Source organism: Hevea brasiliensis, chromosome 1 (assembly GCF_030052815.1).
Source record: "Hevea brasiliensis isolate MT/VB/25A 57/8 chromosome 1, ASM3005281v1, whole genome shotgun sequence".
In the NCBI taxonomy this organism is placed as follows: Eukaryota; Viridiplantae; Streptophyta; class Magnoliopsida; order Malpighiales; family Euphorbiaceae; genus Hevea; species Hevea brasiliensis.
The window spans coordinates 10,485,531-10,557,619 of NC_079493.1; the positions used below are offsets into that span (position 1 = coordinate 10,485,531).

Here is a 72,089-nt window from a genome sequence, read left to right on the forward strand (position 1 = left end):
GACATTAGGCCACTTTTGATATTTTGATATTTTGATATTTTGTATTTTGTAACCTTCTGTAATGTATATTATAAATTCATGTAATCAAGCTTTTGATGTAAGTATCTATGAAATATGTTTAGTAATAAATTGAGCATTTCTCATTGAGTTGACTGTGTTTTGAATTGAATTGAATTTTGAGATACTGAAGTGAATTGAGAAATTGTTGAGTATATATTGGAGGTTGATTGAGAATAATGTGATGATATTATTGGGAGTGTTTTTAACAGGTTCAGAAGAACTGTTTTTCCAATTTATAGCCGGCACTCTGCCGAATTTTCTATAAAATTTGCGAAAAAATTTAGTTTTATCAGAAATTATAAATAAATGAATTAAAAGGGATTAATTGAAATTGAAACATGAATTAGTGTTCCGACACACTGAGTGGCATAACTTGCTCGGCTACACTGTAGACGGGTAAGGGGTGTCACAGTAACTGTGTCCTCATTTAAGACAACCATGGTGACTTAACTCAATTTTACACACTTATTGTAATACTCGCCACTTTTTGACATCGAAATATCTGTCATTAACATAATATTCTAGTAAAAATTAAAACTTTACTGAAAAAGTAGCGGTAAGATGTGAAAGTATGTTCATGTATGTATGTTTGAGATGTTTTAAATGTATTTAAGAATAAAAAATATTTTAAAGATTTTATTTTCTAAAAGTTTTTAAGTAAGTATTTCTGGCAAAAGGAGTTTTGGCAGCCAAAGTATGGACTTTCCACAACTGAAGCCCCTTTTCCTGCTCAAATACTCTTTTGGATAGAGTAGATTCGAGTAGCCAAAAGCAAGAATTTTGACAGCCGAAAGTCCCTTAATAAAGAGGGTATAAAAGAAATCCAGAGCCTATTTTGTTGCCAAAACACTTGAGTTTTTCTTCTTTCCTCTCTCTTTCTCAACTTTGGGGTATACAAAGAGCTCTTTGAAGAGATCTCCTTAAGTTTTTAAAGATCTGGAGGTGGATTCTTCCATTTAGAAGTTGGGAAGAGTAAATTCAAAACTTGAGGTTTTGGTTCTCTTACCTCTAAGCTCCAAGAAAAGAGGTAACCTTTTTTCTCCTTAAATCTAAGAAAGTTGATGACGGATGAGGTTTCTATAACTTCAATTTCATGTTTTGTTGTGGGTTTAGTAAAGTTTAAGTGTTATGAGCCTTAAATGGCTAGATTCCCTTAATGGATTGAGTAAAATCCATGTATGTTATGATGGGTTTGGGGGAAACCTAAGGTTTGAGTTTTGATCAATGTATGTGGGCACTAGGCATGTTTTTAAGTTGTTTTAGGCCCTAAAGATATATATATATATATATAAATGTGATGAGATTGTGTTTTGGAACTTTGGAGTGAGTTTGGGTATTAATGGAAGAACTCTGGCTTTCGACAGCAAAAGCATGTAGTTTCTTAGAAAATTTGGAAAATTTTTAGGTTCGGCAGTCAAAGTCAGCTCTAGATAAAAAGATCCATCTAAAGCTTGAGACTTCAACAGTTGAAGTTTAAGATTTCGGTAGCCGAAGTAGGATATGTTCGAGCTTTAAAACCTTGTATAATACTCTGGGGTCCCATTTTATAGGATCGAGCTTAAGGGACTCAGAAGTTTAAGGATCCGAGGACAGCTACCATTTGAGTTAGGTGGTTGATAGGCTACAAGAGGTGAGTAACTCTAATCTTAATAAAATGAAAACCATTTATAGGTAATTAGTGATCATCCTTATGCATCATGTCATATTTATTTAAGATATATGCATCTAGAATATGAAGGTGTTGTATAATTGCATAATTTGTTGTTAGTGCATTGATGGATATTAGATAACCTACTGACTTCCCCTATGTTTATGATGATGTAATGTTACGTATGTTATGGATCTATAAGTAAATCTCACGGGGAGATTTTTAAGTTACCTCGTCAAGGAAGATCTGTAAGTTGCCCCAAAATGCATGATACAGGCCATGTTCTAAGTGAAAGTCTGGGGAGTTACTGGTGACAATTCCATCCTACATGAAATGTTTGTGATATGAAAACCCATGTGAATGATGCATTGCATATGTATAAATGAATGATTTAATTAATGTTGGTTAGTTTACTCACTGAACTTGTGTAAGCTTATCCCATTCCCCTAACCCCTAGATGCAGGCAAGACTAGAAGGGTTCCCTGAAAAGAGAGCATCAGGACTACCTTTAGCCTTTTCTTGTATGTATGATGTATGGGTACATGGATATGTAAGCTTTGAATGGATAGTACTATGCTAGTAATTAAAGAAATTTGGAGTTATTTAGTGTTTTTAAGTATGATGATGTATGTGTTATGTTAACTCTTTTTGGGAGTATGCAGGTTGAACCATTACGCTTCAGAACTTATGTATGTTAAGGTTTAAATTATGAATCATTTTTTATGTTAAAGATGTTTATGTATGGATAAAAAGACTAAAGTATAAAAGTTTGGAGTATGCTTAGATGATGAGATATGGGAATATGTGTATGTTTTAAAGGCCTTAGGCTTGCTAGGGTTTCGGCAGCCTTAAGCTGACCAGATCCCTAGTGCCGGTAATGGCCCTTGGTTTGGTCATTACACTTATGCCTTTTATTAAGCAGACATTACATCATATTGTGTTTTGCTTTAACATCATTCAGGCCTTATACTTTTTATCCTTCTGCACTTCCCTTTCCATTGGTGTTGAGTATAAACTTCGCCTTACATATATAAAGGCTTGTAGGTTACTCTTAACATCTATTCTTTGGGTGTTTTCAACTGCCCTGGCCTCTTTTCTCTTTTCTTTCTTTTCACTTTGTCTCATCGCTATACTTACCTTTGCGACCAATTTTGCCTCCTTTACAGTCTCTTGATTTGTCTTTTCTTTTCTTTTCTTTTCTTTTTTATTTTCATTTATTGTAAAGCGTGAAGCGAAATATCATCCACTAAAATTATATAAAATGCACCAGGTAATGCCGATGAAAGATGGTGGAGTCACAATGGTCTCACTTAAGTACCACCTTCTTAGACAACACTTACTAGACATGCACTTCATACAATCCTAATAGAATCAAACCACTGGTAAGTACCATTTTCCCATAACACTACCACGGTACTAAGAATTTATGCCACGAAGGCATAGATAGACAGGAGTCGCCATTCGAGTAATAACCGAGATATATTCAGTATTTCTTCCGAGGGTCATGAATGGCAACTTACTCCTTGCAGAGTTTCCACAACCATCATTACCATAGCCCAATATCTAGGTTCGGGATAATGGGTACGTAAGGGGAAGGTATTAGGCACCCCTTACACCTGGTCTAACATCGTTAATTCGAGTGTCGGTCATTTACTAATGTTTCTAAAAGTCTTGTTTATTATTTCTCTACTAAACTTTATTCTAAAAATGCAATTCTAATCCTACACACACAAGTAATTCATAAAAGGGTTGTTATTTACAAATAATTTTCATGCACAAGTAATTCCTATCTATGAGATTGCCAATTATTTAAATGATATTTACCAGATGACTAAAATTAATTTATTATTAAGAATTTAATTTATAAACAAATTCAAGTTCAAATAACCCTAAATTTCTATTTCACCTAATTATAATATTTTTCACCAAGTTACCCTAAGGATAATTAAACTAAATTAAATGTACATGTATAATTTGTTCTAATATCACATAAGGCCCAAACAATCACAACCTAATAAAGATTTCTAATAAGCAAATTTATTTTATAATTACCAAGTATTAAATTATATTTATTTGACATGCCAAGGTTAGTTTAGTTTACAAACAAAATTAATTTTAATTTATCAAGTATTTATTTAAATTAATTACATACAAAAGTCAGTTAAATTAAAAAATAAAGTTAATTTTAATTTACCAAATAAAAATCCTATTATTACTACATTTTCAAGCCGACAATTATTTTAGAAATTTAGGGCTACTTACTTGTTGATAATTGTAGTTACCATTGGAGCAAACTACCCTTAAAAGGGTCGTCTGTTCTAGTATGACAATGATATCCCTAGTTTATTCTCGTTTAGCTCCATGTAAATGCCTTCTTTGGTACATACCTTAGGGCTACTTACCAATTTTATTTGTAATAAAAAAAATAAAGAAACTAAAGAAAATAAGAAAATACAAATAACAATTCATATTGAATTCTAACTCTAGTCTCCTAAAGAGGTTAAAATTCCTAATCAGTTACAACTACCTAATGGTCTAAGTCTTCTAACATGATCCAAACACTTCATAAGACCTATTGAATTAAAAGAACATAGAAAAATAGATCAAATGTCAATTAGAACCCAAGAACACATAAGAACTTGCATCAACATACAATTTTCAGATTTTGGCAGATTGATAGTAGTAAGAAATCTTATTTTTGAAAAATAGTTAGACATGCCTAAAAATCATGAAAATATTACAGAAGACATTCAACATATCATACAAGATCATAAAATTTATAAATCTAATAAAACCCTAGCCGAATGGTCTACATAAATCATAACTTTTCTAAGTATAGAATCGCACTATTTTTTTTGTAAAATTCATAACTCATTAACTACAACAGATATAAATGCAAAACCAATTAGAAAATATTCATAAGATTCTGAAATTAATTTTAGACACCAGATTCACACAAAATTATTAAGAAAAAAGGGAGATAAGGGCTTCATAACTCGGGTATACTGCACATCGGATTTTGCAGGAACTCTAACTTCAAACAGCCATAACTTATAAAATAAAAAAGCTTTTTCAGTGATTCTTGAGTTTAAAATTAATAAAATTTTGTAAAGAATATGAATATAATTTTACTAAAATTTTTACAGATTCAGAAAATAATAAAAAATAATAAAAATATGAGAGACAGAAAACTAAATATGTACAGAGTTGTGTATCCTCTCAAATTAAACATGATTATATGATCCTTATGAACATGCAAGATAAATTAAAAGACAGAGCAAAAAATTAAATGTTACGTGGCATAGATCTTGAAAAGAAAATAACAAAAACCAAACTTCAAGAAATCTTGCATGAAAATCTTCTTGAAGAAAAGAAAAGAAATAAGAAAGGACTAAAAGAGTTTCTGAATATCTCTAAATTTTCTATAGCTCTAAGGTATCTCTAAATAGCCCTGAATATTTTTGAATCTTTTTCCCCCCTTACCCCAGTAGGGTATTTATAGGGTTTTGAGAGAAAAGTGTGATAGGGTTTGGAGTCCTAGGGTGATAAGGTTTAGATAACTTAAACAACTGGAGTTGTAGAATTTAGATGAGACTAGGATATGAGCGTGGCGTTTAAACCAATAGGAAGAGAGGGAGAGGGGGTGGCACCAATAAGGAGTGAGGAAGAGAGTGGGGCTGAGTGAGAGAGAGAGTTTGTATGGGAGAGGGAAAGATGTGTGGTAGTGTAACACCCTAGGCAAATCCCACATCGACAAAACACGGGAGAGATGCTGGGTTTATAAGTTGGTGGTTCGTAATCCCTAGTGACGCGTTTAAAAACCGTGAGGGCTTCGGCCCAGAGCGGACAATATCACTAGTGGGCCGGACCATTACATTTGTGGTATCAGAGCTGCTCCGCGTGCAACCTTGAACGATGGTGGGGCAAACCTCAGCGAGGACGCTGAGTCCCATAAGGGGGGTGGATTGTAACACCCTAGGCAAATCCCACATCGACAAAACACGGGAGAGATGCTGGGTTTATAAGTTGGTGGTTCGTAATCCCTAGTGATGCGTTTTAAAACCGTGAGGGGCTTGGGCCTAGAGCGGACAATATCACTAGTGGGCCGGGCCATTACAGGTAGGGTTTGGAGTCCAAGGGTGATAAGGTTCAGATAACTTAAACAATTGGGATTGAGGAATTTGGGTGAGACTGGGATATGAGTGAGGTGTTCCAACCAATAGGAAGAGAGGGAAAAGGGGCGGCACCAATAGGAATTGAGGAAGAGAGTAGGGCCGAGGAGGAGAGAGAGTTTGTATGGGAGAGGGATAGAGAAAAAGATATTTTCTTATTTTAATGTTTAGAAAATAAATTAAATGAGTCATATTTAAAATTCATAACTAGGCTTTGTTAGGCCCATGGGGCTCAATTAAACTTAATTAGGTCCATTTAAGAACTATCCATACTAAATTTAAACAAAATAAATTTTTATTTAAATTTAATTAATTTTTCAAAAATAAATTATTATTCTTTTTTTTAAGATCATGCCACGAAATTAATAATTCAGCTTTATACCTCCAATTATATCTTACAGTTATATAATTTTTTCATCATCGGGTTCCCCACGGCCTCAATGCACATACTCATAATAAATCACAAAATAAGGGTCTACATTTATGAACCATAGTTTAGTTCTCAACACTAGAAAGATATCTCCCGTACTCTCACTTAGTCTTAGTCTTATACCCAAAACTAAATTACATGACACTCTTTGATACCTCTTAAGACATATACCTTATCCAGCTACACTTTGCTCTTATATGAAGGACCAAGACATCAAATATACGATTAGAACTCAAAATCATGAGCATATATGGAGAATTTATTATGCTTGCGTTTTCTGAAATCATTTTCATTCATATAAGTGGGCCATACTTTCACTTGCACTTTCTTTATCTTTTCATTTCTTTGTTTTCACTTTACATTACCAACAATTAGGTTTGTGCTCGTAAACCTATTGCTTTGATATCATCTTTGTAATGACCCAATTTGGGACCATTATCGGTGTTAAGGGAACGAATAGGAAAGAAGCAACCATAACCTACAACAAGCCTAAACATTACTTTCATAGGGCCCATTATAGTCATAAAACACTTTTAAACATAAAAATATTTATGTATTTCATAAAAACATTTGATTCCAAGCATAATAAATCTTTATACAATTTCATGTCATAAAAAGAAGTTCCATAAATCTGATACTTCATTGATGAGGCAATAGCCTCCAAAACTCATTGCTTATTTATGTTGGACTGAATCTTCAACTCTTGTCCCCTTGGGGATGATAGAGAAGGGGTGAGCTTTAGGTCTTAGTGAGTAAAAGCCTACTTAAGAAAGGAAAACTTATGACAAAATATTTACATACAGACATATATGCAATGCAACAGCCATTGGGGTTCACAGCACAAGCAAGTTACAATAAGGTAGTTCATGTCACAGTGGTTTTCCCTAACCATGTCATTATCATAATCATATGTCAAATGTGCTCGGCCCATTATAGGTGCTCCATAAGACTTTCTTTTCCTAAGGAACTCCTATAATGGGCCTAGCACATTGGATATATGTGACGCAGGGGAACTATTAGTAACACGACTACGTTGTTATGTATTGTTTGTGCTGTGAAAACCTCAAGTGATTGTTGCATTACATGTGCTTGATCATAATGGTCTTATCATAAAATTTTATCTCCTAAGTATGCTTCTACACATTAAACCCTTAATTCACTCCCTTTTTCTTTCTCCCTTTTAAGGGACAAGTGCTAAAGACAAATATAGTCAACTAATTTTGGATAGTTAAGTTCTAGAGGTTAACACCTCAATTTTGCAATAAGTTATATTGTGGAACTCCTTGTAAAGGCATGTAATTTTGTTATTTGATACTGTGCTTACCACTTAATTATTTTAATATAAAAGAAATTGCAATTATATTTTAAATTATATAGTTAAGAGGATATTTACATGAAGTATAAGGAATTAAGGTAAGATTTTGATATAAGTAAGGCTTATGTTGCATGTTCTAATGGTCTTATGTCTCTCAGTGCTCTAGTGTTGGTGACGGTCTAGATTTGGGCTGTTACACATATTATTTGTAGTTAAGGCTTTTAGTAGTTTTAAGTTTATTATCTTAATTAAATCTTTAGTTTAATTTTATATCATTTTACTCATTAATAGGCTTACAATGTAGATTTTCAGTTTGCCATTAATAAAAACATAATATTATTTGTTTTTTATATTTTTAGCCTTATTTGATGCTTAAAATACATGAAAATGAGAAATGAAAAAGTTATTTTATTGTACCAAAAGAAAATAAATTTTTATCTTTTTTTTCCAATTAAAATATAAACCTCCTATTTTCTAAAAAAATTTTTAAATTTTACAATAAAAACATATTAAATTGATTTTTTATATTTTTTAAATTTATTAACAATTTTCTCAACAAGAATAACACCCAAACAATCTTTTACCGCATTCTCATGCATGGGGTGCCACCAACACCACATAAAAAAATGATCAGCAAAGAAGAATTCATACCGCTGCCAAAATTCCACTTGCCAATACCTATGAGTAATGGTTATATTTCTTTATGTATGAAAAATGGTCATATCTCTCCATCCAATAGAATGAATCTCAATGCTCCAAAGCATGCAATCATCGATTTCCAAACCCATCAAACAATCTTATAAAACTCAAAATCTTGAACTCATCAAAAAATGAAAAAAAATCCATATTGTCTCAGAAGCATTATAAGAAAGACGTAAGAGGCAAAACAAACGGCAATGTGGGTTACAAGGCTTAAGAGTTTGAGGATTACCTCCATGTTACTGGGTTTGTCTAATTTGGTTGCGATCATTATTGGTGGAATCTTTGTTTTAATTGTCATTCCAGGTTGTGATCGTAATAGGATAATTATGCCAATTTTGGCCGTGTCCTTGGCTGCTATCCTTAGAATCATTGCCATGCTACGGTCAGGGATTGCCCAAGAAGCCATTGCCAAAACCATTCAGGATTCTCTTTCCGAGGCCTCTATTTTTGAATCAATTATTCGCCTCAAAAGACGGGTATGTGCTATTTTCTTTTTTGAAGCTAGCTTTAATTATTGATTTTGTTTCTTTATTGTTTTCCCCTTATTTTCTTGTTGAGAAAAATCAAAACTTTATATGTAAAAAGGAAAATTGGGAGCTTGAATATATATATATATATATATATATATATATATATATATATATATATATATATATATATATATATTGCAATGGTTTGGCTCACTATTTTATAGGCAACTAAAGCATGTGTAATTTACATGAAAAGTATTGATTTAGCTTTATTTTTCTTTTGTTGGAAAAAAAAAATCACATCATATTTTTTGTGATACGATTGATGCAAATATGACCATAATTGTGAAAGTTAAGAAATTGTAGTTGCAAAATTTAACATCTTTAATTGTTATTTAGTTTTGAAGCTATTTTATAGATAATTCATAATAAAATTTTGTACTTGTAAATGTGGATGTGACATGGCCAACATGTTCTATTTGGCATCTTATTTAGTTAATTAGAAAGAGTTTGGCAGTTCATGTGGAGTGTTAAAGTTTGTAAATGCACATGATAAGGAAGCAAAATAATACAATATAGATTTTAAGGGTTGTTTGCTAAGCAAAATATAAAATTTTTGTTTGAGAAAAGTTAGTTGAAATTGTTGTTATGTACTTAAGGTTTGAAGGAAGGGATTTGAGCCTAAATTATATTGAGGAAAATGATAAGATTATGAGTATTACAGTCATAATTTATTAGATTCTTCATAACATGGACATCACACCAGAGTTCTATATGCATTAAATTTAGAATTTAATTGTTTCATTCCATCTTCTAATGCAAACTATTGATTAAAGCATAAATATGTGCATACTCAAAATATATCTAAAACTATAAGCGCTTAAGTTCAAAATTTTCATAGGACTTGGATTATAAATATAGAATTCATAAGATTAGCTACTAAAGAACACGGATCATAAATAAAGACCTATAAAAAATAGACACAAACATGAGACATTTTTATGAATGATATAGACATTTTAGTATAACAATTTTTTAAAAAAAGTATCACACGATTCAAGAGTGGCACATTAATACACACACACACATGTACTTACACTTATAATTATATATAAATTAATTTAAAATTTTAAAATTATATGTTTTAAAAAAAATTGACAAGAAAAAAGTTTGTATTCATTCCCCATATCAAAATTAACTAAATTTTAACACTCTCCTAATATAACGGATGTGTGTTTGACACATGTCAATATAGTATCAAATGTAGTGTTGAACAAGTGTTCGGCATGAATACTATAATAAAATAAAGTTTAAGTACCTCATAGGACTAAACTAAAATAAGCAACTTAAATAAGGCTTGGAATTTGAAATAACTTCAGAAAAACTAGACAAAAACACTACTTGGAATCTATAATAATAATAATAATAATAATAATAATAATAATAATAATAATATATTTTTATTTGATGAAACATGCATATAAGATATTAAAGGTATTAAAAAGTAGATGTGTTAGTAGCTTTGTTTGTGCAGTTAGGAATACATTTTGCTAATCAAATTAATTTGTAAATATATCTAAACCAACTATGTTAACAAGAACCAAATGAAATCCATTTAATTTTGGTTTAGATAATTGGTTTGCAAATAAAATTTCATGACAATAACCATTTTTCAAAGGTTAATTACTTTATAATTACTCTTTTTATATTTGGAATACTTAAAAAAAATAATATTGCTTTATAAAAAAAATGAATAGAAAATTTAAATAACATAAAACTAGTTTATTGTTATATTATAACTCATTGTGAACTAATAATAAAAATTTTATGATAATATATCATTATAATATGGTTGTCATATCAACTACATAAATTAAGGACTAAAATAACAAGGTTGAAAATACTAAAATTATGCATATAAATTTGTGATTTTGGTTTGGTTTTATTGGATTATTATATTTTCAAAGCAAAATTATATCCAAGAATCAAAACCAATCATAGGGACAAAAGAATTATGATTTTAAGTTTGGATTGGATTGTGTTAATTCAATTTAATTAATTTTTGTGCATATTTATTAGAAAGTACTATATGATATCTCAAATAACTCATTGCATGAAAATTAAATCACATATTAGTTGTTAAGAATAATCTTATTATTTTAGTTTAGAGGGTTAGTTATAGAAAGGATGTTAATGTTCTTTGAATTTTTTTTCTTTTTTTTTATAGTATAATAATGTATTTAATGTGGAATATGGCTTGTGGGAGCAAGTTGTACATCAACAGAGCACAAGAAAATTAGAAGGTATATAAATGTTATCGAACCAACTAATAATAGCTTAGGCTATTTTAGTGATATATAATTCACTTTTAAGCTCAATTCAGTATGAAGGCCTTTCTATTTATTGATTTATACTTTTTGGTCTGGAATTTTTAATAATGAGGCCTAACAATTGAAGACTCAGGACCCAAAAGCATGTTAGGTTAAGTTGGAACAAGCCAAACCACATGAGTTAAGCAAATCAAGCTTAGCTTAAGTGGATCCATAGTGTAGCCTACAAAGCCAAACCCAAATTTAATGGGCCACCCTATGCAATGCCCTTGACAAATGGGCTTATGAAGCCTTAGCTAAATCTAGATGTACTTAAAGGGGAGTGTTGGAATATGACTTGTGGGAATAAATCTCACATTGGCAGTGTATATGAAAAAAATTAAAAGGCATATATAAGTGTTAGCAAGCCAAATTAAAATGGCTTAAGCCTTTTAATTGATGGATAACTTATTTTTTGAATCAGAATTCTTAACATATAATTTTCAATATTTAGATGTAGAAAAATCCCTTTTTTATGAAGAAAATCTTCATATCTTTAATGTTGTGTAATTGCTTTTCCTTAACAATTCATTTTTAAAATTTAGTGTTGTTTCTTATTAAACAGATAAGGTATAAGACATGGCTTTGGTGGAGCCGATTTGCAATGGTAATTACTTTGCTGCAAATAATGTGTGCAATTTACCTTGTGTTCAACGTGGCTAAATATGTTTCTCATGATGGAACATCAAATCAATGTCTCCTAGGTAAAATTAGTTTATTCTCATTCTCATAATTATTTATTTTGATTCTTAATTATGTGTCTAATTTTATATAAACACTATTTCCTTTAGGGAATATAAATGGTATTTCATGATATTAATATCAATGTTTACACCCCCATTCTCTTTGGTGAATAGAAATTATTTTTTTAATAATCTTTAGTATAAGTATTTAGGCTATGTTTTCTTTTAATAGGATTATGGAGTAAAAAATATAAATAACATTTTTTTACTTTCTTAACCACAAAAATATAAGTAACATTTCTCATTTCTTAATAGGTTATTAAGTGCAATGTTTATTAGGTTATGAAGGGAAGAGAATATTAACAAAAAAGTATAGTTAATAAGTAACAAGATCATAAGGGAAAAAATGTTGAATTTACTAATAATTCTTAAAATATAATTAAATATAAAATTATTCATTTCATTATTATTATTATTAAGTGTCAAATTAGCTCAATTGATGGCATGTTTTTAACAACATTTGAAAAAATAATTTTTAACATCACATTATCCACATGGATGATGATATGTCAATATAAATTTTTTTAAAAAATATCTTTCTTTCTCTCTCTCTCTCTCTCTCTCTCTCTCTCTCTCTCTCTTAACAAAATACCCTCCTTTTAGACTTATTTACTAGGAAGGGGTTTTCTCCTATGGAAATTCTCTAATATAATACACTCTTTAGGAAGTTACTTTTGTTTTCCCTCAACCAATTCCATATGAAGTCATCATAAGTGGGCTAAATGTGATAACATTCATAAAGCAGTTTCCTTTTAGTAAGAAAATTATACCTAGTTCAAGCTTGTATTTAATCAAAATGGACTTTATAATGATGTAAATCCAGACCATTACTAGCATTAGAGCACTAGGAAGACAAAGGCCTCAAGAACCAGTAGTAAGCTTGAACTTTACCTTTTCATTATCCTTTGTAACATAATATCTTTATAAACAAGGGAAGGACCAATTAATACGTTAATAATAAATCATCATTTTATTGATACTTTTCAATTGCCAATAGATTTCACTTATATCTCATAAAAGCTCATTTCATAGTACTTGGGCACAACTGTTCATCATGATCATTTACATTCTTTCCTTAAAAATGGAATTTGTGTAAATGGAACTTTCCCTTAGCAATCACAATGCCAAAATAACAAAATTATACATGTCTAAAATAGCTTCGCAAAATGGTTTTAGAAATGACACAAACTTGTTTATATTAAATCTTGGAGTTTAGTTATCGAAATCTATTGACTACTGCCTTTACTCATCTCCCTAAAGGAGATAGATAGAAGAAGAGGAATGAGTATATAAACCTAGTGAGTAGAGAATTACATAGGGAAATAAAATATATTATTTAAATACATTTGAAGCATATGGATGCATCATTCTCATGAATGTTTCTATAGCATAAACAATTCAAAACTAGGTAACTATATCACCAATGATTCTCTCTTCCTTTTCATTTCATAATTCCAATGTGCTAAGCTCATTATAAAAGCTCCTCAAGACTTCCTCTTAACATTTCATATAAAAAAAATGGAGCCGAAGATAGAGAATTACTTTGCCTAGACACCCTGCATTACATTCGAGCTCATTTACATGCATACCTTTCCTTTTCCTTTTCCTTTTCCTTTTCTTTCCTATTAGGAACCATTTAGTCATCTATAGCCACCACATAACACAAATATTTAATACAGCATCTTTGTGAGTTAAATACATACATAATTATATATGCAAATTCTATATGCAGTATATCTATTTTAAAATTGATAAATGATGTATGAATGCACATATGGAATAATACAGGATTTAAGAAAGCATTTTGTAATTTCTACTTACCTTGACAGTAGTCCATTTGACTTGACACATACTCATATTGAGATGTGTTTTCCTTTAACTCCAGTACTTATAACTCTATCCTTCATTTATAAAAAGTGTATATAAAAGTGTATTCAATTAACAATTCTAGTAGGATTAGGCTATTCTATGTTTTGGCAGACAAACATCTTTTAGCAGCAGAACATGGACCTTTAGCTCTCGAAGCTACATGCGTGGTGTTACCTACTATTTACATAGTTTAGTTGCCAAATTTTGATGTTTTGCCACCGAACTTATATTTTCCAAAATACTCATTTTACTTTATTTCTTGATTCTATTTGTCTAACCATCCTAACACATATTCAGAAGATTATCCCCACCATTTCTTCACTTAGTTAGGTTTTTATGTCAACTCTACTCATTACCATTAATTACCTTATTTAGCCGATTTTATAGTTAATTAATCCATTCAAACCCTAACATCACATATTTCCTTTCTTACTTACACAACTACTCTAATCTCAATTCAAAAAGACATAAACACAAAAATTACTTACTGTGTTCCTAGGGTTTTCCCTCTTTCTGCTTTCTTTCATTAGCTTTAGATTCTCCTCCCTTACTCCTTTCTAGTATTATTAAAGTTTTGGTATACTTAGGTTTCTCTTGTTTATAGAAGATTGGTGAGGGAGAGAGAGAAAGATGTAAGGATAGGGGAGGAAGAGATAAAAGGAAGAAGGTTCTAAAGTATAAGAGATGATAGTATACGGAAAATATCTAAAGCTGTCTCCTTTTATATTTTTATCTTTTCAAGTTCTTCGGTATCCGAAGACGCCTTTCTATCAAATGCCCTTGAAATTCTTATTTCAGTCGATTAATTACTGTTTTAGGTAGCAGTTTAGTTACTCCCTCATTCTATTATAAGTTAAACTAGGTTTCTATTTACTAACCCTAGGAAACATTCTGTCTCTTAGAAGCATGTTTCGATACTGTGAGGGGTATTACAAATATATTATGCATATCTTGGATATTATTATCATTCTATAAAACTTTTAATAGTGACCTAACATTATCGCTACAAGAAAATAAAATTGCAAACACTTCTAATGATATTTTCCTTAATCACAAATGCTCAACATCTGTGTAGGTGTGCTTCTTTTATGTGAACTCAATATAAGCTTTAAAAATCAAGTTTTGATTCTAGCTTATGTTTCTTCTCTTACTAGTGTTAAGTGAGATGCCGTCTTTTTTTTTTTAACCCAATATCATTTTCTCAAGCCATATTGCATATCTAAATACACTTAAATAAAACTTGCTTACTTATAGGTTTGGATGTGTTATTTATTAAGTACTTTATTTGATTAATAATTACAAACTTTATATTTGTTTCTAGAAGTAAATCAAATTTTTGTGGTGAATTTTCTAAGATGTTCCAAATATTATTCTTTGCTAAGGTTTACTACAAAGTGCATTGTAATACTCTTTATATTATTCTTAACCTATGATTATTGATATTGAGACATTGGAGTAAATTTTGAAAATGAAAATCAATGTGTTCTATATTAAACTAAACTAGCCTATAAACTCTTGGTCTCATTACTAATTATTTGTTTAATTATTATTATTATTGTTATTACTACTACTACTACTACTACAATTTGATTAGGGATATAAATATGTATCCCAAGTTCCCAACTATATACAACGGTTGATCAAGTTGAAAAACTATGTTTGTTTCATTAAATGTGAAGGATTCTTCTTTTTAATCTCTGATGAAAACTTTAAAATTATCTTCCAAATATTTGCATTGTAGGGATGGCTTCAAATGGTAACCAGTGGAAGCAAAAACTTTTAATTTTATTTGTTATCATGGTCTGTTCTATTCCATTGATACAATGTTTTGCGGGATTTGATGTCCTAAAATGGAGGTCTTTTTATGCAACCAAAGATGATGTGTGGAAAGCTCACTATCATGAGGTGTTTGATCATGGCATTCGTGAGGCTTTATGCTGTTTAGGACGTGTTGAATACCTGTAGGTTTCTTTGCATTAGGTTAATATTTGGGATTTGAACTAATTTCAACTTTTTTTTTAATTATGTATTTCTTTCTCTAATTTTTTAGGAGAGTGTCTGAAGAAGATGAAGTATGCTCAGTAGCACGATTATTGGGTGATCTTGTTGCTTATCGTGCATCAGGCACTGGACATTTAGAATTCCTAACAGGTTTTTTTTTTTTTTTTGCACGTGCATGTGTGTGTGTCATCAAATTGATTATCTTCATAGCATTGTTATAATCATGGTTAATTATCTTAAATTTGAGTATGAAAGCATGATTGTTTAAAGAAAATTAGTTTATTGTGTTGGCCTTATCTATTTTTCTTTTAATTTTTTTTTTGTGACCAATACTTTCTTGAAAATGCAATTGAATGTTTAAAGTCTTTTTTGAAGCAACTGATAGCTCAACTCAACCTTAATGGTAATTTAGTTGGATTTGTTTTTATGAATCCCTTTTCATTATAGGTGGAAAATTTGATTTGATCTATAAACTCAATCGACCTAAAATTAATGTTTATACAATATTAACATTTTGACTTGAAATAACCTACAATCATCAAATGGATCTAAAAATTCTTTTTATACAGTAACTAAATTAGTGTTTAATCTAAAATGACCAAACCGAAATCACCCTTAAATCAATGAAATTGGAGTGACTTGCAACCTGAAATAACTCAACTAGTTGAATACGAAATTGTTTGACCCATTTTGTTTGCCATCCAGACTTTTTTTCCATTGCACTCTATTTTAGATTATGTTCAAGAATTTCGTTGGTCTATAGCAGACTTGTTCATGTTATTTTATTTAACCTTTCATTACTTTCCTTTAAAGATGTCACTTCCACTTTCCTATGAATAGAATCATTCTTTATCTTACTCTTCTTTGTTTTTTCATAGATCATTCTTAGCATTTTCTTCTCTACTACTTATACTCATTAACACATTAAGTCAAAGCTAGAGTAAAAAAAAGTTTATTTGGTTAAGCTAGGTTTTACTATTGCAGATGAATTGCTCATGACAATTCTCCATTTCATTGATCCACTTTTAATCTTATGGTTGACATCCTCGTCCTCACATCATTTCCTTTTATAACGGAGCCTAAATATTGAAAATATATGCTTGCACAACCTTTATACTTTTTAAATAAGCCTAATTTGCTTACTACCCTTCCATTGAAAGATAATGATATGCTTTTTAAGTACTAATTAAAGTTAATAACATATCAAAGTTATTTATCTCACTCCCCTTATAGCTTATGCATAGAGAAACTCTAATGGTAATTTTTTATTTTTAATAGCCTCTTAGGTCTCTTTCTAGTGATAATCAAAAGGAGAATCAACTGAGAAAATTTCTTATTTATGAATAATCTTGTAGCCGTTAAGGTATTGGATGAATGTTGCCTATTTTTCATAAGATGGCTAGAAATTATGGATCTATGTTTGTTTAATTCCATTTTATATTATTAGGTGATTATTTCCATTGGTTGATGATGTAAATCTCTTTTTTTCTTTCTATGTCATCCAACAAATTTTCATTTTTGATAACTATTCAAATCTTTTGTGATTTTATAAGTTGTCTATTTCCTTACCAATCTAGATTATGATATCATGAGTGCCAACATTAACTAGCTTAAAACTAAAGTTTAGCTAAGTTGGATTGCTATGCATAGTTTTAACTTGTGTGAAACTCATGGTTTTAACAATATATTTATGTTAGGCCAGAAGAATTCGACATTAACAGATTTCTTAGCATTATTTTGTGTTATAGATTCCTTACAATTATAATGACCCAACTTAGGGGCCATTATTGGCGCAAGGGAACTTACTTTATTCCATAAAGCCAAAACCCAAACAACTAATAAAAAATTACATTTTAGCATTTTCCATCATAGTATAAGACATTTCTTTGCAAAATGGCTTAGAATTTTGAACCTTTTCAGAACATTTATAAAAAATGCTAAAGTGTAATTCATCCATTCATATATAATTGTTAACAAGTGCTTAGAGATTAAGGTAAACATACAGACCATGTTATTCTTACATATCCCATACTGTCTATTACAAAAACAAACATAATATTTAATCATTATAGTTACATGTCCACTATTAAACCTTAGAACAAACATAACAACTTGCTAAACTTTAACTTCTTGTTATCCTTTCTTGAAGACATCTCTAATTCTGCAACATTTCACCTGCGGTTAAGGGAAAAGGGTAAGCTTTGGAAAGCTTAGTGAGTAAACCATTTGATTTCATTTATCATATTTTTTAATTCATACATATAATGCATTAATCACATAAGTTTGCATAACACGAACAATTCATAGAAGATAGACTTGTCACTAGTGATTTCCCAATAACCAAAGTGCTTAGGTCATAAAGATGCTCCTCAGGACTTCCTCTTATTACATAATATAACCAATGATCCCAGCACATAAAGAAGCTCCTCAAGTCTTCCTCTATCATAAACAATGAGCTAGAGGCTTATTAGGCCTCACATAGTCTTACCACATAATATCATGCATGATCAATACACATCCATATCACTGGAGAAATCCATAGGTCATTCAACATCTATTGAGAATCAATAATTAACTATGTTTTGATGTAACACATTTGTTTTCTAGATACAAACAACTTAATGAAATCATGAAATGATGGATGTGAATAGTCATGGATTCAATTATAATTAATTGAAGAAGTTATCATTTATTAGGGTTAGTGTTACTCACCTTTTGTAGCCTATCAAACACTAAACTCAAACAGTAGTTATTTCCTTCAATCTTGGTTTTTTAGGTCCCTCAAGTCTGTCTCTAATGAGTTGACTAGATCTCTAAAACTCTATACATACATTATAAAACTTATTCTAGGTTTATTTGAGACATAAAAACAAGTTTTAAAGCCTTAAAACAAAAAGGGAAGAAGGGTAGGCAAAAGCAACTTCAGCTGTCGAAGTCCTGAACTTTGAATGCCTTTGGCACGCAATAACTACTTTGGTTGCCGAAGTCCTAAACTTCAAAACCTCTTAAGAAGCTGTAGCTATTTTAGCTATTGAGATAATGGTTTTTAATAGTTGAACCTGGGAATTTCCTAAATTACCAATTCAAATTCTGTAGAAAATTTGCATTCCCATAACCCATCACTTATGTCTAAAGCTCAAAAACTCAAAACAAACATATAACCATGCAATAGACTCAACTATTAACTCATGTTATTTCTAAGCCACTTGTCTCAAGTACATTGATGCTATTGTCATCTACGTTACCCATGTGCCTCTAGCTGATAACTCCAACTGTAACCTTTCACCTAATAGTTGGTGGAACTCTTTCAAGATAGGTTGTCTTTTCGCGGATATATGAGCCAAATCGCTAAATGATTTCTGGCTAAGGGCATCTGCAACTACATTTTCCTTACCCTGGAGATACTAAAAAGTACAATCATAATCACTAAGCAGTTCTATCCATTTTCTTTGCCTGAGATTCAACTCCTTCTACTTGAAGATGTATTGGAGACTCTTGTAGTTTGTGAAGATTTCACATTTTGCCTTATAAAGATAATGTCACCACATCTTAAGGGTAAAAACTATAGCCGCCATTTCTAAATCATAGGTGGGATAGTTAGCTTCATGCTTTTTAAATTGCCATGAAGCATAATTATTACCTTGCCACTCTGCATAAGAACACATCTTAATCCCACTCTGGAGGCATCATTGTATACCATGAAATCTTCATTACCCAAAGGCAAAGCTAATGTCGGTGCCGTAATCAAATACTCCTTTAACTTCTAAAAAATTTCTTCACATTGATCCATCCATTCAAACTTTCTATTCTTTTAAGTTAACATAGTCATTGGTGTAGCTATCTTGGAGAAATCTAGTACAAATCTTTTGTAATAGATAATCAAGCCTATGAAGCTTTTAATCTCTGTCACAGTGGTTGGCCTTGGCTAGTCTGCCATTACTTAAACTTTCATAGGGTCCACTTCAATACAATTTTCTAACACTACATGCCCCAAGAAAGATATAGTTTTCAACTAGAACTCACACTTTGAAAACTTGGCATACAACTGATGCTCTCTTAGAGTTTGGAGAACCACTCATAAATGCTAATCATGCTATTTTGGACTTCTGGAATACACTAAAATGTCATCAATGAAGACGATCACAAAGCGATCCAGAAAAGGTTTGAATGCCCAATTCATGAGATTTATGAATGCACCTGGGGCATTGGTTAGCTAAATGGCATCACAAGAAACTCATAATGCCATACTTGGTCTGGAAGGTGGTCTTGGAATGTCTATCTATTTAATTATCAACTTGTGATATCAGAACCTTAAATCAATCTTAGAGAAATAACTAGCTCCTACTAGCTAATCAAACATATCATCGATACAGGGTAAAGGATACTTGTTCTTTATGGTTACTTTTTTCAACTGCTTATAGTCTATGCACAGCCTTAGGGAACCATCCTTGTTCTTTACAACAACACTGGAGCACCCCAATGAGAGGTACTTGGTCTGATGAACCCCTTGTCTATTAGATCCTACAACTGCTTCTTTAACTCATTCAGTTTTATAGGGGCCATTCTATAAGGAGGGATAGATATAGGTCTAGTACTTGGTACTAGATCAATCTCAAAATCTATCTCCCTTTCAGGTGACAACCGAGGTAATTTCTCTGGAAAAACATCTGAGAACTCCCTCACCACTGGAACTGACCTTAGTCCATTTCTATTCATAACAACTTCTTTGATATGAGCTAAAAATCCTCTACATCCTTTTCTGAGCATCTTTCTGACTTACATAGTAGAAATCATCCCCTTAATAGCCGGTACTTGATCTCCTTAAAAACTACTTTTGACCCATTCTATTCCTAAACTTCACTACTTTATTCCTATAGTTCCATCCCTAAAATAACATCAAAATCAGTCAACTCTAGAACTGTTAGGTCGATGGGAAAGCATCTATCCTCAACCATAACTGGACAGGAGTAATTAATCATCTCTATCACTAAAGGGTCATACTTGGGTCCATTGACTAGCAACGAACATTCTAAACTTAAAACCATCAATCCTAACCTAACCTTGGGCTTGTATCAGGGGTAACAAAAGAGTGTAAAGCATTCAGATCATTCAAAACATACGCATTGAAGCTTCCTATACGAAGTTTACCTGACAACACTGTGTTGGAGGTGTTTACTTCCTACTGTGTCATGGTGAAGATTCGAGTCGATACTGTAGAACCCCTCCCTTAAAAACCTGCTGTGATGGAAAAAGCACCTCTTCCTCTCCCTTGTCCTCTTCCTTAAGAAGAAACCATAGGAACTTGCCTTGCAGTTGGTTGAGCCACACTACCTGACCCTATTTGTAGTTGTGAGGCCATCCTTTCCATGTTAGGACACTCCCTTGCCATATGTCTCTCTTGACTACACCTGTAACTTTTAGAGGTTCCAAATCTGTAGGGTCCCCTATGTGGTTTTCCACATCTCACACACCCTGACATTTTTGAACCTGAACTAGACCCACTTGCCATCCCCGTACTAGATTTGATCCTGCACCAAAACTTATTTTTCTTCTATTTTTTTAACAAACTTTCCCTTTTTTCCTTTCTTAGTTCTAGATGAAGAAGTGGTCTTAGTTAGGTGATTGAGCCTCCTTGTTTCTATGGCTTTAAGAACTATGGACTGCTCTGCCTTTATGCTTTTTAAGTCCAAAATCCCTTCAATGATAGCCCTCGCTTCCATTTTCTTTGCCGCATCTATTGTGGAATGGAAACTATGGGTTTCTGCAGCTAATATCAATGAAGAGTAGCAAGAATGCAATCTCAGGGTGTACCTTTTAGCCTTATTCTTATCAATATCATACCCCTGCCCCACATATTATAGAAGGTCCATAAACTTGTCTGTATATTCATTTACACTTATATTAACTATCTGCCTCAACTGTGCAAACTCCACTACTTTTAACTCTCTGGAGCTTTCTGGGAATGCCCAATTGGTAAACTTTGCAACAAATTGCTGCTAAGTCATACATTCTACTCTACTAGCATTGTAGGTCTTATACCTTTCCTTCGCGTTCTTACACTTCAGTGTGAATCCAGCTATTTGAATGGCCTTATTATCTCTAGCCTCTACTTCATCAGCTATAGTTTTAACTACCTTAACATACTCAAAAGGATCGTCCCCTTCTTTGTACTTAGGTGCATCCAGCTTCAGATAATCTGTCATTTTTGCCTTACATTTGTTACCCAACCCAGTCTCTTAAGTCTAAACTGTTGGAACTGCAGGTGGTGGTGCTTGCCCTTTGATAACTCCCTCCATTGGATTTCGAGTTCACACAGTGCTTGGAGAGTTCTAGGGGTACTGTTAGGGAGAATACATGGGGTAAGGGTTAACTGGTGGGAAGAAAGATGGGTAGGGCATGAAAGAAGGATACTAAGGGTAGCCCATAAACCCAGTATCACACCTTACCCTTACATAAGATATGACATACTCCCGTAATATGCCTGATGAATTACCAAAATACCGTTTACCAATAATCCATTAAACATATTACAGGGGATTTAACGATTTCAAATTCAATTTCAAATTAAAATCGTCGATAAAGGGTTTAATAGCTTTTCTAAGGTTTAAGAAAAATACCATAAAATTTATTTAAGAAAAGAAATAACAATTTTTAAAACTTAAAGAAATTTGATGAAAATTTGGCATGGTGATGGCTAAAAATTCAACTACCTAAAAATTTTAAACATGTTAAACAAAACCTATAGCAATATATGTATATCACAAATTTATCAAATCAACATTTCATCAAATGCTTTTCTTCATTTACAACAAAAAAAAAAATACATTCTTACAAATTTACATTCATTTGATATCAATAAAATAATATTACATCATTTTTGTATAACTGCTTAAATATCTCTTACATACATATAGTCCATATTTACATCAAAAACAAAATTCAAAAGGGTAACCTAGTAGTATACCTTGCTTGTCCAAAAGAATACGACTTCTATTACTTTCACTCAATAGTCTTTTCCTTTCCTCTACTTGAAACAACATAAAAACTATCGCTGAGTACAAAGACTCAGTGGTGCACAACCATCAATTTATAAACCAATATAAAACATAAAATGTCAAACCATAACAAAGTATTTAATATGTTCAAATTTTCATGAAACATGAAAACAATAATAATTTTCTTAGTCATCAATAAATCATTTATTTTTAACAACACATTTATTATAACATTTAAAAATAATTAGTGTTGCCAATATTTCATAGTTTAAGCAATGACACAAAATTTTCGATCAACGCCGTGTTGTACACTATGACAAAGCTATCTCAACCCCATATAGCCGAAACTAATGAGAGAAGCAAAGCTACCTAGCAAATATGAGTGCACCCATCTGATCTCAACCTCAACTAGTAAACCAGAGAGGCAGGATAATATAACCAATCTCAACCCCTCAAGTGGAGGAGGAACATATCCAATCTCAACCTCATAAAATGAGGGAAGCAAATCAAGTCTGCCATGCTAATTGTGGGTTTAAAACAATTTCCATTCAAACAACAAACATTTCAAATCATCACAAATCATCATATATGGTTGGCAACACATCAATTTAACAACACTTCTAAATCACATACATCCGGCCACCCCCGTGTTACAATATCATAAATGGCCAAACGTCCGCCTTTTCATCAAAATAATAAATTCTTTTAACATTAAAAATATTCTCAAACAATATAAATAATGCTCAAAGACAAAGAAAATTCACTTTTAAGTTTGTAGAAAATCTATTCTTTTCATTTGTAAATTTAAAATACAAGAAAATTAGAGTTGTGCACAAACCTTATCTTAGTCTCCTTTCTTTGACCTATTTCTCTATTTACTTTAAACTTCTATTTTCCACTGAAATACACAAATTCAAAAGCTTCAATACTTATTCTAACTTCCACCAATAACTAACCAAATAAATTCCTAGTGAATTCCTAAAATAACTACACATTCTAACTATTTTAGATTATAGGGCAGAATTTGAACATGTCCTTAAAACTCAATTTTAGTCTAGTTTCAGTCATAATTTGTCAAATTGGTCTTCACAAAAATTGTTCCTCTATGTCTTAGCTTTAATTATGATTTTGAATCATTCAATTTGAAAGTCTAGATCATTAGTTATAGCCAAAATACCAGGTACTGTCTCGGGTGCCTTATCCTGAGATTTTCAAGTTTTTCAAATTTTTACCTGAATTTGCACTCAATATCTAAGCACTTTATATCTAGAATTTGTACCAGGTCTCTAAAGCAAAGTTTTAGGCCTATGTATTAAGTTTTCAAATCATTTATAGCACCTCAATTGGAGATGTACAAAGGAAGATATTTCATGTTTACTATATGAGGTCACAAGGCTGAATTGCTGAATTTCAGAAATTTCAGTTTTGAAATTTTAAGTTACTCTAAAATTTCAACCACTTTGCTCTAAGAATTTGGTCTGGGTCAAAACATAGAAATTGTAGGTCTATGTCTTATGTTTATTTTGGCTTTAGAATCATTCAATTTGCATTTGTGTAGTTTGAGTTATGCTCATTTTTCCAAAACTATTCAAGTGACAAATTCTCAGGCTTCAGGTCTAATCTAAAATCTAGGCAGATTTCTGGACTCACTTTATCAAGCACATTTGGATAGGTTACAATCATTATTTAGCATCATGGTCTCATATGAATTATTCCCATGTGTCTCAGGATTACACAGATTTAAGAACTACTCAATTTGAAGTTTTATAGAGTGGGTTATGCTCAATTTAGTACATACTGTTCATTTAGTCAGTGTAAGGTTCCAGTTTTGCATTGCCAGATTTTAGCCCTAATTTAGTTATCTTTCGATCAGTTTCAGGGCAAGTGTTCTGCATGAATGTTTTAGTATATTATCTTAGATTTAATTTCCCTTTGGTTTCACCTCAATTGGAATTATGTAGCTCAAGTTATGAGCATTTAACCTCAGTGGACTCAAGCTATCTAGATTCAACACTTAATACACAACATCAATCCATTTAATTTCTTTACCAAATCATTAATGTTTATGAACAAATGCATATCAAATAATCATAATAGCATTAAATAGGTTTCATGCCATGAAAATCCTAATTACATAAAACCCTAACTCTTACATTCCAAATTCAATCAATTTCAAGTTCATAAACCATGTTTACTACTTCATTCAAAACTAGAAATCAAGTTAATTACATCAAAACTCAAAACTCCTAACTTCTACCTCCACAACCTAAATTCCCTTTCTTCATAACATACATGATTTCAATCAATTTCCATATTAATTTCCACAATTAAACTTAAGTTCCATAAATTCATAACTAACTAAGCTCAAATTATAACTTACCTCAATTGGCCAATACTTATTCTCCACAAATCTTCCAAATTACTTTGAATTCTTACTTGTTTTCTTCAATACAAGGTTTAATTCAAGGGTTTCTCTTAATTTTCTATGGAAATTATGGAGGAATTTAAGGGTTTTGAGCTTAGAAATGATGCATCAATGGAGCAGATGGAGAGAGTGCATGGCACATGAAGGAAGAAGAAGAAGAAGATGAAGATGATGGTAGGATGATGTATTTAAATGAGATATTTTACTCAATTAATTAATTTTTTTCTTATTTACAAAATATCCAAATATTTATAATTATAATTTTACTTATAATTATAACAATTCAACAATTTCTTCTATGTTCCCATTAAATTTTCATGCTTATTTCAATTAATTAAATCTCATTCTAATATATCAATCTCACTTAATTTAATTGACATTTCAATCAAAAGTCAACCTTTCAAGTAAATTGACCAAAATGCCCTTCATCTGGTTATAGTCTATCTTTTTCAATAATACCAATTAAGTCGATAACCTGATGGTCACTTCAGTTATTATTCTGCTTATTTTAATTAATTTTCATCTCATTTTTAGTTCTCGAGTTGGCTTTGAATAATACTATTCATAGACCAGAAATAGTACTATTTGAAATTCTCAGGACGTTACACCCAGTGTTTCTCGGTTAAGTATAGTTGTATCCAAACCCATATTCCTAATCTTGTGGAGGTGGAGACACAAAATTTGACTCATCCCCCTCTTCTTCATATCTGTCTTCTCCTCTACCCATGCCCAAAAACCCAGGGTCCTCATGTTGTTGTTGAAAAGCATGAGAACCCTTTCATACATCCACAAATATTCTTGGTGCATTGGATGTCTCTCTACTAACCTTAAAAGACTTTTTGGGGCATTTTGAGGATTCTTCTCTACAACTTTTGCTTGCTCTCTCCCAAGTAGTAGGTTAGCGGGTAATGTTCTTATACTCTCATTTTTAGGTGGTGCACCAGTTAACCTTGCAATCGTCTTAAACCTGGCATTTTTCGAAAGCAAACAAGAAGTGTTGAGCACACATACAGTTCACATGAGATCACATGAACACAAAACATATTATAAAACATAGCATGCAACAGATACACATCATAAACATAAAGGGACATAACCTTAATGGACATGTATTTTCCTAACTCTGCTGGCCGATATACTTTCTTTCATTTCTTGCTATAACCTTTACTAGCATCTGGGCCTACTCATCTAACTTAGAGCTTTGATACCAACTTTAGAATGACCCAACTTAGAGGCCATTACTAGTGTTAGGGAATGGGTCAGCTTTAGATTGCCAAAACCTGTAACAAGCCTAAAAACCTATCAAAACATTACTTTATTACATAAACCAAAACTTGTAACTCATAATTAATTACACTTTAGCATTTTTCCATCATAGCATAAAACATTTCTTTTTAAAGTGGCTCATAATTTTGAACCTTTTCATAACATTTATAAAAACGCTAAAGTGTAATTCATCCATTCATACATAATTATAAAAAAGTGCTTAGAGATTAAGGTAAACATATAGACCATGTTGTTCTAACATATCCCATACTGTCCATACATAAAAACCAAGGACAATATCTAACCATTACAGTTGCATTTCCACTATTAAACCTCAAAACATACATAACAACTTGCTAAGCTTTAACTTTTTGCTATCCTTTCTTAAAGACGTCTCTAATCCAGCAACATTTCACGTGGGGTTAAGGGAAAATGGTAAGCTTTTAAAAGTTTAGTGAGTAAACCAATCGATTTCATTTATCATATTTTTTAATTCATGCATATGCAATGTATCAATCACATAAGTTATGTTATGTGTAATAAGATAGACTTGTCATTAGTGATTTCTAAAAACCAAAGTACCTAGCTCATAAAGATGCTCATTTAGACTTCCTCTTATTACACATAACATAACTTATATGCCCAGCTTATAAAAAAGCTCCCCGGGTCTTCCTCTATCATAAATAGTGAGCCAGGGGCTTATTAGGCCTCACTTGGTCTTACCATATCATATCATGCATGATCAATACATATTCATAACATATCCATAGCATAGGGAAAATCAGTGGGTCATCCAACATCTATTGAGCATCAACAATTAACTATGCTGCGATGCAACACATTCATGTTCTAGATATGCAACACATTCATGTTCTAGATATACAACCCAATAAAATCATGAAATGATGCATGTGTGGTCATGAATTTAGTTACAATTAATTAAAGAAGTTATCATTTATTAGGGTTAGTGTTACTCGCCTTTTGTAGCTTATCAAACACTAAACTCGAACGGTAGCTATTCCCTTCAACCTTGGCTTTTTGAGTCCTCCAAGTCTAATCCTATAAAGGACAAACCCTAATTAGTTAATTAGATCTCCTAAACTCTATACACACATCATATAACTTATTCTAGGTCTATTTGAAACACAAAAATAGGTTTTAGAGCCTTAAAGCAAAAAGGGAAGAAGGGTAGGTAGAAGCAACTTTGGCCGCCAAAGTCTTGAAAGTTAAATGCCTTTAAAGGCAGCAACTACTTTTGCTATCAAAGTGGGAAACTTTGGTTGCCAAAGTCTTAAACTTTAAAAACTCTCAAGAAGTAGTAGATACTTTGGCTACCAAAATAATGATTTTCAATAGTAGAACCTAGGAATTTCCTGAATTCCCAATTAAAATTTTGTAGAAAATTTGCATTTTTATAACCCATCACTTATGTCTAAAGCTCCAAAACTCAAAACAAACATATAACCATGCAATAAACTCAACTTTTAACTCTTTCATACTAAAAAACTCAACATGCATTCACAACATTTCTTACATCAAGAACAAATTATAATCAACCATCAAGATTTTTAAACAAAGGAATTTTATTTTCAAAAACTTAAAACTCCATTCAACACATGAAACCAATCCAACACTACACTAACTTTAGGAAATCTAACACCTAACATGCAATAACCAAAAATCAACTTGCATTTGCCACATGCATAATCTACTTTCAAAATAAAATTGAAAATTTTGATACTTCTCCCACTTTCAACTAGAAAGATCCTTCCTTTGTTCATAAAAATTTCTTTGGAACTAAAAAATTCTAGAAATCATCTTCTAAAACTCACATGCAAGTAGGAAGAAACTTACTTTTTTGAAGATTTAAACTTTACTCTTTAAAGCATGAAATTCCCTCACTAAAATCTAGCAAGAACACATCCAAAAGATAAAAAAAAAATGGTTCAAAAAGGAGAAGGAATGGAAGGAAACAGAGACTTGGGGTATAAATCATACTTGACAATGAACATGAGAAAGTTTTGTCAAATTTTCGTCTGTTGGGTCTATTTATACCCACTGATTCTTAGGCACTTTCGACAGCTAAAAGTCCTACTTTTCCAAAAGAAACTCTACTCCCCTTAAACATACCTCTAACACTCCAACCTTCGCTAGACATACATCCAAAACTACTATTACCCCATCCACTCATCCTCGAAACCCTAACTTCTACCGATGTTCCTCCCTAAGGTAGGAACTTTCGACACCAGAACTTGGTGTATGTTACAATAATCTTCTTTGCACTAAATCATCCAATCTATAAGATTAGGTACTTTAAGATGACACCATAGTCCAATTTGGCTTGAACCTAACTTCACATTTAGGCATATTACTATTTATTTACTTTGTATGAGTACTTAGTTTAGACTTCATGGATCATTTGAATAATTTATGTATTTTTGTTGTTAGAATTATGGCTTAGTGCCTTTTGTAGGGCTTTGTTTACACATAAATATAACTACCTAAATTCCACAGTTAAGTTTTTATATAATGGTATTTTGGATCCTATTTATACCATACTTTTTGGACAAGAAAAGAAAATCCTATTTCTTGTTTTTAGGCTATCTTGAATGTAAGAAAAGGTTTCAATAAGGGCTTTCTCACATCAATTTTGCAAAGGAATTAGTAACCAAGTTTTTGAGTTTTGGTTTTCTAAACTTACTATATTTAAAACCACTGAGTGCACTGCTTCTTTGTTAAATAGATTTCCTTAGGACCAATAGGTGACATGGTATTTCAAATGATTGTATCTTATATTGGTCAAATAAGAACCTTAGTATGGTTTATGTTATTGCAAATGAGTTTCTTCATGTTTTAATTTTCCATTTGTTATTATTGTTGTTATACTCTTACTTGTCCTTGTATGCACATTTATAAAGTGAATAAAAGCAAAGTAGTTTAAAACTCTCTATTTTATTATTGTTTGAATTCATCATTTATTGTTTTTGGTGTTATATATCTTTACATCTAATGTATAGCTCAATTACATTATCTTTTCAGGTTTAGCTTTATTGCATATGCATAGTGGATCCCCTAAATCTTATCAAGAAGTGGCAATGGCACCTAAGGAAATGATTCAAGAGGCCTTTGATTTTTATGAATTTGCTGAAGCTGCATATACAGTACTGTGATTTAACCATTTAATCTTAGTTCATTATTTATTCTTTATACATATGTTTGAAAATTACTACAATCTATTTTTAATATTTGCTACATGGTTTAGGGTCCATTGCTTGATTTCGGAAGACATAATGTCTTTTTTCCATGTGCATGGCTCTACAGGCAAGGGATTTTGACTCCATGGACTCGTAACAGGTCATATATCCCTTAGTTAGTTTGCTTTATGCACATATGTAAAATATGATATAATTCTATACGTGTTCACTTCTTATTAGTTTGCCATTCTATATAGGCTATTCTATATAGAATCAACATAGTAAGATATAAATTCTCCGTTTTGGTATGATGGTTAAGTTTGACTTTTATTGCTCGAGCATGATTAGATTTTTTTAATTTCAATAGTGAGTTTGGATTAAAAGGAGGGTTGAGCTTTTAACCAGAGGACCTAGTTATGCCTTTTAGGTTATGTGCAATAGGGTTGAGCTTTTAACTAGAGGACCTAGTTATGCCTTTTAGGTTATGTGCAATCATATGACAACAAGAACACCATTAGAAAGTATGCAACTCTAATACTTTAGAGTTGCATATTAAGAATTTCAGTTCACTAATAAATGAATCTTTATGTCCCTTTATATGTCTTAAATTTCTTTAATTACTAAGTAGTAAGTTTAGTTTGGACAACTAAATAAATGGGGTAGCTATGGGCATTGTTTCACATAAAAATGTATATTTCATGCACTTTGCACAGAGAATTTAAAATTTTATTCCAAAATAAGTGTTGTATTCTAGATATAAGAATAGTGGGGAACTTTTACGCTAAATCATGAAAATGAAAAAAAAAATGCATATAATAACATATCTTTCTCAATTGGTGTGTTTATGTCTTTTAAATATTTATGCATTAATATATAAGATATTTGTATGGTCAAATTAATGATATAAGATTCCTTTATTATTTTCTTAGGCGACCCATACTTACTGGAGATAATTGGTGGCGAGGTCATGCTGCTGCCTTTTTAAAATATGTTGATTTGCCGCCAGAAACACTTCGACAAGGTCGTGTTTGTCAGGTAAATTCATTTTAATGGTGATCCTAATAGTTATAGTTGACAGTTTGACAAGAGTTCATTTAAGGCTCTGAACATTAAAGGGCTTCACTTAATCTTGAATAGATCTTATAGTTCAATTTGTTTATTGTACATGCAAATTAATAGTTGTAAAAGCAAACTTTTTGCATCTGTATCTTTTAATAGCTTTACCTGTACTTATGGTAAGTAGTTTAAAAATTATTAAACATTTGCTTTTTTATTATGGTTTTATATGTGAGTAGATGACCATAGAAGTTTTGTACATTTGAATGTCTAGAAAATATTATACTAACCACAAAGGGTATATTAGAGAAAATAAATGGGTTCACCACTCAGATAAGCTGAGACATTGATTATGAATGAAGGTTTGATCCCTAATTAAAGGACTTAACAATCTCACTTATCCAAAGATGCGTTTAGAATTTATGCAATAGAAACCTAGATTAGCTTGACCATTACTAACATTATCCACTAAGTTAACTTTGTAAATTTAATCTTATTTTAACAAATTAACACCTGTATTATCAGTCAAGCATACAAATATGCAATTAAAGCAATAATGCATAGAAAAACCGCATAATCAAAGCGTTTAAAGTACATTACATAAGCTAAAAGCATATTTAGAGCATATAAAGTTACTTAAATGAACCAAATGAAAGATAAATGCACCTAAGGGTGCAAAGTTAGCAATTTTAAAATTTTCATACCTAGGGCTTCATGCAATTTATAAACAATTTATTCTATTGCATAAACACATGGAAATACATAATTTTGGTCATAACAAATTATGTTTCAATTGCTAACATGCCTAATTGCCATTAAGAAACAAAACCCCTAAATTTAACAAACTAAAGTTTAGGGAAATTTACCCCTTAGGAGCAAAATCAAATTCAACGCAAAATCCGAGGAGTGGAGACCACCAATTATTGGTCCTCTAGCTTGTCTACACAAGCAAAGTAATCAAAGCTCCTTGAAGCAACCAAAGCCCTTCCTTACTCTTCTCTTAGGTTCTGCCAAGATAGGAAGTAAGGAGAGGTTTAGCCTTTTCTAGGTTTCGAGTGTATAGAAGTGATGAGAAACACTTTCTCAATCTTAATTCAAGAGTAACAACTTCTAATGTCTCTTGAATCAAGCAAGAAAGGAAGAAAGAGATTTTAGCTATGGAGGAGAAAGGTAGGTCGGCCAAAAGGGAAAAAAATGAAGAAGATCACTCTTGTCTTCTTTCTTTTCCTTTTATTAATTTAAATTTACTTAATTATAAATAAGTTTACAAGTGTCCAAATTTGACTTAATTTCAAAATGAGTTTTCTAACTCTGATTTGACCACTTGTCAAACTTAGGTAATTAAGAAATTAAAATTTTAATTAATTAGTACAAAAGAAAAATACTAATTAACATACACTTTCTCTCTCCTTTGGCCAAGTCAAACTAAGTCAAATTAACCAAATTAATTTCCTAAATTAATCAAAATTAATTTCCTACCTTATGCTTAATTAATCAAGTTTATATTTAAACACTTTAAATATTAACTTGATTACTTCCATAAATAAATTTAGTTTCAAGTCATGCTAGAGATTTTGCAATCTAATTACAAACTAAATATATTAATTTAATTAATTAATTAAATCATTTAATTAATTAATCAAATTCATTTTGTTTTAATCACATTGCTCTTTTGATTGTGACTTACTAGGTTTATTACTAATTGACAATGAGAATAATATTAACTCTTTAATATTATTGGAACTATTCCATACTTAAAATAAAATTCCCTTTAGTTCTCAAAAATCATGGTTGATATCTAACATAATGTACCATAACTACTCAATTAGTTATAAATTATACCTTAATTCAAGAACCTTGATCATACATACCATGTACTAAAATCTCTCCGTTACAAAATCCAGATTCTAGCTAGAGTTAGGGATCATATCAAACCCTTATTACTTAGAATCATATATCCTCATTTTAATTCTAATTCTTGATTAATGAGACTTTCTAGTCAGAAACTCTTTTCTTACTAAGTCTATATGTCCTGACTAGGAATTGACTTATCAAGAACAATTTAAATAGACTTAGGATGTTATCCCTATTTACTTAGGGTAATGGATCCCATCTTGACTAACACCTATCTCTATATATAACTAATCGGAGCTAACACATGCCCATATACTCATACATAGTACAAGCGTGAAAGCAGTATCAAACTCAAATCACCTATATACAAGATAACTATGTTATCTCAGGTCAAGGGATTATATGCACTATTATGATCTATATGATAATGTATTGACAAGAGTAAACTCCATGTACATGTCATATTCGTGTCACTAGTTCAACCTACATATCTCATAAGTGTCCACCATGTTTGTCATCTGGCATGAGATTTACCATTCCAACCCATTAGTATCTTATACTGATCCATGGAAAAAAAACAAAAGTGACAATCTATACAGATAAATCATATCCAATGAGGTATCCTAGATTGTGGACTAAAATTTATAACGCTTGTACTAGATTGTTCTATCACTCATATTTTTAATGCTTTATGAATAGAATATCTAACAAGTTATTCAAGGACATTTTTAATTAAATTTAAACCATTTAAATTCAAATGAAAAGGATATATGCCATTAAAAAGGTAATAAATATTTACAAGGTACAATTTCATAATATACTCTAGGGCATACTACTAACACCAAAGGCATCAAATTAAACAAAAAGGCCAAACTAGGCATGCATAAATCATGTTTTCCAATAAGAGGTCTTTTGATAGTGGTGCACGCCCCTTAATAGGGTTCTATGCTTCTCACAAAGAGACATATGCCTTTTTTTGTGTGCATGATTTTTGGCTTTTAAATTTTTTTCTTTTTTACCAAATATTACATATATGAAAGCAAATGATATCCTAGAGATGTTTATTAACATGTTAGAGAAGTAATAGATTATTAAAAAGCTTGAGATTAAAAGTCTAAAACATGTGAAAGGATTTACCAATTGAAAAAGGGCTACAACCATGAGAAGTGGCTCGTGCCTTTTGTAAAAAGGTTGTTTATTCATAGTAAGGGTGCACACCTCTTATATGGGTGGAGGGAAGTTGCATAATACAAAAAATGAGCAAAAAATATGGAAGAAAAGAAAAAGTGTATGTGCTTATAATATGGGCATATGTCTTTTTTGGTTTAAGATATACCCTTTTCAAGTTTCTCATAGTCAAACTAAATCCAACATGCCTCTAAATATTCGACACGTGCTAGAACTCAAAAGACAATAGTATAAGAGATTAGAGAGCCCTAAAAAACCATATTACTTAGATGATTAGCCTTCCTTAAAAATAAAAGGGGAAAGAATTTCCTCTAAAATGATGAACCAAGAGAATCACTTTCCCATGCAAATATTTTCCTACCCTAGATTCTCTCTTTTTGTCTTTCTTTTACTTCTTTAATATATCTTTAACTCATTTTAACTTTTATGAACTATTAACTAGAGCCTAAATGACATAAATTTGTGAAACAATTTGAGAGAAAATTGCAAAAAAAAGTCCCTATATGGTAAGAAAAATGCCTCTTTTTATAAGCTAGTAAGAGTTAATAGGTATTCTCTAATGGTTTAAGTCTATTTTACACTATCAACTTATCCCTAAATAGCATTTAGGGACAAGAGGATAAAGACAATGAATTTTAAAAAACCTCCCATTAACTTAAAATGCTCACCATACAACACACACCTTTCTAAGCCTATGCATTAGGCATATCTTTAATCATTAATATCTCCCTTATATTAGTTTGAAACCAACCAAGTCAAGTATCTCTAAAACTCTTCTAATTTCTATTTTAATGAATACCATCTCAAATTCCATTTATAACTCCAAATATAATCAAAAAATGGAGCAAAGTTCAAATCTAACCTGACAACTGGAGATAACATTTTTGTCTCCACTTTTATTTTGTCTACTTTATTCTTTCCCATCCTTCATCAAAATTAAACATGCGATCCATCAATGGAAATCTTTAGTAGAAATTCTTAAAGATTAGGAGATATAGCCAGAAGAAGAATAGTTATTTGTGTCTTTTAGGGTCTCTATATCATTTTCAATCCTTCAAGTCATGGTTTAGTTCTTTTGATACATCATCTTAACTAAGATCATTTTTATTCTTAAGTATAATACAAAAAAACTTAGTAAGATATCATCATTGCACCAAAATGGAGCAAAAGTCTAGTGCTTGCAATTTGCTTTCACTTCAGAAGAATTATGAAAACAGTGAGTTTTTTAAACAAAAAAAATTTTTGTACAAAGTGCGATAAAGCATAAAATAAACACATAAGCAATAATATTTAGATACCAACAAAAGGATAAAAGTAAAGGATACTTTTTGGACGTGCCCTTTCTTTGCTTCTAAATATCTATTAGAATTGTCTAACATGATAAGTTGTAGGGACTTTTTGTAGTCCATCAATATGGAACTTTCTGCTTTAGAACTTTTAGCCTAAAAAAGCCACTCACTGAGACCTTTTGTTTCCTAATGGGATGGTTTAATCATGAATTTTCTAGTCTTTCCAATGCTACTTCCTTACTTAACCTATTAACCTAAAAATACTGCACATGATGGTTTGCAACATGCTTGAATGAAAGCGTATTACATCAAGTGACAGATAAAAAACTGAAAACATGGAAAATAAAAAAAAAAAGGAAATATAAATTTTCCATTCATTATACATCCAACATAAATATCATGTTGTAGAGAGAAAAATATTAGATGGATATTTGCTCTATACGCAGGAAGTAGAGCTAAATTAGAGCATCATCGGCACCACCACTAACACCACTGGCACCATTACAAAGGTAACGCTAAACATTCAAATTCTTAATTTACAACACCTTACATTTTAATAAAGCTTAAGCTAGTTAGGTGCAATACCCTGTTTGAGTTTTGCTCTTTGAGTATCTATTTCTCCATCAACAACTTTGTAAACCATAACTTTCACACCAAATCTTTTAAATCTCTCTTCTTTCACTTTTTTCACATCCTTATTCCTTGGACTTAAACTTACAACCAAAGAATCTGGCTCATTACTGGAGTAGCATTGTTGTAAAAGTTGTAAGTCCTCAGCATCAATCATCCCTTTCATTATACAGCTAATGCAACTTGATTCATTAAGCATATGATTGCCTAAAAACCTTTATAAGTTCAACTGAACATCAAAGCTTGCATCCCAGCAATCAACTTTAAAGGAAAACTATTTGCTAGATGGATCAAATTGATTAAGAATTAAAGGTAACTAAAAGAAATCCCCATTACCAATAAGTAGCATTCCACCCAATACCTCTTTTGGTCCCCATATCTCTCTTACAATGGATGTAGGATTCTTAAACATATTTTCATATTTGCAAAAATCATTCTAGTCTCATTTAAAATTAATGCCTTCACTTGTCTTCATCTTTTACAAGCACGACTACTAATTACAATCCTCTCTAGCAAAGTTCTATAATCATCATTTCCAATTCCAAAACCTATGAACAAGTGAAGTGTTCTCCTATTAAGATCAGACATAACAACTCCAATGGAGGTTTTGACAAAAACCTTAGATAAGTCATGAACCTTTTTTAAAACATTGATAATAAACTTAAGCAAAACTGATTTTCTAGTGATTGTAAAACTAATAATAAAAATAAACATTCGACAACAAACATGATTTATTATATATTGTTGCTCATTGATGCATTTAAGTATGGGTTCACAAATTTTCTTCTTATTCTTGGTTATGTACTTACAACCAACGTTTTAAGCATATTTGGTCGTTTTGCTACTAGTTTTAGTACTAAAAGTTATGTCAAACCCATAATTTCATTTTATAATACCCACATTTTGCATAGACCAATAAAATTGAAATGAAAAGCACACATATGTAAGTGAATTCATCACCTAGAATGAGAACCATCATTTCTTTTGAGTTTTTACAATTGCCACATTTCCTAAACTAAGGATTTGATTTAAAAGTATTGATACGCACATATTTTGTTACGCATTTGTAAACTTGAGTGTAAACTTGAGTGTTTTTCTTTTTTCTTTTAAAAAGTTAATGTTAGTTTTGGCTAATATGGTACAACATTAACCTATATGGTATGATATCTTAGTGCCAAGATTGATTATAACACTTGTACTATTATATAAAACCCTCTATTGAACCACCGTGCTTTTAACATGATGTGTAATCATTTTTTTTTTTCAATAATTAACACTGGACTAAAACTGATGGAAATAGGTGCACAACCATTATGCAGAGGATAAGGGAACGACATGATTTTAATTGTTTAGAACAAAGTTTTATATGTATTATAGAATCACACTTAAATGAAAATTGATTTTAAGTTCCTTAAATTCAACTTTACCAATTAACTTCTATGTTTTCAAAACAAAAGTAGTAATGGTTTGTAGCAAATTATACTATGATGGCTTTTAAAAAATTTTCCTATTGGCCCATTTTGATTTTCTTTTTTAATGAATTAAAAATATAAATATGCTTGGATTTTATTTTCTAAGTTATAATTAGTATCTCGCTTTCTCATTATAAAAATAATGAGATAAGATAAAAGTGTATAATTGATTTGTGTTGTCTTGATTACACAAATATGAAACATTATTTCATTTCTTGCATCAAATGCACCTTAATAACAATGTTTTGTTAGTTAGTAGAAACATGTAAGCAAATGGAAAAAAGATTTTGGGTGTATGTACTGATAAAAGGATTTCATAGTTTCCAAAAAAATTTTTTGAGAAATACAAAATTTATTTAAATTTATTTCCATTTTTCCAATTTTAAATATTTTGTTGCATAAGTACAAGTTATTGGGTGCAATTACTTCAAAGAACATGAACTTCAATTCTTATATTTCCATTTCTATGGAAAAAATGCAAGAAATGTGTACAATTATTGAATTTAGAAAATACTAAATTTGGAAAAATAAGGAAAGTATATTATGGAAATTGCACCTCATAATGGCTAATGAATATATTACTTCCATGTTGGAATGTGTAGCTATTGGAATTTTCACATGCTATAAGTTATATTGTTATTTTTTATTAATTCTTTTGCACATGTTCTATTCTAGGAAAAGTGTGAAGCTGCGTATTTCATTGTGGTTCTGCATCATCTACAATGTATAGTTATTTCTATACGAGGAACTGAGACCCCTGAAGACCTTATAACTGATGGATTAGGAAGGGAGTGCCTTCTTTCTGTCGAAGATTTGGATGGGTTAATAAAGCATGTCCTCTCTCTCTCTCTCTCTCTCTCTCTCTCTCTCTCTCTCTCCTCCCCCACCACATCCCCCCCCCCCCGCCCCCTCTCCCCCTCCCTCCCTCTATTCCCCCTATTTATTTGTTTATTGTTGTAGCAGATATGTTTCTTAGCTAATATATCATAAAAATGTTGGTTTTGTGTCGATTTCTCAACATAAAGAGTTTAGCAATATTAAGTGCCAAGATGGATTTTCTAGTATATCATAAATGCACCACCACTTTACTATTATCATACATGCTAGCATATTAGTTCTTAGAGTGGCATGACAATATAATCACTACTACAACATATCTCCTTTAAATAAATTTCTTTTTTCATTTGAAAATTGTTGATTATTATGAAATTCTTTTGATATATTTTTAGTTATTTATTTATTTATTTTTGGCTCTTATGAAAAAAATTGGTGCTTGAATAAATATTTTATTATTCTTATTGCAGTAGCAATCATATTCACCCTAATGTGAAGGAAAGTGTGCAATTATCTTTCCCACACTATGGTCACTTGGGTATAGTTGAAGCTACTCGGGATCTTTATATGCAAATTGAAGGAAATCCAGGAGATAAAGGTACTTCATCTCGTTCCCCCATTCTCTCTCTCTCTCTCTCTCTCTCTCTCTCTCTCTCTCTCTCTCTCTCTCTCATAGCTTTCTAAGCTAAGCATTTTAGACTAGATTATTTTAAGACCATATTTTAGCTTGCAGACATACATCTAGTGTTCTTTGATTAGTGACCTAAACCCTTTACTAGTACTTCACCATAAATAATCATGTATGAAAAAGGATATGAGGTTTTTGAATTCCCAAATGGTATCCTAAAAAAGGTGAGTGTGACACTTACAAAATGGTGTGAATTTGTAAAACACAAACATTTGATATTTTACTAAGATATTTTTGGAGGATCTTCAAAGTTCTTAAAATTGCTTCTTCTAACAACATTACTTGCGTGCTCTAATTTTCTTTTGATAATTAACATATGCCCTTAGGATTAATATGTACTAATTATGAAGCACTCAGAATAATAAATAATTTGTCACTAGAGAAGAGGTAATATTTCAAGTCTTGAAGTTTTTAGTTTCACATTTATATATAGTCATGCTAGCAATTGAAAAGTAATAAAGCAAACAACTTGTATCTTAAGCATGATGAAGGCTAAAAACCATTTTCTATGAGTTTGATGTAGAGTTTAGTTCTTTAGCATGATTGAAAAGGACAAGTACCATTCTATAGATTTGATTCTTGATGAATTAATATTGTTGTAACAACCCAATTCAAGACTTTTACCAACACTAAAGCATTGGGAGGCATAATGCCACTAGAACCTAGGGGTGAGCAATCGGTTCAAACCGAACCGAACTGAACCGAACCGAATTAAATTATCAAAACCGAACCGCCAATTTTAGAAATCGAATCGAACCGAAATTAGTGAAAAACCGAATCAAACCGAATCGCTTTAATTCGGTTCGGTTCGGTTTAAACCGATCGGTTTGATTTTTGATTGATTTTTTAATTTAGATTTGATTTTCAAGTTATTTGGTCTAATTTTAACTTTGGTTTGAACCTAATAACCATTAATCAATGAAATTAAATAATTAATATATATAAAATTAAATATAATTCATAAATTTTCTATAAAAATAAATTAATTCAAAAATCGATTCGGTTCGATTTAGTTCGATTTGACTATATAAATCACTATTTTTTATCTTCAAACCAATAATCGAAATTTTTATAAATTAAAACCGAACCGAACCGATTAACTTTTAAAACCGAACCGATTGAACCGAATTGAATCGGTTCGGTTCGGTTTTTCGGTTTGAACCGTATTGTGCTCAGCCCTACTAGAACCCAAAGCAAGTTTGTCTATAACCTTCTTTTATCTTTATAATTATGTTGGATGAAACCCATAAAACTCTATTTGTAAAGTATTATTTCATTTATCATTTCCCCAATTCATTAACAGATTCCATTCCCATTTCATGTAACTCATTTCATAGGGCCTAGGCATAGCTTATCATTTCTTTCATTTACATTCTTTCTTTTAAAATTGGAATCTATGTGAGTGGGGCCTTTATATTCCTTTGCTTTCATTAGCTACTTTGAAACTAATATATTTACTTGCAATTTAATAAATCTCTTTTATATACCCTTATTACAAAATATAGAAGGAAGCACAATGCCAAAATAACTGAAATGTTACATGTGTGAAAAATAACTCCATAAAATGGTAAAAAATACATAAATTTGTTCACATGAAACCTTGGAGCATAATTATCTAAAATCTACCGACTACTGCCTTATTCATATCCTTGAAAGGGATAGACAAAGAAGGGGAGTAAGTATGTAAACTTATTGAAAAGAGAATTATAGGGGAAAGGAAACCTGTTGACAAACACACTTCGAACACATGAATGCGTCACTCTCATGAAGGTTCCACAACACAAATAAGTTACAATAAGGTAGCTAGATCACAAAGGTTCCCCATCCCATAATCATATCATTTGTCTAATATGTTGGCCTATTAAAGGAGCTCTTCAGGACTTCCTCCTAACATTCATACACAAAATGGATACCAAAAATACAGAAGTCATGACTTACCTCAGGTGGATCCCATAATCCCTAGTATCTGGATGTCCCGACATCCCTTTTTCCTTTTATACAAATGAGGACATTACATGTTTGCCTTTACTTTCCTTTCCCTTTATTTTTACCATTACAAACCATTCAATCATCCATAGCTACCATACACAATTCAATTATAATATGCAACATCTTCATGAGTTAAACATTTAATATAATTATTCATACATTCTTATATGCAGTATATCTAATCAAAATAGTTGAATGATGCATGAGTGCAATTGCATAGAAAAGATACCACAAGAAAGCATTTTGTAATTTCTACTCACTTGAAAATCAACCCCTTTTCCCTTGACACTTACTTTTAATTAGGTCACCTTGCTTTAACTTTAGGCCTTGAAACTCTATCTCTAAGTTTATAAATAGTAGTATACAAAATATATTTAGTTAACTATTTTATTCGAGTTGGATTCACTTTACATTTGAGTTATAAGTGACCTTCGATAGCCGATCACGTACAACTTTGGCTACCAAAGTTGCATGCATAGGCTCCCTACTATTTAAGTTCTTGTTTATGTAGTTTAACTACCAAATATTAATGTTTTAGCCACGGAACCTTCATTTTTCAAAAACCTTACTTTAAGTTTACTCTCTATTTTACTCATTTCAGCATTCCAAAGCAGAATCCTCATTGTTTTCTTCATTTAAATCTATTTATACTTTGATGTTTTCATTTAATTGCCTTTACCCTTTTTAATCAATTAATTCATTAAATCCCCTAATAACTAATGTTTCCTCTAAAGGAAATCCTAAAATTTTTCTTTCTTATTCTATTATTCAAATTTTTAAATTCAAAGATCATATGTATAGGAGATACTTATTGATATTCCTAGGGTTTCCTATTTTTGTGTCTCCTTTTTCTTTACTTGGAAATTTCCCTTTCTGGTTTCCCTTAGGAAATCTTTAGGCTAAAATGTATTTTATGTTTCTCTTATTTTACAAGGTTTAGAGAGAAAGGGAGAAAGGATACAGAAAAGGGAAGAGAAAAGGAAGGATAGGGGAAATGGGAAAGTTCTGGATTGTGGGAAAATGGGTTCTAGGAAAATATCTAGGTTCTTTCCTTTTTTTATTATGTCTCTCCATGTTCAGTAACCAAAGTTAAGCGTTTTGGTAGTTGAAGTTGCTTTATCACCGAATGTCCTAGAATCCCAAGTGTAATTGATTAGTTACTATTCTAATTAATATTTAGGTTACTCTTTTCACCTTGTCATCACTCATTCTATGTTTCTAGTTACCCTACTCCAAGAGAACATTCAGTCTCCTAAAAGCATATTATGGCCTACACAAGTGAAAGGTATTACAATTACCTTAAGAATTTTCTTATTCTGAGAATTTTAAGATAATATAAGTTTTTAGTGCATCAAAAGAGAGAAAGTGTATATATAAGTGACATCTTGATTTTACAATGAACTAATTTTAGAACGCAAATATTTATTTGAATTTGACTTCATGTGCATTATCAAGATTTCTATATTGGCAAGGCAAAGAATTAAGGAGATCTAAATTATAAAGTTTAATAGTAAGTAGGTTCAACAGTTACAACATGTTGATGGAATAAAGTGAGGTTGAGTGCAAGTCTCCATTTTGACAAGAGTGTTATTTTTAAAGAGACTATGCTAAGAATGCTATCAATTTGTGTTTCTAGCAATAGTAAGATGTTCTCTCTACATCTAGCTCTCACTTTCATAACAAGAGGTGGGCAATTCAATGTAGAAATATACAATAGTACAAAATGACCAATACAAATGAATTATAAGAAAAATAAATAATTATGAGCCCTAACTCAGGGACATGCATAAATTCAACATTAATGGCTTAAATTATCAATCTTAGCATGATCATATTTGTGTATGAATGCCAACCATGCCAATGCTTTCATTCCCTAGATTTTACCTTGATTGTAGTGCATTTCTAAGATCAAATTTTAGGAAGAGAGATAATGACCTTGCCCACAAAGAAGCATCACAAGCTTGCACTTTGCTCTCTAATTTATTGCTGGAAAGTGCACTTTAATGCACTAAAATTATGCTAAACACTATAAGAAAATACTGGAATTGCAATTCAAATTAAAAATAGATTGCCTCCATTTCTAATTAGAAATGGAGATGCAATTGAATAGAAACTAAATTTAAATATTGAATTTAGCAACAGATTAGAAACATAATTGAAATAGACAAGAGTTCATGGCTAATTTTAGTGCCAAAAAAGTTAACACTAAATTTAGAAATAGATTAAAAATGAAATAGGAATGGAAATTAGAAATGGAAATAATTTTGTCTCTAAAATAATTTGCCTCACAATTTAGAAACAAAATAGAAATGAACTCCTAAATCCATTTCTATTTTAGAAATGGACTTGGAATCCTTTTTTAAACTATGGAGATTGAAAAAAAAAAAAACTCCAAAATTTAGGAGAGTCCATTTGTTTTTAAATTGCAAAGCTTAAGAAAACTTTTAAATTTTGAAACAAACTCCATAATCGATTTCTATGCTAGCAACAAGTATGATCCAAATTCGAACTATTATTGGTGCTTAGGCACTAGGAAGCATAAGGTCATCGGAACCCATAACAAGCTTGACCTTAAGCTTTCCTTTAACTATTTTATAATATGTCATTATAAATATTTAGGTGAGACTTTATTTCATTTATCATCTCTCCATTTACTAATAGATTCCACTTTCATTTCATGGAGCTTATCTCATAGGCTTAGGCAAGGCTTTCCATCATTTTCATTTTCATTCTTTTCCTTTAAAGTTGGAATCTATGTAAATAGGTATTTCTATTCTCTTATTTTTTTATTAACTACTTTGAAAACTTTATATTTTCTCATAAAATCTTAATTCTCTTTAATATAATGTGATTATAGAAGTGCAGTAGCAAGTAAAGTGCCAAAGTAGCCAAAATTACACAAGTCTTAAATAGCTTCACAAAATGGTACTAATTATACAAACTTGACTTCATCAAACCTTGGATCTTAATTATCCAAAATATACTAACTTATGCCCTTACTTATGTCCCTTGAGTGGAGATTCCACACTTTATTCTTAAAGCTAACTCGATGCCTCTTCCTTGGGTTTTTAAAGGTCCCTTAGGCAAATCCCACATCGGCAAAGCACGAAGATGGTCTTGGGTTCAAAAAGTAATGATATATAAAATGGGGGAACTAATCACTAGAGGCACCTTTTGGTAGAATGGCCTGGAGAGTTGGAAGAACTCCAGGGTTAAGCATGCTCACTTGAGAGAAATCCTAGGATGGGTGACCTCCTGAGAAGTTCTCCATTCCACCTATTGGACAAAACCATGAGGCTTATGGCCAAAGCGGACAATTCTTCTAGTGGTTGGAGCCCAATCGTTACAATTGATATCAGAGCCACTCGCGTGTCCTCTTGGGCAATGGTGGGGCAAACCTCAGCGAAGACGCTGAGTCCCGAAAGGGGGGCAAAAAGGTCCCTTAGGCAAATCCCACATCGGCAAAGCACAGAGATGGTCTTGGGTTTAAAAAGTAATGATATATAAAATGGGGGAACTAATCACTAGAGACCCCTTTTGGTGAAATGGCCTGGAGAGTTGGAAGAACTCCAGGGTTAAGCATGCTCACTTGAGAGAAATCCTAGGATGGGTGACCTCCTAGGAAGTTTTCCATTCCACCTGTTGGACAAAACCGTGAGGCTTATAGCCAAAGCGGACAATTCCTCTAGTGGTTGGAGCCCGATCATTACAGTTCTTGGCTCTAAAGTCTTGGTGTTATAGTTACTTTCTCTTGAATCTCTCCTCTTATTATTGATACCTTTTAGTTATTGGTCATTTCCTTAGATTTTGGGTTATAAATTCCTTGGGCCTTCTATTAGTAGGGTCTCATTAAAAAGAGTAAGAAATAAAGGAGAAGAGAGAGAAGAAGGAACCATGTAGGAAGATTGTAGAGAAAGGAGAATTTTGGAGGAAATATCTCCTGCATTATCCTTTTATTTTGGTTCTGCCCACTTAAGTGTTTGGTAATTGAAGTTGTGCACCTTCAGCAGCCGAAGTCTTTAAAGACACGGGGCATTGCAAAAGGACCTAAAGTTTGTTTATAAACTATGTAGCTTGCAAAAAGGTTTAAAAATTTAAAACTAGACTTCAAAATTTGTTTCTAAATTAGAAATAGACTTAAAGTCTATTTCTAAAGTGTAGAATTTGAAAATTATTAAGAGAAATAGCCTCCATTTTTTAAATTTAGAGATGGATTTTAAAATTTATTTATAAATGTAAAAGCAAATTTTGAAATCCGTTTATAAATTTTGAACTTTAAAAATTATAAAAGAAAATATCCCACTTATATATATTTTTTTAATTTAGAACCATCATGAAAATCTATTTCTTTTGCGTTTCAAATTTAAAAATAAATTCTTGAATCCGTTTCTAATTTGTGGAGGAAAAAAATTTTATCTTTTATTTTAATTAGAAATTGATTTTGCAATTTGTTTCTAAATCACATATAAAAATCTTTCTCCATAGTTATTTTACTCATTCTTTTATTTTTCTTTTATCTTATTTTCTTGTCCATGTCTTTTCATTTTGTCCCTCTTATCTTTAATTTTATTCTCTTTTTTTTTTCTTTTCATTAATATTTTTTTTTCCATTTCATTTTTCTCTCATTTCACTATCTCTTCCATCTTCTTCTATTTTTTTTCTTTTATCTTCCACTTCATTTTTCTCTCATTTTTTCTTTTTCATTAATATTTTTTTTATTTCATTTTTCTCTCACTTTCTTTTATTTTATTTTTCTCTTATCTTTCTTTTTTTTTATTTATAACTGTTTCCCATTTTAATTTCATTAGTAATTTATTTTTTAAACAATTTTATTATAAAATATTTATGGTAAATTTTTTATTAATATATTTTATTAGTAATTTATTTTGTTAATATTTTTAAATTGATTTTTTTTACTAATATTGTCTTTTTCATTTAATATTTTTTAGTATCTTTTATTATAATACATTAATGATGATTTTATTTGTCATTTTAATTAGTAATTTTGTTTTTAATATTTTTATATTTACTTTTTTAATAATATTAGTAATAATATTTCTATAACATGTTTTTAGTAGTAATTTATTTTTTATTTTTAATTTATTATTTTATTAAATTCACCTTTTATTAATTAGAAATGGAAAATGTCCACTTCTAAACATAATTTTTTAAACAAAAATTTCTTATTAAAAATAAAAATGTATTAGAAATGAAAAAGAGTTCACTTTTAATTCGAAATACATTAATCTCTTTCTTTGATTAAAAATAGAATTAGATAAGAAATTGTTTCCATTTCTAATTAGATTAGAAATGGTTGGTATTTTGTTTCTTATTTATTTCTAATTTAGAACTGACGAAAATTTTTATTTCCATCATCATTGGCAACGAGGAAATTAGAATTGAATTTTTTTCAATTTGTAAATCAAATTACTAATGGAAATCTTTAATTGAGAAACATATTATTCCGCTTCTAAACTGCTTTTTTCTTGAAATGGGAGAGGGCTCTCAAAATGGCTTTTGTATTACAAATAGAATACATAATAAAATGCCCTTATGAATTCACCTCTATTGCCATGTCTGCAAGTGAAGCACTTAGCTTCAAATTTGCCTAAAAGCCTTTATGGATGCACTGCAATCATCTCATATATGGCCATGTGTAATGGCATGTAAAGTGTAGTTTTTGGTAGTTAGCAAATGAGGGAAATCAACTTCCCATTCCAGTAGCTAGGCCTCCTTATTAAGCCTAACAAATATAGAAAAAAAAAAAAGGGCATGGGTCTTGGCCCATTGTGGGTGGACTCAAGCCCTTTTTCTTTCATCTTGTACTCACATATGGTGGAACTAACTTTATTCTTAGTTACTTTAAGCTTTATACTTAATAAATAAATTATGTCATCGGTGCGAGTGCTTGATGCTATATACCTATTAGGATAATATAGCGTCTCAACTCATGTAGTATAAAGTAGCTACAATATGCGGTAAGTTGTGCCCTAGATAAACTATTACATTCATATCTCTTTCAATCTCATTTATCAATTCCTAAGTTCAAAATTATTGCTTTATCACAAAGATAAATATAATTGGTTGGCCAATGAGCACAAATTAATGTGACCATTCCAAAGATCTTTCTCTTCTCCCGATACTCCTAAAGTTAATTGAACTCAACTTTTTATGAATGCCTCACTAGATGAATCTTACATAGTCCTTTGGTAACATGTTAAAATAGCAAACATTAAACTAACTCTTAAGCAACTGATCAGAGTCATGAAGGTATAGGGTAAAGGTTACTTATAACCTATAGGGTCTCACACAATAATAACTATAAATCTCACAAACACGTGTTATGAATCACATACTATGATACTTTCTCCTTTCCATGGAGTGTATGTCTACAAAATAAATATTGTACAAATGATAGTTTATGTAAAGGTTTTGGGAAAAATATTTTTCTATCGTGTGAATATGAGAACAAAATGAACTTTGTATCAATTTTTAAAAGGTACAAAGATATGGAACAAAGGATAAAGATATCCTTTGTATCTTAACACCCACGGCCCCCCCACCCATCTCCCCCCCTCCCCCCTCCTCCTCCTTTAAGCCAATGGTGGAAGAGACCGAAGCTAAAGCTTGTGTCTATGTTTGTCAAATAACTGACATGCAAGAGGCTTAGTCATGATGTCTGCAATTTGGTTATCGGAACTAATGAAGTGAATCTGAATGGAGCCTTTTTGAACTTTTTCTCAAACAAAGTGATAATCAAGCTTGATATGTTTCATTCGAGCATGAAAAATTGGATTGGCACTCAAATATATGGTGCCTATGTTATCACACCATAAAACCGCTAAAGTAGTACAGGCAAAACCAAGGTCATGTAGCAAACTGTTAAGGCATAACATTTCTACAATGGCATTTTCAAGAGCTTTATACTCACTTTCACTAGATGAACGAGTAATGGTAGTTGCTTTTTAGCCATATAAGAACTAAATTTCTACCCAAATAACTTGTAAAACCTACTAATGGAATGACAATTATCTGAATCATCACCCCTATCACTATCTGAATAACACTGCAGCTGCAAAGTAGAATCCTTGGGGATAAAAAGACCTTGATCATGAGTATGCTTTAAATAATGAAGCAAATATTTCACAACTTTCTAGTGTTTAATAGTAGGATTATGCATGAATGGACATAATTTTTTTACATTAAAAGCTATATTAGGGCATGTGACAGTGACATACTAGCTATAATCCACCAATAACTTGGTGATATAACACAACATCCTCAAAAGTGTCGCATGAAGTTATAGTCAACAGTGGGGAACTAGCCATAGGAGTGAAACAAGGCTTACAATCAAACATTTGAGTCTGATGCAATAAATCATATATATATTTTTATTATGTAAGTAAAACACCCGTGGAGTGGAGAGAGATTAGGCATTAATGCCAAGGAAATAGTGCAAGCTGCCAAGATCACGAACTAAAAACATAGGCTTGATCACTGCAACTTGTATTCATGTGAACAGGTGATTAAAATATCATCAATGTAAACCAGCACAGACAAATGAACAGTACCATTATTGGGAATAAAAAGAGATCAACTTAAAAGGATTGAGAACCAAAAGTAAGTAAAAATGATGTCAGGCGATGATACCACGCTCGAAAAGCCTATTTCAATTCGTAAAGTGATCTTTGCAATTGACAAATATAATCAGGGTGATTTGAATCTACAAAGCCTTAAGGTTGAGTCATATACATTTCATGCTCAAGAAAACCATGAAGAGAGGAATTAGATATATCCAGTTGTCGAGTTGGCCATTGATACATTGTTGGTAAAGAAAGAACAAGCCTGATTGTTGTCATTTTAACCACAACACTAAAAGTCTCGGCATAATCCAGCCCATTTTGTTGAGTGTAACCTTGGCAACTAAGCAAGCTTTAAATCAATCAATAATCCCATCTGCCTTTAATTTGATATTATAAATCCATTTATTGCCAATTACATTTTTATCCGATGGTTAAGGAATAAGATTCCAGGTTCTATTCAAGAGTAATGCACTAATCTCAATTGACATTGCATTACGCCACTCTTTATACGGCTTAGCTTAAGGTTTATGTTCATGAGTAAGATAATTAATGGAACGAGTGGCTCCATTTGCTTGTCTCTTCTGCATGGTTGATGCATGTAAGTGCATGGGATGTATTGAGGTGCGAGCTAATTGGGTATAAGGAGCAGGCAGCGGTGGGAATCGTTGTGCTTTGTTGAGAAAAGTCAACAAAAAGATTTAGAGAAGATGCAGGTTGATTGTTAAAAAGGGAAAGAGGATTCAAAATTGAAGTGTAACAGTAAGGTAGAATGGATAATGAGAAGGAAATAGAATCAAATATGTGAGATGGAGACAAGAGAGCTGCTGTCGTTCGAGGTTATTGGAGAGAAGTAGTTTGAGGATTGATATTTGGGATAGTGACAATGGAAAGAGATGGTGATAAGATGGATGGTATTTGTGGTTGAGTTAAGGCAGTTAAAATGTAATTGGTTCAAGATGTAGATTCAATGCTGTGATGATAGGATGATATTCACTCCCAGTGTTTCCATATTTTATGGCATCGAATTTTGCAGAAGAGAGTGGATGCCCTACAACTTAAAGTTCATCAGTTAAAGTCTTAACACGATGTAGATAATCAAAATAATAAATCATTTTCTTCAAAACTCCCAATCCTTACCGAGAAAAGGAAGGAGCCATGACAATAACATCTGATCTTTCTGAAGCCAAGTCTCATATTCAGGATTGGAGACTGATTCTAAGGTAAAGGAATTCATAATAGTTTTTGGTGGTACAATAGTAGTTCCATCAACAAATCCTTACAGCTTCTGATAGTTTAATTAGGAAGTGAATTACATTTTCTAAATAAGATAACTTTTAGTATTTAGTTTAATTTAGAAGACATGATAAGCAGAGGTAGGAGATGAAGAAATAGGAAAAGAAAGTGCTGGGTAGTTTTGGAAGAAGTGACATTAGAGGAACTCATGATTACAGACATAGAAGTTTAGCTTTGATACCATGTAAGGTTTTAGGGAAAATGTTTTTCTTTTGTGTGAATATGAGTACAAAATGAACTTATATGTGATGTTTACAATAGGTGCTTTACAAAGAGTCAGATTATAAAATCAATTTTTAAAAATATACAAAGATATGCAATAAAGAATAAAAATATCCTTTGTGTCCTGATAGTTTAGACATTCCCAATGCCTAACTTTAAGGTTACTTGTCTACTTTTTACATATCAGAACTCATATATGGAATTTAAGATAGATAATATGGCTTAAATCACTTACGGTCAATGTAATTATTTTCAATGACTCCATATGCTCATTTCCATGTGGGCAACATTAGTGTTATAAGTTTGAGCTTGTTATAAGTTTGAGCTCTCATTATTATCGCTCAAATAATAAAAACTTATAAATGTCCCGTCTTCATTCACCACTAAATGTAATAAAGGCAGCTGCTTGTCTAAGAAGACTAATCTCTTTATTTGTCCGACATATTTCTCATGTTTCTAATTTATGTACTAAACATAAATATAACATTTCCCATTTATGTCTTAATCATAAATATGCATATATGTTTTCTAACAAAAGCAATTAGGTATCAACCACATTATCGATAATAATATCATGTTCGTGAACATCATGAGAAAAGATATATTAAACATAAGTACATCAATAAATTCACAAATCATTTAACTTAGCATGCCTATGGAAAGCTCATTTTACAATTGGTTTCATAAATGGATCTACTAACATTATACACACACACACACACATAAAATAGCATTGTTAGACACACACACATAAAATAGCATTGTTAGACACCTTAAGTGCACCTTGAATCATTTATACCAAACACGCACTTATACAGTAGGTTAAAATGCCTCATATTCAGCCTTTATTATGGATAGGCCTATGCAAAATTATTTCTTACTATTCCATGATATTGCATTATCATTCAGTGATAGTTAGATTTCCTTCTCATTTTATCCTTTATAAATTGTCATTTGTATAGCATCTCAATTGCATATTGTCCCTTGGGATATCATAATGAGTCACAAGTTATGCCTTTCATATTCCTCAATATCCGCTTAACTACTTTCCAAATGTATTTGTCCTAGATTGAATTGTGTGAGTAGTCTTTTTGAATTCCAATCTATTTAACACCATCTTCTCATAACACTACAGTGGCATTTAGGCCTACGTCACAAAGATAAAGGATTGACTAAGTCGCAACTTGAGAAATAATCAAGACAAATGGAGGGACATAGTGGGTAATGATTTTATCCCTTGCAAAGGTCCTTTACCCTTTAAAGAACACAAGTTTAAGATAGTAGGTATGGGAGAGATAAGGTGTTAGGCATCCTTTCCCCTTGGACTTATCTAATATTAGGTATTGGGCTAGCCTCTATTATTGTTTTCTAAAACTTGCTTAATACTCTCTTATTGAGTTTCTTTTTCAAGTAGTTGCAGGTCTAAGTTAGACACACACATATTGTCATGTACAGAAACAAGTAAATAAATACCCATTCATTAGGTCCTAGCATGCCATGTTTCTAAGTTAGATATTTATCTTGATTGCCATGTTTCCCTAATTATCATATTTTAAGTTAATTTCATGCATAAGTCATTTTATACATATAATACATTTTAGCACATAACTAAATGAAAAATAACAATCCTAAGGCACACAATGTTTCTAACATGCATCTTTATTTTTTAAGCTTACCAAGTTGCCAAATCTCTACTACATATTAGATTTAAGGCAATGATTTCGTTACAATAGTTATAAAACTATTACAAACAAATTGATAAATTATATAAAAAATTTAACAAAATTGCTACTAAAACTATTACAATAACAATGATTTATACTGATTCAAGGCAATGGCTTTTGTCTGTTGCCAAAATGCAATCAAACCACTACTTTATGCTACAACAATGAAGGTAGATGTAGTTGCTCATAAACTATTGTCAATGACTTATGGCTATGACTTAAGCATATATGATAGTGGTTTTCAATCGCTGCCTTAGATTCATTATGTGATAGTGCATTAAACATTTTTTTGAGTTAATTTACATACCTTGGTGACATTCAAGCATAAAATATAAACATTAAAGAAATTAAATCTTTAAATCTTAAAACTAAAAGGGGGGAGGGGGTAGAGAATTAAAAATTATGAAATTGAATTAAAAACTCCAAACACATTATACTAAAACATAGAAACAATTAGCAAGAATAATCAAAAGCGAAAACACATGAAATAATAATGAAACTAAGACATGCCCACATGTAGCTAGATTTGGACCTTCCTACATAAAACCTAAATTCATACCAAGTCACTAAAAGAATCACGCAAAAAAAAAAAAAAAAAGATATTTGAGAATAGTGAGATTCTCTCCACAACTAGTTTAGCTCTTTCTTCCCATAACACTACTATGAAGCTTAGATATTAGCACTTCAAGGATGGAGGATTGACTAGGGTCACCACCCATATGACAACTGAGACAAAAGACTTCAGAAGGGACATGGATGATGACTCTGTCCTTTGTAGAGATGCACTACCCTTCTCTTACTATGAGCCAAATGGCCTATGTTTAGGATAATGTATATAAAAAAGGAAAGTATTTGGCACCCTTTCCACCTAGACTTATCTAAGAACAAGAGCTAGCCCCCAACTTGTGTTTCTTATGGTCTGCCTTAGTATTTCTCCATTAAAGTTCTTATTTATTCAAATACATTGTCTAAATTAAATATGACGCCCATTAAGAGGCACATATAAGTAGCCCTATATCATGCTTAGTTTTTATGTTATGCTTGTCACCATGTTTACTTTGTTGCCCTATTTAACATGTTTTTAATTTATTTCATGCCTTTTGGGTTGATTTTGCGCATATGAAGGACAATTAAGAATATAAGCAACCCTAAGCATGCATCCCATGTTTCTATCATGCTACTTTTATTTTATTTTTACCATATTTTCCTAAGTTATCTTAATTTGGTCATTGAAAGCAAGTAAATAAACCATACAAAGAAATGGAGATGAGAAAAGATTACAAACTCTTTAATTAAACCCACAACTAAAAGAAAAGGGGGAGGAGAAAAAAAAAATAAAAAGCCTAAATATTTTTTAAAGTAAATAACCTAAATTATTACAAGGCCCATTGGTCCATTTCCCCATACAAGGGTCTTGAAAATCCTTATTGGTTTGACTTCACTTGCCTTATTTGAAGATATCACCTTCTTTGTTTGGGTACTTGCCTTCTTAGTCCACTTTCCATATTTGCTAACTTACCAAATTGGTCACTTACCATGTTTACAAAAATTTACCATATTGGCCACTTACCATAATTTAACATTCAAATAAGGAAGCAAACAACTAAACAAGGAAATACAAAAAACAAAGAAACTTCCTCAATTGGTTCATCATCCCATTCGACTAAGGTTGTGTACCAACCCTTGTCACCTCCTTCTTTTGTCCAAAGAGGTGTTTTCAAGGTCTTAAAAATAGAAAATAAACAAGCAAAAATGGTTGGTAAAGATTAAACAATAAAAGAAATCAAATTATTAGAAAAAAAAAGTCATAATTTTACATTTTCTATTGCATGGCAACAACAATAAAAAATGCATAAAAACTAGAAATATGCATGAAAATGGTTGAAAGTTTATGGTAATATTCCTAAGACATCAATGAACAACTTAGAAAAAGAAACAACAAAAAAAGAGTAAAAGAAAAATTAAATTCAAATTTTCAAATTGCTGCTATTTACATGTACCTAGATTCTAACGTAACTTTTTAAAACGAGTTTGCTTACAAATATGTTAGGAATTAAAGAAACCTTTAAATATGAAAGTTACAAGAATCACCCAAATAGGTGAGAGCATCATCAAGTTATGTCCTTGCAAAGTTTGGGTACATATAGAAAAACATAGAATCAGATACCAAATTTAAAAAATCATATATTAAAATCTACAAATCAGATCAAGATGAGTTATGCATAAAAGTAGTATTGTTTTAAGTGTAAAATATGGGAAAAATAATTTTAGGACTAGAAAACTTGCCTGGCTATGACTTACAAGCAAGACAACAACAATTCATCCTGAATAACACATATAGAAATTATGGTTTGCCCTCAAAATAATTTCATTCCAAACATGAAAGTAAACTCAAGAATACTTACACATTTATGAAAGAGATGTTATATAAATGTTCCAAATGATAAAATTATGTTCTATATCATGTTTTACCTTTGGGAAATTAAAACAAAACAAAAAGAAAAAAAGGTAGAAGAAGAGAGGCTAGGCTAATGTGTGAGAGATAAAAAAGAAAGGCTTGTGTGGCATGTATTCAATACAAGAAATGTTAGATTTAACAGTAAAAGTTTTTACTACTAAAATTATAAAATTTACTGCTATAAGTTTATGCCAGTAATATATAAACTGTTGTATGTTACTACTAAAAAATTGCAGTTGTAGGTATTTTGCAATAGAATTATAGTTTTTGCAAAAAAAAAAAAAGTTATTGGTATCAACAATTATTGCTATCAAAAATTGATCAATGATAACAATAATAAATAACAATTACTATCATATCTTTTTTTATTTACCATTAGCAACAATTGTTATGTTATTATTGTATGTTAGCTTTATAGCAACAAAATTAGTGTCATCGCAAAATTTTTATTACTAATTTTAACATTTGTTGAAGTGTTTATTGTGGCTATTAGGGTTTCTTTGGTGGTTGATGGTAGTGTATGGATTTGAATTAATATGAATGAATATGAATGAATGCCTCTTTAGGAGAGCTCGAGGAATATTTATAAGCATATCACTATATAGGAAGATTTGGCTTGGGTTTACTTAGGAATATTATTGATTTTGTTATAGATTTCTTCTTATTTAGTTGAAAAGAGTAAATCACCTTCCTTTTTAGTTAAAAGAGCAGATACCTCCCATTTTCTCTCTAATTTCAACCAAGGGCTATTAGTTGACTTTTTTTGCATTTTTTATTTTATTTTTTAAATATTCTCCCTTATTTTCTTTCCTTTTTTGTCTAATTTTCCCTTAAGTGCAAAGGAAGACTAGATTCACTCCTCACCTACCCCCTTGGCTACAAATGGGCTTGGAGTAAAGACTTAATGGGCCTTGCTCTAGTTGACACTCCTTAGGCTTGCTTTGGTTCAGTTCAACACTGGGTTAGGTCCAATTAAAGCACTAGAGATCCATGCGATCCATGCATTTGCTTACAAGCCCTACAACACTCTCTAACCTATTTTATTATTTTTCTATTTTTATTTTTCTTCTACAAACCCATTTATTTTTTTTATATGTTTATTTTAATCATGTATAATATTATATTTCATTTCTTCATGCATTTTAAACTTCCCTTAGACCTTTGAACCTTTCATCATTAGGCTCCTCACTGCCTCAAATGTATATGTTCTTCAAGAAACAAAAATTAGGGGTCTACATAATTTCATGACAAAAAACACCAAAAATAAATTTTATAACACCATCTACAAAATCTGGGTGTGTGTAAGGCATGCTTTTACGTGTCTAAACTTTGAAAAATTATAAAAGAAAATGTTATACAAATCCTTTTCCAATGATTCAAAAGCCTAATTCAAATGAAAACAAGGGCAAAAGAAAACATTTACATCAAAGTAGAACATAATCAAAAAATTACTTAAAGATGCAATGGAGTTATAAAAGTGCCCCCTAGAAATTACTCTTTTGTATTTAGTAGTTTTCTTTGAATTAAGAGCTTCTTTAACACCTTAAGACCTCTAAAAATGAGTGGCAAGGGCTATAGTTCTAACTGGTGGTTTGCTAAGTCCCAAAGGAATGTTGGAAAGTCCTTTTCCTTCAATCAACTAGGGTGGTTTAAGTGTGCGTGTGCATGTGTGTGCTTTAGTTGTGGAGTGAGTGAGGCAACTACTAGGGTTTCTTTAGAGTGTTTTGAAAGAGTTTAGGCAATTGTAAAGAGTGTCTAAATGTCATCCAAAGATGCTAGAAGTGGTGCAAATAGGTTTTTAAATAGGTGAGTTGCTATTTGGGAAGATGATCTTTTCTAAATAAGGAATAACATCATCTTAAAAATATGGCTTATTTCTTTCCCTTTTCTCTCCAAGATTTTGCTCAAGAGATCCTCATCTCTCTTTTTTTATTTTTTGACTTTCCTGTTTGCTTTATTCTCTTCCTAAATAGAGATATGCCTACCCAAAGACACAAATAAAGGATCACACTTTCCCCTTTCTCTTTCCTTGGCCAAATGGGCTTAAACCTAAAGCCCTAAGGCCACTTTAGTCCGTTAAAGGCTTTAAGGGGCCTAGGGCTAGGCTTCATCATATGGAATAGGCTCTAGGCTTAGATCCAAGCCCAATTCGAAACCTTAAACTCATCTTTGTGGATTTTTATACTTTGATCCCTCCTTGGTTTTTATGCATCGCCATCCTTCTTTTGCTTATTCTGGTGCCTAGAGAGTCTTTTAATCCATTGAGTTTTTATCATTGGGCTCTTTACTGTCTCTACAATTACATGTACTTAAAGGTATAAAAAAATGGACATAAATTAATATATGATAACAAGCTTGACAACATAATAAATATTTGGCTTTATACACATCATAGTGTGCATCAGACATCATCCTATTCCGACAAGAACCTTTACTCATTAGTTCCTTTTCTTGTTGAGTCTTAAGATATGGTTTTCAACTATCAGCATGTTATTTTCATACAATGAAAGATCAAAACCTTTTGTTAATTCTTTTAATGTACTCTTAATGGTCTTCATTGATCATAGAGAAATGAAATGACATGATTGCATTATGATACTAATATACCATTGTCTTGGCTATTGCTCAAATCCATAAATAGACCTCAAAGGAATCTATCTAATTCTTTTATGAGAAACATAGTCTTTACATCTATTTAGTGTAATTCAAGATTCAAACAAGTTGCTATAAAGCAAATTAGCCTTATAAAGGTAAATTTCATAACAATTGAAAATTTTCTCGTACATTTCTTCCTATTATGTATACCTCTTAACCACTAGGTATCTTGATACAACCTAGCCTTACAATTTATTATTTGAGAACCTATTTGTTTTCGATGGATTTATTTCCTCTCAGCAAATCAACCAACTTTTAAATTTTGGTTTGATTTCATAGACTCGATCCTTTCATTCATTGCTATAATTCATTGTTCCACAATAGGGTCAATGAGAGCCTTGACTTCTTATCATCTAGTGGAGTAACTATAAATGGTTCACTTCGATCTCAATATGACGTTGGGAAACACTTTTTATGATGCATTTATTATAGGTGAAATTGATATATTGACTCATCAATGTATATGTTACTTCTACTCATCAATGTTTAGTACAACTTAAATAATATAATGTGAACGATTCCTTTAATACCAACACACAATTATGTATATTATAATAAAAAAATTAACTGAGCTAAAAATCTCAAATTCAATTTAGATGGTAGATCATACTAATGTACCATAGATAGATCATATTACATTGCCTAAACATTGCATGAACCCAAATGATAAAAACATCACTAAAACCTATTAATTTTGTAAATTGAACACTTCTAAATTCTGCTAGTAGTGGGCTGCTATACTCCAACCTTCGCAAATTATAAAATAAAATAAAATAAAAACTAGTTAAACAATTGCAATATATCAGTAACTACACAGAAAGAAATCATAAAAAATTCAACAACTGAAATATTAGAGTATGCATGTTGAATTAAATAATGTGAATGTTCTCATTGAATAACCTTGCATGCAGAATACTCTATTCAAACAAGGAGATAAATTAATAATTGCATTATAATTTTTAGTTATATGAATAGCCAGTGAATTGGAGGGATGTAAGAAACTGAAATTCATTGCAAAATTCTTTTTTATATCACATTAAAATTGATCTTTTTCAGAAACATTAAAAATAGGTTTCCATAAATTAGCCACAAAATTACCCAAAAGTTACTGTTTGTGGAATTATGCACAATCTAGACAAAAGCATTTATGTTTTAAAATTCAACTTTTCTGTGTTTTCTTCTGTTCAAAATTATATATATAAGTCTTTGCTTCCTTAACATTTCCAGAATTCAGCACTTCATCCTACCAATTAGTTGCATATTGTCTTCACAGCATAAAAAGCTCCCTAAAAGGGCATCTTTTCACTACAGTACTGCATCCGTTTGATCAATATAGTCATTCCCTCTTTGTTATCCTATAACCAATTGCAGTTATACAAGCTCAATTTAGCCTTAATTCAGATAAACTGAAAACAATTTCTGGGTATTCTATAGAAAGTAGAATTCAAGTGAATCTAAACGCATAAGGTTTCAAGAGTCCACAAATCCAAATGATAAATGTATATGTATATTCAATTACAGTTAAGAAAAGTAATAATACCAATTTTGGTTTTAGCTTCGTGAACATAACATGCAAGGTTGTTGAGCTTTATCTAATCCAAATGATCAATATATATGAATACATACAAATAGGGATAAATAGAAGAGATGGGGGAAAGAACTTATCAGGAAGAATCAAGATCTGCCGACGCACGTGGAGCCAAGAGTCCATATCAGGGTGCAGAGGAAGAATCCTATCTTGGAGAGGTTGAGATGAGTTAGAAAGTTGGATGTGAGAGATTTTGAGCTCGAGTTGACCCTTGTGGGTAAAGCCAAACTCGTTGATGGGGATAATCGGACTGTTATCGGATCAGATATCAGAATATCGGATCTCGGCAAAATAAAGAGAAAATAGAAGAGATGCAAAGAAAGAGGAGAAACAAGCAAGCCATGGATCTGAGGGAAAATTATATTCTACACTTGCTGTACTAACTAGGATGTTCTAAATGGAATAGCAAACCACTCAAATCACCACATAGGGCTTTATTTTTGGAAATATTTTAAAGAAAAAAAATAATGAAGATAATTTTTGTAAATCCATCATCCTGTAACTTAATCAAAGAGTCAGTTTGATTCGGGTTGAATTAGTCGGGTCCATCGGTTTCATTCAAAGTATTTTGGTGCAATGTACCAGGAATAGTTAATTATCATTATATTCTCCTTTCATCATATAATTCTCTATACTGATCAGATAGATATTCGCACCCTCGATTCATTGTCAAAGTGTTAAATTTCCTGTCTCATTGATTCTCAATCATACCGACGTGTTACACATATTTTCTTTGGTGTTCTTGTTGGTGGATCTTTGTTATCCCTGTCACCGTGAAATGGAATCATACTTTGATCTTGTAAAATCAAATTATTTTGAAGAATATCAACTTTTATTTGCTCTAAATTTTTGTGATAATATGAATGTGCAGAAGCTAAATCAAGCGGCTTCCTTTCCTCATTGCTGGGAGCTGGATGTGAGTGTGATGGATATAGCATTTACGTAGTTGGACATTCCCTAGGAGGTGCAATTGCTACATTACTAGGATTGAGAGTATGTTCTTTTACTTGCATTTTCCATGTCTGGCATAGGAACAAAATGTTTACAACGGAAGGAAAATGACAATTTGTTAGTTCATTTTTTATGTATGCAGCTATATGGTCAGTACCCAAACTTACATGTTTATGCATATGGGCCCCTTCCATGCGTGGATTCAGTCATAGCAGAAGCATGCTCAGAATTTGTTACAAGGTAATTTTGAATGGAATTCATGGTGATGGAAATTTCAAGGCAAGTTTTCTCATTATTTGTTTGTTGTTTATTTCTGTTTCATTGGAAGTGTTTGAGCTTTCTGCAGCATTATACACGACAATGAATTTTCTGCACGCCTTTCAGTGGGATCAATTCTACGGCTTCGGGCAGCTGCAATTATGGCACTCTCAGAAGATTCCAAAACTGATACAGCTTTTATTTTTAGACTTGCTCGTCGATTTCTTTATATTAGCAAGTGGCAAAGAGGCATTGAGGTTAAAGATCCATCAGAATTACAGTCTCCGCCCACCACAGTGGAAGATCAAAATTATGAAGTCCATAAAGGTTTGTGTCAGAATTATAAACTAAGCATATATATATATAGCACCAGAAAATGCAAGAATATCTAGTTTGCTATAATATTGCTGATACCATTCAAGGGAAAACACAAGATACAAATACTGGCAGTTTTGTGTTTTTGGTCAATGATAAACCGGGTCTAGACATGATTTTTCCTATATTGAATTGGTTGTTCTACTAAGATTCTTAATTTTGACTGCAGCAAGCAATAAACTGGACGATGACAATCCTTTCTGGAAGGAATCAGATACAAGCAGTGATGGAGATATTGATGATGACAGTTTTGAAAATCCTTTTCATAATGAGGCTGCGAATGTAAATGCAGTAGATAATCCTGTATCTCAATTTTTGGAAACTGTCCCTGGAAGTGAAAATGGGTCAGCTGGGGATCCCCCAGAGATGTTTCTACCAGGGCTTGTGATTCACCTGGTACCAGAACAAAGAAATGACAATGTGCCTTTGTGGAAAAGCTGGAGATTCCAAGAGAGGGCGCAGCATTATAATGCTTATATAGCAAACAGAGAAGACTTCAAAGATATTGTTGTCTCACCAAATATGTTCCTTGATCATCTTCCTTGGAGGTATAACCATTATATTCCTTCTGGTTTAAATTATCTGTGCCTTGTAGGAATAAGCCATTTTTTTATTAAATGATAATTTTTCAGATGTCGTGATGCCATGCAAAAGATATTAGAAGCTGAAAATGACGAAGGCCTGCATAATGAAGTTCAAATTGTGTGAGTTATGTTCATTGTAGTTGATACAAAAGCTGCAGTTTTCTTTCATGATCTCCTTTGTAGCACTTACTCTGTGCCATTCTGGAAAGGAGCTGAGTGTCTGCAATCTATTTAGATAATCCAAGAGAGAGAAACTAACCAAGATCCACTAGTGGATCTTATGAGCACCCATGATCCAAATGAAAAAAATGTATAGTATTCTATGCTGATAGTCTTCATGCTGCACTTTTTTTTTCCTTTTTTTTATTGGATTTGACATGCAATTGAATTTCTATCAGATAAGTGTTCTTGAGAAGCGTTGCCTTGCTGATATACTCTTAATGTTATCATATCTCCAACAATCTTGACCCTCTAATCCAAAGTACAATATATAATCGTCAGCTTCCATATTCAAACGACCAAATCCTGCAATGGTTTCTTATCATGTCCATGGAACTCTGAAGTCCTTTCCCACTATCCTTTGGTCTTTGAAATACCCTTCACAAGTTGAAACTGATGTGTCTATATCACGTGTTAAATATAAATAAGTTATGCCAGGGAGAATTTCTAGAGTATCACCACAATTCCATGTCAGATTTGACATGAAATAGTAAATACATATTCTTATAAAATAAATAAATAAATACGTATATGCAAATATATAATTATTATTGTTATTTTAACAAAACATATAAGGTAATTATAAATTTTTATGATCCATCCATATTTATATATTCACTTATTAGGACCCATATATATATTATTGTGAAAATCACACTCATACAAAATAAAAAACACAAAATTTAACGTGATTCGATGTAAGCCTACTCTACTAACAAATCCACTATAAAAAAAAAATAATTATAACCACTAATTATTTTTTTTTACTCTCAAAATTACTCAAATAAAACTCACAGAATTCGGTATACTTCTCTACAGTAACAGAGCCAGGAATTTATCTAAGGGGGTCCAAATTAAAATATGTTATTTTTAAAAATAATATACATAAACAAATATAAATTGATAAGAAAAAAAGAAGAGGCGGGGTGAGGTGAAAGTGAGAAATTACAAAAAAAATGGGTTCCTTTTTATCAGCAGAGTTGTGAGAATGAGTAATGCAGCTACTTTAAAAAAATTTTAAGATTAGGGAGTGAAATTACCAATATGCACTCAAAATTTTTCAAAATTCCAGGGGGGCCCAGCGCCCCCCTTGGCCCAGTGCTGGCTCCATCTATGCTTCTCCATTTTGTGAGCTCTTTACAATACAGTATAATGGCCAACCAACTACACATATATATAGGCCACTAAAAACTAGTCCTTTGAAGCTCTAATTATTAAATTTCATAATTTAAATTCTGCTAAATTTCCTAAACTAATTACACTTCCTAATTCTAATTGGACTTGGGCTCTAACAATTTCCACATCTAAGTCAAATGGAATTAGTTTTCACAATTTCTACAAAAGTCAATTTTCCCTTGGATACATTCTTACACTATTGATTGTTGATGTTGCCTTTTACCTCAATTTACATTCTTCTTATCAATATCCTTTCTTCTTATTTTCAGAGATTCTTTGTAACAATCTTCTCATCCTTCATGATCACAAGAGTACCTTGTCTAACTCTAATGACTTCATAATGAATAGAACACCTATAATCCAAAGAATCCAGCTTACTTAAGGAAATTAAGTTCCTTTCAAATTTGGGAATATACCTCACTTCATCAAACAATTTCACATGATCACCATGCAGCTTGATATTTACTCTTCCAACACCTTCAACCTCCATCTTGTTCCCATTGGCTAGCTTCATTTTCTCTCTTTTGTTTTCTTCAAACACATCAAACCACTCCTTTTTTTGAGTAAATATGAAATGGGGAAATTAACTACTCATCTTGTAATGAATCTTTTGTTTTTTTCCTTATCATCATCCACATTCAAATATTCATTGTCAATACCATTATCAATTGCAATTGTAGTAGTTCCTTCTTTTTCTTTTTTATGACTCTTCTTGAATTGTTTAAACTCTGTAATGTCTTCCTTCATCTTCATATAATGGTATTGAACGTGGCCTTTCTCATGACAAAAGTAGTTTTCTCTATCTTTAACGTCTACCTGTGGTCTTGAGCTCAATCTACTATTTCTTCTCCAATTGTTTGCATGTAGATTACTTCTACCATGACTAGAACTAGCACAAAAGCTCCACCTTTATTGCTATTACTTGTTTTCTTAAACTTCTCATCATCCAAGATAATTGTGGTAATCTACTCCACCTGCGAAGTCTCCTTCCCAATAGTTAAGGCTGTCACCAAGCTTTTATAAGATTGTGGGAGAGAGGTTAAAAGTAAGAGAGTTTTATCTTCTTCATCAGCCTTCGCAATAACACTAGCCAATTGGGTAATTAATTTATTAAAAATATTAAAGTGATCCCTCACATCAGTACCTTCCTCTATTCTGAGTTGATACAGCTCCTTCTTTAAGTATAAGCGATTTGTGAGTGACTTGGACATGTACAAGCTCTTGAATTTCTTCTACAAAATAATGGTGAAGTCCCCTCCAAGACATTGTACTTCACAATAGGGGCTAACTCAATCGAATCATACTCACTACCTTTGTTGAAGCTCTTCCTAATCATCATCTTTCATGGTTGCCGGTTGCTTCTCGTTCAACGCTTTAATTAATCCTTGTCGTATAATGAAATCCTTCACAGTGCTTTGTCATAGATTGACATTATTTTTCCCATCAAATAGCTCTACCTCAAATTTTGTGTTTACCATCTCGAACCATAGTTTGATACCATTTGTTTGTGAAAATCACACACATACAAAACAAAGAACACAAAATTTAACGTGGTTCGGTGTAAGCCTACTCCACCAACAAATCCACTATCAAGAAAAAAAATTACAGTCACTAATTATTTTTCTCACCCTCAAAATCACTTAAACAAAACTTACAAAATTCAATATACCTTTCCACTATTTAAAACAGCATTTTAAAAAAATTATTCAATATGATTGAGAAGGGCTATTGTTTGTATGAACAATACCAAAGAAAAAAAAATAGCTTGAAAATTTGTTTAATTCTAAAAAAATGGATTGAAAAATTGTTTAATTCCAAAAAAAAAAAGCTTGAAAATTGTTTAGCCAAATAAAAGATTTTTAAATTTATGAATTTTAAATTCTAAATTTTAAATCAAATATTTAAATTTAAATTTAAATTTAAATTCTAAAATCCAAACACAACCCAAAAAGCAAAATTATATTTGGATTACTTGGGAGTGTGAAAGAATTAATTGTTGGTAGAGACTTGTTAATTTCAGTTAGGTTTTTGATTAATTGCCAAAAAGCAAAATTATATTTGGATTACTTGGGAGTGTGAAAGAATTAATTGTTGGCACAGAGTTGTTAATTTCAATTTGGTTTTTGATGTGTAAGTGTGAAATACTGTCCAATTCCAATCTTTGTATACAGCGGCATTGAAGTGCAGCATTTGTTTGACCATTTAGAAGAAAGAAAAATTGAAGTGCCGCATTTATTTAACCCTTTAGTGCTGCAGCATTGAAGTACTGCTCTTTCAAGTCCCGAGTAAACAATTTCTTGATTCGTACATCCAATGGAAACATGGACAACTTTTTGATGATCTTTCTATCATTCAAACCGACCATTTCATCACCAACATGACATGATGTCATATATATATGTGATGTCGTATGGCATATTTGTGTTGACCAATAAAAGTGGCACGTGTTGATGATATCATTCTTACTAAAGAGCATGTAATATATGTATATAAAATAGAAAGATGTTATCAAAATAATGAAATATTTTTTTAAAAAATTTATCATGTGTTATATTTTATTAATAATTTTTTTATATTAATTTTTACTTAATTTTTTTATTTTTTTTTAATTATTATTATTTATAATATTATCTTAATATTTATTAATTAATTTTTTTTAATTTTAATTCTTAAAATTTAAGATCTTTTGCAATTAAATGAAATATATAAAATTATTTATATTATTTTTTTATAAATTTATTAATATAAAACTATTTTTTACCAATGTCACCATCCACAATAATAATAATAATAATAATAATAATAATAATAATAATAATAATAATAATAGTTAAAAATAAAAAATTGTTGACCCCACAAGCTCAAAGGAGCATAGATTTTGATGATACCAAAACTCAACTAGAATCAAACTAACATTATTTTTTAAGTGTTGTGTATCTCAAAGAAAAATGACACAAGGATTTTATGATGGATTCGTGCTTCTGAAGAAAGAATGACATTCTAAGGATAACACAGGACGAATCAAAGGAGATAAAAGAAGAAAATGTTACCTTCCAAGGCTGCATTGAAAATCATATTTGAAGGTACATCTAGTATAGAAGTTAGTTTTAATTTCTAGAATTGGTTGTGAAAAGAATTGAGGAGTAAAAGTCAATGATGCTTATTTTCAATCCCTCAAAAGATTTTCTTTTAAATATCATTATTGGCCTAAAAGTATTTAACTATGATTTGGTGTAAAATTTTATAGTTTTGAAAGTTATGTAGAAAAGTTTTCCTAGTATACTAACTGGTTTGCTATTTGTTTAGTATGCTAACTGGTTTGCTATTTTCTCATTTATGCTAGCTGTCTCAACTCTGCACAACATCGCAGAAAACGACAAAATAACGGCTATTTTCTTGAAATTCGTATCTGTAACGTTCAAATGAGTTCTGCAACGGTAAAAAACGTTCCAAAGCTATAAATACACCTTCCTTTGGCCATTTTGCACTTAATGAAAGTCTCTCTACTGTTCAAAATCATAAAAGCTTTCATTCAAAGTGCTCAAAGTGTTTTATTGCTCATCATTGGCTTATTTACTCAACTCTTCTTTATAGATTCTGTTGTATTGAGTGAGAGTGAGTTTTAAACACATTATTATCATTTATGAGAGGTCATCCAAGCACCTATTGAAGCTTGGTTGTGATAAAGTGTTTGGGATAACACTTGGTAGAAGTGTGAAGTTACTTGTAAAAGCTTTGGTGAGAAGATTTGTAAAAGGCTTTTGTCTCTTGCCTTTAAAAGAGAAGAATAGTGAAGTGAAGACTCAAAGTGGGATCTTTGAGAGAGTGGATGTAGGCTAGTTGAAGCTGAACCACTATAAAAATTTCAGTGTTCATTTTCTCAACCCTTGCTCTTTACATTTATGCAATTTAACTTTATGATTGATATGCTTTTGCTGATATGACAGTTGATATTGTTTGCTGATAATCTTGCTGCAATCTGAGAAAATCGCCATCGCTAAATCGCTTTTCTTGCTAAATCGCTTTTCTTGCTAAATCACGATATCTGATTTAATTTGCTTGTTGTTTAATCTGCTGTCAGTTAGAATATTTGGTATACTGCTCTGGTTGCTGTGTTAAAAACGAGTTCAGATTACTGATAACTCTGCTGAATGCTGATATAATTTGTTAGATCAGTATACTGATTGCATATAGCTTAACTTTGAATCAACTTGTCAATAGAGTTGTATTGTTCATATTTTATGTTAGTCAATTAAGTTGAACCTAGCTGCAATTTTCAAAGGTTTTGAGCAAGAACCGAAAATTGTTTTTAAAGTTCAATTCACCCCCCTCTTGGACATATTTTGGGATATCAATTTGGTATCAGAGCTTGTCTCTCTTGCTTGAGGATTAAACCCCTTAGAGTGATCCATACACATGGCTAGTTCATCTAGAAATTCTCACTGTATACCGCTCTTAGTGAAGGTTATTCCATCACTAGACCACCACTTTGTAATGGCACAAATTACTCCTTTTGGAAAACTAGAATGAGAAACTTTATACAATCTATTGACATTGATGCTTGGAGGATAATTAAAGATGGTCCTTATATTCCTTATAAAACTAGTGAAGGAACTGTACAAATTCCTAAAGCTGAAGTTGAATTTGATGATAATGATTGGAAGAAAATTTCTACAAATGCCAAGGCTATTAACATTCTCCATTGTGCTCTTGATATTAATGACTATAATCGTGTTTCAGGATGTCAAACTGCAAAAGAAATATGGGACAAACTAGAAGTCACATATGAAGGAACTGATGTGGTGAAAGAGTCAAAGGCAAACCTCCTCATCCGTGATTATGAGTTATTTGAGATGAAACCTGGTGAAACTATTGCTGAGATGAGTACCAGATTTATAGATCTTGTCAATCTACTTAAAGCTCTTGGAAAGAGATTTGAGGAATAAGAACTTGTAAAGAAAATTCTGAGGTCTCTTCCAAAGACGTGGGAAGCAAAGACTACTGCTATTGAAGACACCAAGGATTTCAGAAAATACACCTATGATGAGCTAATTGGTTCTCTCATTGCACATGAGATGATCTATAAGAAAGATGAGAATGAAGGTGATCAAAAGAAAAAGAAAGGTATAGCCTTCATATCCGAAAAGGTAGATGAGAAAAAGAAAAGTGTTGCTTTTAAAGCTAGTTCAAGTGATGATTCAAGTGCTTCAAGTGATGATGATGAAGATATGGCAATGATAGTCAAAAGATTCAAAAGAGCATTTAGAAAAGGTGGAAGCAAATACAAGAAGTTCACAAAGAAATATGTTCCAAAGACTCCAAATCATCCAAGTGAAATAGTTTGTTATGAGTGTAACAAACCAGGCCACATTAAGCCAAAGTGTCCTACATTGAAGAAGAAAAACAAGTTTAGAAAGGACAAAAGTAAAAAGGCAATGGCAGTAACATGGAGTGATAGTGACTCTTCATCAAATGATGAAACAAGTGACAAAGAAGCTGCAAACACTTGTATGATGGCAATTGAAGAAAAAGGTGAAAGCTCACACATCGAAGATAGTGAAAATGAGGTAAATCTTGAACTTTCTAATATTGATGAATTAGAACTTGCATTTGTGAAGACATATGATAAATATAGAACTTTTAAAAACAAATGCAAAATTTTAGTTCATGAAAATTGTGCTTTAAGATTAGAAAATATATCCTTGAGTATGGCTTCAAAGGAAAATGAATTTTACAAATCACAAATGAAATTATTTAAGGAAGTTAATGATGAGCTTCAAATATCAAAAGAAGTGTGTGAACAACTTCTTGAGAAAAATAGAATTCTTGAGGCAAAAGTTGAGTCTTTGACAAGAGATTTAACTAAATTTACAAAAGGAAAAGAAACACTTGATATACTTCTTGGGAATCAAAGATCCACAAATGAAAAATCTGGAATTGGTTATGATGGATTTATGAAGTATGAAAAATACAAACAATTTTTTGTTAAAGCTACATCCTTTTCTCAACCAAGTATTACTTGCTTTTATTGTAATCATAAAGGTCATATGATTAATGCTTGTCCTATTAGGAAAGGAACCTTTAAGGCAAAGAGAGTATGGGTGCCTAAAGGAACCCTACCTAATGTTACTAACACTCAAGGACCCAAAGTTGCTTGGGTACCTAAGAACAGTTAACTGATTTTAGGTCTGCCTAAGGAGTATGCTGGAAACAGAACATTGGTATATTGATAGTGGCTGCTCTAGGCACATGACAGGAAATAAAGGCAAGTTTTCCTCTCTTACTTTGAAAGAAGAAGGTTATGTCAAATTTGGTGATAAAAGTAAAGCTAAAATTATTGGATGTGGAACTATTGGTAAAAATCCTTGCATTGAGAATGTTGCATTAGTTCAAGGATTAAAGTATAATCTTTTAAGTGTTAGTCAACAATGCAATAATGGTTTTAAAGTTATTTTTACTTCTACACATTGTGAGATTCATGGAAACAATGTTATGTTTGCTGGTGCTAGAATAGATAATATTTACCTACTTGATTTAACAAGTCTTGAAGAAAATTGTGAAACATGCTTTATGACTTCAGATGATAGTGCATGGTTATGGCATAGAAAATTAGGACATGCTAGCATGAGTACACTTGCTAAACTCTCTAGAAGGAACCTTGTTAGAGGACTTCCAAAGCTAAGATTTGAAAAAGAATTTCAATGCAAAACTTGTGCACTTGGTAAGCATACAAAATCATCTTTTAAATCAAAAAATGTTGTAACTACATCTAGACCATTGGATTTATTACATCTTGATCTTTTTGGTCCAATCACACCTAGAAGTCTAGGAGGCAAGGAATATACATTTGTAATTGTTGATGATTTTTCAAGATTTACATGGACTTTCTTTCTTGCTCATAAAGATGAAACCTTTGATATATTTGAAGCTTTTTGCAAAAGAACTCAAAATGAAAAAGGATATTGCATTACATCTTTGAGGAGTGATCATGGAAAAGAATTTGAAAATAGTTTGTTTGAAAATTTCTGCTCTCAAAATGGTATTTATCATACATTTTCAGCTCCTAGAACTCTACAACAAAATGGAGTTGTTGAAAGGAAAAAAAGATCTTTGCAAGAAATGGCAAGAACAATGCTGAATGAAAACAGTTTGCCAAAATATTTCAAGCGTAAGTCAGAATACAAAGATGCTATATTTTGAACAGAGTTTCCATTAGAGCTATTTTAAAGAAAACTCCTTATGAACTATGGAAAGGAAGAAAACCCAATATTGCATATTTTCATGTCTTTGGTTGCAAATGTTATATTTTGAATAACAAAGACAGCAATCTCAAGAAATTTGATGCTAAATCTTGTGAAGGAATATTTCTAGGCTATTCAACAAATAGCAAAGCATATAGGATTTTCAATAGAAAAACATTGACCATGGAAGAATCAATGCATATACTTTTTGATGATGCTAACACTTCCTTGCAAAGGAAAGATTCTTGTGATGATGAAATTGAGCAGATTATAAACTCAAAGAATTCGAATAATGATGAGCTTGAATCAAAAGAACCAGTGGAGGATGATCAAAATGACAAAGAAGAAGAACTACCTTGCTCCACAAATATTGAAATTCAAGATGACTCCCAACCAAATGTGGAAGAACTACAAATTGAGGAACCTCAACATCAAGATATTCCACAAGAATGGAGGTACCATAGAAATCATTCCAAAGATGACATTCTTGATAGTCCATCAAAAAGAATGATGACAAGAGCTCAACTTAGAAGATATTTTGGCAATGTTGCTTTTGTTTCTCAATTTGAACCCAAAACATATGATGATGCTCAAAATGATGAAAATTGGCTTTTTGCTATGCAAGAGGAATTAAATCAATTTGAAAGAAACAAAGTGTGGAAACTTGTTCCTAAACCTAAAAAGCATTCTGTTATTGGAACTAAATGGGTATTTAGGAATAAGATGGATGAAAAAGGACATGTAGTTAGAAATAAAGCTAGACTAGTAGCTCAAGGATACAACCAAGAGGAAGGTATTAATTTTGATGAAACCTTTGCTCCGGTTGCTAGAATTGAAGCTATTAGAATGTTGTGTGCATTTGCATGTTTTAAGAATTTCATGCTTTATCAAATGGATGTTAAAAGTGCATTCTTAAATGGATATATTGATGAAGAAGTTTATGTAGCTCAACCTTCTGGTTTTGAAGACCCTTACTTTCCAAATCATGTTTACAAGCTTACTAAAGCTCTCTATGGTTTAAAGCAAGCTCCTAGAGCATGGTATGAGAGACTTAGTAAATTTTTACTTCAAAATGATTTTAAAAGAGGAAAAGTGGATACTACTCTTTTCATTAAGAAACTAGGAAAAGACATGCTTATTGTGCAAATCTATGTTGATGATATTATTTTTGGTGCTACTAACCATTCTCTTTATAAGAAATTTTCCAATATGATGAAAAGTGAATTTGAAATGAGTATGATGGGTGAACTTACTTTCTTCCTTGGATTGCAAATTAAACAAATGAGAGATGGAATTTTTATAAATCAGTCCAAGTACATAAAGGATATGCTAAAGAAGTTCAAAATGGAGGATATGAAAAGTATCGGAACTCCCATGAGCTCAACAATTAAGTTGGAGAAAGATGAAAAAGGTAAAGAGGTAGACAACAAACTTTATAGAGGTATGATCGGTTCTTTACTCTACTTGACAGCATCTAGACCAGATATTCATTTTAGTGTATGTTTATGTGCAAGATTTCAATCATGTCCAAAAGAATCTCATCTTGTAGCAGTTAAGAGAATTTTTAAGTACCTCATTGGCACTCACAACATTGGCTTATGGTATCCAAAATGTGAATCATTTGATCTTATTGGTTATAGTGATTCAGATTTTGCTGGTAGTAGACTGGACAGAAAAAGCACTTCTGGAACTTGTCAATTTCTAGGTCATGCATTAGTTTCATGGCACAAGAAAAGCAAACCTCTGTCGCACTTTCTCATCATGAAGCTGAATATATTGCAACTGGAAGTTGTGTTGCACAGATTTTGTGGATGAAACAACAGCTTGAAGACTTTGAAATTAAATTTGATCACATTCCCATAAGATGTGACAATACTAGTGCTATAAACCTATCAAAAAATCCTGTTCAACACTCTAGAAGCAAGCATATTGAAATTAGATATCATTTTATTAGGGATCATGTTCAAAATGGTGATATTCAAATTGAATTTGTCCCTTCTGAAAAACAGCTTGCTGATATTTTTACAAAGCCACTTAATGAGGAAATTTTCTGCAAAATAAGAAGAGAACTTGGTATGATTGATGCTCTTGATTAAGTTTTGATGCATTCTCATATTTCTAAATGAAAATGAAGTGATATATATTGGTTTGTTGTGTTAAAAATGCATTCTGATATTTTTGGTGCAATTTGAAAAATTCTGGGTCTTATCAGATATGAACAGTATTCTGCAGAATTTGATCACAGTGGCATACTGATCTGTTTGCTAATTTTCTTGATCGCTAAATGCTTTACCACTGCTCCTACTTTTTCGTTGGCAAACTGGAAGGCAGGTCTGATTGCAGTAAAACTCTAAAAATATTTTTTTTCGAGCGCCTATTCTGCATGTTTAAAGCCCATATTACTTAAATACCCCTCTATTTAGAGCATTGCATCTTTATGTGATTTAAGGGTAAAATGGACTTTTAACACATTAATTTGCGCGGGACTGAAATTTTTTCTGAACCATCAATCTTCTCACTGTTTCTCCTCTGCTACACGCTACCCATTCTCTGCAAATGTCTACAGTTGTGTCTTTTCAGTTTTAAAATTCAAAACTCCTTCTCTTTCCGTCGCCTCGTCTCCCAAAACCCGAACGAGCGCGTCTCCATCTGCAAACCCATTCCATTCGCAACCTTCCAAGCCATCGTCTCCCTTCATCATTCTTAAATATTTCCGAAACCCATTGGCAGTGAATCGATTAAATCGATTGTTTCAAGATAGAAAACCCCCAAGTTTTTTTTATTTTTGTCATTTCTCTAAATCTGCAGAAAGAAATTATTTGCTGTTGGATATTTTTTTTGGCCTGAATCGATTCGCACTCTCTGTCTCAGTATATCTCAGGTATAAAATTTAAAACTTTAATGGAATCGTGTTTTACATTTTGTTTGTGCTTGTTTTGTTCGTCTTGCTTTCGCAATATGCTGATTGATTTTTTTTTGTCTAATCTGCTTTCGATTGTTTGCTCTGTTTTCGCACTCAGTTGTTTATTTTTTTTGGGCATTAACATTTCGTAAAAATGTTGTATATAACAAAATCATGAATCGGTTGCCATTGATTCTTAAG

The 72,089-nt window shown here is 31.5% G+C and overlaps 1 protein-coding gene across 1 annotated transcript; it reads left to right on the forward strand.

Annotated features, from left to right (window-relative positions):
* The first annotated feature begins 8,521 nt into the window (after positions 1–8,521).
* On the forward strand, positions 8,522–60,474 carry LOC110658595 (uncharacterized). The gene is made up of 14 exons (XM_058152620.1): positions 8,522–8,803; positions 11,732–11,870; positions 15,520–15,739; positions 15,829–15,929; positions 29,505–29,626; positions 29,728–29,819; positions 30,589–30,694; positions 37,824–37,969; positions 38,453–38,580; positions 59,054–59,175; positions 59,276–59,373; positions 59,480–59,718; positions 59,981–60,314; positions 60,399–60,474. Exons 1-14 carry the CDS (start codon positions 8,522–8,524, stop codon positions 60,472–60,474), a joined length of 2,205 nt encoding a protein of 734 aa, XP_058008603.1.
* Positions 60,475–72,089: the final 11,615 nt, after the last annotated feature.

Excerpts from the sequence above, each read along its gene's own strand:
- LOC110658595 (XM_058152620.1), top strand. The coding sequence starts at position 8,522 with ATGTGGGTTACAAGGCTTAAGAGTTTGAGGATTACCTCCATGTTACTG. Across the intron at positions 15,740-15,828 it reads TTAGGACGTGTTGAATACCT|GAGAGTGTCTGAAGAAGATG; the intron begins GTAGGTTTCTTT and ends CTAATTTTTTAG. Across the intron at positions 30,695-37,823 it reads GACAAGGTCGTGTTTGTCAG|GAAAAGTGTGAAGCTGCGTA; the intron begins GTAAATTCATTT and ends GTTCTATTCTAG.